The sequence below is a fragment of the Brachionichthys hirsutus genome, chromosome 10, assembly GCF_040956055.1.
Source record: "Brachionichthys hirsutus isolate HB-005 chromosome 10, CSIRO-AGI_Bhir_v1, whole genome shotgun sequence".
Lineage (NCBI taxonomy): Eukaryota > Metazoa > Chordata > Actinopteri > Lophiiformes > Brachionichthyidae > Brachionichthys > Brachionichthys hirsutus.
The window spans coordinates 2,718,125-2,779,072 of NC_090906.1; the positions used below are offsets into that span (position 1 = coordinate 2,718,125).

Genomic DNA, 60,948 nt, shown 5'->3' on the forward strand with positions numbered 1-60,948 from the left:
TTACTCTCATTAGTTACTACTGTCCATAGTTACATGAAGTCAGGCTCGCTCTAATAAGGGTTCTCACCTCTGGAGGAAAGTGTCTGAAAATAGAGGTTGTCTGAGTTTAACTCATTATAAATGTTTCTCTCTCCAGTCAACATCTGTCCAATGTTGAGACCAAAGTTTGAGGTCGACTAGAAAATGGATGGATGGAACAACCTGTCACCCTTTATACAAAGCTGACAGATGGAACCCAAAAGAACGACAGGAGAGTAGACTCTAAATCTGTATTTAATTCAAGAGCAGAATTCAAGCACCAGGCAATCAACCCAAACAGGCAAACAAATCCAACAAGCAGAGTCCCGGGATCAGAAAGAATCAGAAAGAATACTGGGTATTAAGGTAGGAAACAGGAATGGTGGACAGCAGGACAAACACTAACAATCAAGTAGGGAACTGAGGGATGATCAGCATACATACAGGGTGGAGACTGATTGGGAGATGGATAGCAGGTGACTGAGGAAGCGCAGGTAAAGGGGATAAACTTGATTGAGTGCAGGGAGGTGGAGAAGGCTCTGAAATGACAGGAAGCATTAATGCAGGAAAACACTAAGATTAAAAATAAACTAACGTGTTAGCAAGAGTCATGAGACTACCCAATAACACTTAGCCAACAACAACAACAGCCTAAAAACTATTTCCAAATAATTATCAACAATTTCCCAACAACAACAGATCAATCATTTCCCACCAGTTAACAAACTACTACCCAATGACTATCACCCAACAAATGCCCCAAAATTATATGACATATACCCAACAACAATTACTAAACAACTACCTAACAACAACTACTCAGCTACGAATACCCAACGACTAGCCGACAACAAATACCCAACAACTACTACTCAACAACTATTACCCAACATCCACTACCCAACATTATCTACCCAACAATTACCAACAACTATTATTCAACAACAGTCACCGACAGCTTTGACACCACAGCTATCCCAAAGCAACTACCCAATAACCATTACGTAACATCAACAAACGAGCAAATACTCAACTACACATACTCTAACCCTAACCCCTAGCCCTAACCCTAAGCTAATTTTACCAAACTGCTGACTTAATAAAAGACCGGGCCTAAAAGCCTCTAGAACCGCTCATGTGTGTGGACAAGTTATTCTAGAGCCAGGGGGCAGCTGCCCCAAAAGCTTAATTGCACATTTAAGTGTGAATCTTATCTGAAAATGCTACTCTACCTTATAAATGAGCAAAATGCAACTCCTCTGAAACAATGACATCACAGCCCAGCTTCATGCATTCCTACCAAAGACGGACAAATCAACAACAAGAGCAAAGTCCTACTATTCGGTATTGTTTGAACTGCACAATTGGTTGACTTTATTATGCACCCGCCAATGTGGATTGGCTGAATCCCTTCTGTGGTCTTCCTCTGTGGTTTTGAAAGGGTACACTCTGGTATGCATACCATAGCATTTCCAAAGGTTTTTGTGAATCCATGTTTACAGACATCCTTTAGAAATCAAGAGGTTTTTCTAATTACAGTGGAAAAACTCAGTTTATAGCAGAGACACTCTAAATTGGGCCTTATTACCACAATCCAGCAAATTCATTCTGTTTTCCCATTCCAGATACGACCGAGAGTGAGCACTGGTGTGTGTGGTTGGAGAATATCCAGTCCACATGGATTATGTTTTGAATGGGGTGAAGGGGTAAATTCAGATAATCTGGGAAAAAATGTAATGGCCGTGATCATGTGCAATTTGACTTCTTTTTGCAGTTTAAAATAGAAAAAAACATTTAATGCGTCTGTGCATGTTAAGAACAGAGACGTAGATTCAAAAGAAAAATGAAGCAGAATGTGAGAAACAAGAGTGAGAACGATGAAAGACAGAGACTGGAACAGAAAGGGAGAGAGGGTGAGACGGGAGAATGAAGAGATGGAGGTTGTAGGTCAAGAGGAGGGAGGAGAGGGTAGCAGTGATCCCAGTCTTTTGAAGTGTGTGTGTGTGTGTGTGTTATCCCCTGTGTACATGGTGTGTGGTCTGTTCAAGAATGCATGAGTTTTATCTGCCATGTACAATAAATCTTCATCTTTCTGATAAAAGTCTCAGAGTTGTGTGCGTGTGTGTGTGTGTGTGTGTGTGTGTATTACAAAATGTACACACCTACCCTTGAGGTCATGAATGTTTGACCTTATCTCTTAAAGGATATCTGCTGGCAGTTTTTTTTAAACTAAAAATGAAAGGTTCATGTTAAGTAGGGCTCCTTTGGACATTTTATTTGTGGTGTATGTTTTGCTTTTGTTCTTATTGTTGCTTCTTCATGCTTGAAAATTCTCACAAGTCCCTTCCTTTTGTGTTACGTAATGTCCATCGCTCTACACTCAACTCTTGGGCTGTCTTTAGTTATTCTATATAGCTAAGCTAGCTAGCATGCTGCTGACGACTCGCCATCCTGACCTGCAGCAACGGTCATGCTAAACTCTGCTTGTTTTTGTATTCGCAGTGACAAATTCTAGTCAGTTGTTGTAACTCTTTGAATGAGTTGTTAATTCTGAAAAAGTCTCATAAATTATTTTTGGAACGCTGTAGGTTACTGACATGCGATGTTTGCTTTGGCAGTGGATGTTCTTTTTACCGCTAGAGCTTTGTTGCTGTATTTATCTAGTACCTCCACCAAGGAGGTTGAGTGATTGGTTTGGTTTGATTGTGTGTTTTGCTCGTCTGAATATTTGCAGGATGTTGTAAAGCACCAGGATTGCAGGATTGGTAAACAATTCTGCATTAGATTCCATAAACATGGGCTTTGCAAATGTTTGCTGATGAAGAACATGAAAGCCGACGATGGTAACACTGAATATAAAGCTTTGTTTTCATCCCCATCTGAATCAGGGCTGAGGTTTCGGACAAAAGAGTCAAGGAATTATTGTCAACTACATTACATCACAGGTTTAGACTAACACACACACACACACACACACACACGTGCGTGCGGATGTTCATGTGTGATGTTTACATGGATAGTCGTCTTATCTCAGCACAGTGTGTTCGGTCTGCTGCGGTCACTTAGCTCCAGATATAAAGCGGACATCACGTTCATCCGTGTCTGTGCTGCACTGGTTCTATGACACATAACAAGCAGCTTGGCTGGAGGATCAGAGTGGGACGCTGCTGTTGTCGCTACTATCAAACTGACCAGTTCAAATCAACAGAATGATGTAAAACATGTATGCTGAACACATTTTGTTAGCTCAATGTGTATTTTTAACTGATTTTTGAATCCATAAATGGGTTTGCAATGTTAAAATGAGACATTTCTTCTGGATCTGATCCAGAAGACATTTTGCATGATAGTGCATATCAAATCCCCTTATGACTATGATTTTTGTAGAGTGAATTGAATATGCATTTCTTACAAGATGGAAAAGCCTCCATTATGAGTAAATGGGAAAATCCAGTTTTTTTTTTGTATCCAGTCAGGTATCTGGATCGCTCTCAAAAATTGATGGGATCTAAGTTCAGATTTTTTTTCATCAAGATCCATCTGGCAGTTTTTCCGTAATCCTACTAACAAACAAACAAAAACCAAACACCGTCAAAAACATAAGCTCCTCGGCGGCGGTAATAAAAAGACAGAAGCATCTAGAGCAGCGACCGCTTATCAGTGATTAAAGTTTAACTAGTTTGCAACGGCACCCTGAACCCTGGACCATAAGGACAACCTGTACACTGTGTGTGTGTGTGTGCGTGTGTGTGTGTGTCGGATGTTTGTTGCGCTACTCTACTTTATCTATTGACCTCCGGAAGTATTTGTGATTGGGCACTCACACACGGGGCGATAAGGCCAGGAAGAGAGTGTAGACACAGGATGTTGGGTTAACACCGGGACAACATGAGGGCAGCTTATCACAGAGGGCAGCCAAAACACAGCAACACCCGCCTGGACCCAGACCAGGACCTGCTGACACGGCAAACCGGCACTGAGCTGGACTGGACCGACACCAAGAGAGAGAGACAGCGAGATAGACAGACAGACGGAGGACTGTTGGAGGACGCGGTATCCTGAGCTCCTCAAGCAGACAGGAGGGGGCCCATAACTCCTGCTCCACCCCGCCGTCTGCTGCCGACTCGTTATTTATTGCTCTGTAATTTCTGCAGACTAATTGATTTGGCTCCGCTTTCAGGCTGCAGGGAGGAAGGAAGTCAGGCAACCAAGAGGTTAACAGTGTGTGTGTGTGTGTGTGTGTGTTATTATAGTCTTTATTTTCAGTTTGTGTGACAGTTGTACTGCACTGTGCGTGATGAACTTCTTCCTGTTATTACCTCCGCCAAGTAGATTATGTTCTTGACGGCTTTTGTCTGTTTGTTAGCAGGATTACGGAAAAACCACTGGATTGGATTGATGTTGATGAAATTATCTGAAGGTAACTTACATTTTAAGAGCAATCCGGATGCCTGTCTGGATACAAAAAAGTAACAAATATCCAGATTTTCCCATTTACTTATAATGGAGACTTTAGACATTGTTTGCGTGATCATTATCAGTCTAGGTCATCGGTATCAATACGTATCTGTTCTCGTCCCATGCATTTATTGAATGTTTTACCATTGCAACAGTTCCAACAGTTGTACCAGGGTGCTTTTTTTGGTCCGCAGTAACTGGGTAACTGAAACTCTTTCACTGAAGTTAATAGTAGTTGTGCTAATATTTTAATGGTTTTAATTTATCTTGCAAGTAACTCATTAAGAGAGAGCAAATTTGATCGGTAAACTTTGAGAAGACTGGTGCTACACGGCTAAGTCCTGCAAGGCAAAGGATGGGGGAAATGTTTGCTAATTTTTGGTAGCACTGTAAACTGTACTGCTGAAGGCCCATTACTGCTCCCTCGGGAGCCTTTCTGCTGGGTAGGTCTCTCTGATCCATTAAAGCCTAGATACCTCTCTACATCTTTTGTGTTGACATTGATCTGCATCAATTGCACTGTTTTGTCCCTCTTGTCTGAATTTAAAAACTCTCTATAATAGTGCCCAAACACACCTTAAATCAATTTAAAAGGCATAAGGAAGCTCCATCTGTATCCCCAAACCCATCTTTAAACTAAATCATAAATGTGCCTGCAACCTGCAGAAGACGAGAACTCAAAAGGGAATCTCTTGAATCTTGAATTATTAAAGTTTATATTGCATTGGTGTCAGAGGACTTGGTATCCTGAGCTCCTCAAGCAGACAGGAGGAGCCCCATAACTCCTGCTCCCGAAACACACTTCAAATATATGCATTTAGCAGTAAATGGGATTAAAAGACTTGATATTATAAATATATAATATTATTTTCATCTTCAGAACATACAAATGACCATTTGTGTGCCTTTAAGTCAGAGTAAGCAACACTTAGCTGTGGGTTTCAGTAAGTATTAGAGGTTTAACATTTATAGCTTCACACTAAGTGGTTTCAGGTCAGAAAATGAGTGTCCAATTAAATTACCCCCAGACATCGCTTAGTAAAAGTCAGCAGCAGCTGAGATCAACTTCATCAGTGTCCTGTGTCCAGCTGGGCCGAGGACGCTGAGCCCAGACTGTCCACTCAGGCATCACTTAATGAACAGCTATCTTTAGAGGACAGGAGATTACATTAAGACCCAATCCTAATCCTTTCCCCAGCAGTCCTTACACAGGGGGATGGAGGGGTGGCGGTCATCTCGTCCTCCTGATGACTCTCCAAAGTGATTTCAGATGCAAACTCGAAATGGATGGGGAGAAGGTGGGGGGTCGAAAATCCCAGAATGTGAACAAAGGCAGCGTAAATAAAAGGAGGCTTCTGCTCTGGACAAAGATCTGCAAAAATCAAATGAATAAAGAGCATTTTAGAAAACTAGTTCCCTTCATTAATCCGGCATGAGGAAACAAATGTTTTCATTGCAACTGTGACAGTGCATTGAGGACGTTCAATGAGATAAGCCGCTTAAGTCGGGCAGATCTTCTCTGGGTTCTCCAGCTTCTTACATCAGGAGGAGCAGCGTGCAGAACATTGGCCAGGATAAGAAGGAGGTTCAACATGGAAGAGGAAGGACAATGGGAAGCACATGTAGCTGAGTGTTCATGAAACAAAGTGTTAGATTTTGTAAAACATTCAATTATCATAACATGAACTACTTTCACAGGCTGGATTTGATAATGGCAGCGGCAGCAACAAGCTTGTAGAAAACCAAAATACATCCATGTTTTAAAGGAGCAAAGCGACCATCTGCTCTGATTTCCAGCAGGAAAGACATCCTCTGCCAACTGCTGCAGGAGTGAAAGACCTGAACAGGATGTAACTGATCTGCTGATCATGTGAGGAGTGGTGTCCCATTTCCTCGAGAAAGATTTCAGCCACTGACCCTCCTGATTCTGTTTGAAAGGATGAGTGAAAAAGAAAGGAAGGAACACTGGAGAACGAGGGGTGGGATTTGAGAGAAGAACTGGGATTCAGCCAAACTCCCTTCACCATCCACATTCTTCATTGTGTGGTATTCTATCTATCTATAGATATATACTTTCATTGTATTAAATAAATGTATTAATTATTTATTAAAACCAAAACAAGATACAAGGTTTCCATTGGCTAAACTGAGATAAACAACGACCAGCTCAATCTTCAGGTGGAAGGAACAAATAGAGAAACTAGTATCTACTCATCTTCGTGACCCAACAGATGACAGATGGCTGCCCACCATGAGCCTTAGGTTCTGTTCAAGGTTTCTGCCTGTTAAAGGGAAGTTTTTCCTTGCCTCCATCTCCAAAGTGCTCGCTCTTCTTGATCAAGTTGGGTTCTGTCTTTCCCTGCTAATCCTGTAAAGTGCCTTGAGATAACTTTCTGTTGTGATCTGGCGCTGTAGAAATAAAAAGAAATAGAATTCTTCTTCTTCCTCTTTCGGCTTGTCCCGTATATTCTCATCTATCGGTAAATCTCAATAATGAAAAGATGTTGAGCTGTTTCTTTAACTGTTCTGAGTTTCAGTTTTACACAGCAAATCACTCAATCAATGGTTTTTCACCCCATTATTTAAAAGTCAAACATCTGCCACTGGACCAAAATTTATTTTGAGCATAAATTGGAATTAACAAAAAGAGTAACAGCAGATGCAGAGATCAAGCGAGCATTTGTTAAACTATTGGATCCAACATCCGTTGCTTTATGTGTGTTGTGCTGTGATGACATGCATGAAGAGAAAGTGACAGCAAACCTCCCAAGTGGAGCAAGAAGTGATCTTCAGGGACTTAGAACAGGAGGAGAGAGGAAGACTCTCTGAGTCTGAGAGGCAGAAACATGTGTGAATAATCCAATCTCACCCAAACTGAGCCTTTTAAAACGCTCTGGATGTGAACCCAGACTTACTGATGTTTGGCTCGACGTTCCCAACAGTACAGCCAACACAAAAATAAAGGATTTAATAACATAAGTAGTGAGAATTTGACTAAATAGTTTATTGTGAAGGACTCTGCAGCTCTGAAATGACTGGAGGTATTCAATCCTGTTGCTGACATGAAAAGAGATGTGATGACTTTTCACATGGAACACAGAACCATACGGCTACCCCGCCATTAACACAGAGCCATTTTCCTATAGATGAGATGACCTCAATTGTCTTTTCTTGCTGGTGACTATCCCAGGAGAGAGACCGGGTACCCGATGGACGCCTCACCAGCTCACCACGGGGCTACACACTGACAACCACTCACGCACACACGCGCACCTATGAACAATTTGGAGTATTCATTCACCTAAATGGCATGTTTTTGAAGGCGAGAGGAAACCAGAGAGCCCCCGGAGAGAAACCACGCAGACACGGGGAGAACATATACAAACTCTGCACAAAAAGGAATCGAACCCAGAACCTTCTTGCTGTGAGGCAACAGCGCCACCTTCTTCGCCACCGCCACGCTATCAATCAGAACTGCTTCCTGACACAGTGTTCAAGAGACCCACAAAAATGAAACAAAATGCCTGCGTGGGGTTCTCTGAAAACAGGACCAGGGAATCCTAAACGTTGAATGTGTTGCCTTCACAGAGAAGCTTGTGAAATCCTTTTTTCGTCTGGCAGGGGAGACATGCCTGTGGCTCATCTCCATCATCTTCAGAAGACTGCTTCTTGGCTAAGTGTGAGCCCCCTGTGTTAATGGTTAAGCAATATATTTTCAGCTCGTATTATCAAGAGGCAGCGGCTTTAGATTAGCATGCCATGTGGCTAAGATAAATACTCCATAATCATGAAGTCCTCTGCTGAAGCCAAGCCAGCATCTTTTCACCCCCCCGTCTCTCTCTCTCCCCCTCCCTCCGTTTCCTGCCTGTATCTCCTCGGCCGTCATTAAATGAAGGCAAAACTCTTAAAATATAAATTATAATGTCATTTATTGTTATGCGAAAACCCTGTAACCCAGAGCTTGTGCGCCAACATAAACTCCGGGATCAGATCGTCTCCTGTGGTTTGACAAACGTCCACCTCCCCTGAGCTTGAGTAACTGGAGAAACAAAGTGGTGTTCAGGGCATTTCAAGCTATATCAGCACTGAAAACAAAGCCCTGATGGAGAAGACAGAGAAGGTGTGAAATAAAAGCAGACAGCAGACAGGCCGGGGGGGGGGGGGGGGGGGGGGGCTGTCTCATCCCCATCCAGATGACTTATTACGTCTGCCTGTGTCTTTGCTCTCGGACTAGCTGTGATTGCTAACGCTACTCATGATACCAAAGATGTCACTGATGCAGCCCGCAAGTTCCACATTATGGGTTGGGCACTCAGAGCAGCTCGGTTTGGATCAATAGATTAATACATCCAATTGGGGAACTATCCCTTCTGATCACACAATCATCATCATCACAGGAATGAGAGGTATTTCACTGTCCTCAGGTTTCCTGCACGTCCACAACGGTCCAGTTGCTAATGATGTTTTTATTCATTCATCTTCGTGAAGACGAGACGATCATAACGGTCTCGTCTTCAGCCACTTATTCAAAGTAGGGTTTGCGGGTCTGCTGGAACCTATCCCAGCTGACTACAGGTGAGGGGCGGGGGTTACACCCCGGATGAGACGCCAGCTCATCACGGGGCCACACAGAAGATGCCAAAATAGCATGTTTTTGGTCGTGGGAGGAAACGGGAGAACCCGGAGAGAACCCAGACATGGAATTTATATTTATTTGTTAATAGTTATCATAGCTGTTATTAAAAAAGATAGAATGAGGAAAGTTTAGATTGATTTACAATGAATCAAGGATTATAAAGATACGAAAGATAGTAACGATCTATTGACATGATGGAACATTTTCAGTCGTTTTCCTTCTTTGAATTAGCTGCTAGATCAATTCTGTTTTGTGGCGTCACAGCCCTGACCCCTCCTCATGCCGTGGTTCCTTCATGCAGACTGGTGAGGTGGGAAAATGGTTAGCATGTTAGTTCTGGATGAGGGTGACATTCCATCGCATAACAGGGGCTTCTTTCATTTCTATTCATTCTATTTATGGAACCAACCGCTAGCATGTAGCCCGGTCGTTAACCTGAACTTAGACTGAACAGTGCTGTGTTCTGATTGGCTGACTCAGTGAGGATTGAAGAAGACTATACAGAAACTTCTTCAGACCCTGGACAGAATCCAGCTGATCAGATCAAAACTGCAGGACCACCAATGAACTGCATGTGTGTGTGTATGTGTGTGTGTGTGTGTGTGTGTGTCCAGGCTGCTGACAGTTCCACATTAAACACTTCATTAACGTCAGAGCAGCAGAAACAAACCATCCAGTATTTGCCTCTCTCCCCCCTCCCCCCATAGGTGGACATCAGAGCGGGTGAGGACTGAGCGTGTTTGTAAGATTCCCTTCAGCAAGGGGTGAGGGTGACTCAGTGCTGTTATTTTTGTAGCCTTAATTTGTCTTTAACACTTTTTCACCTCTTCTCTCACCTAGAACATGACAGACAGCTTTATATATTTATAGAACCTAACTTCAGGTTCTATATTTTTACAAACAGTACAACTTTCTATTCAGGTTCTTCATGTTTAAAACACTTTTTATTAGTAAAAAAAAAACACTCAATATACGACACAACTACAGGCCAGAGCAGAATCGCACACAAAAGGCCCTGTATACATGCAAATAATGGAGAGATGGTGGAGCAGCCACATGGCGGCACCCTAGAAGAAGTTCTGAGGTTTGGTACCTTGCTCAAGGGCACCTCGGCAGTGCATACCTCTCCAGCTACCACTTCACACTCCAGATTTAGGCTGGACTTCAACCAGTCACCTCTGGTCCCCAAGCCAAGGTGGCCATGTGGACAGACCTACTGCCACCCCATTGTCAGTCGTTTTCAATAGAACTTTTGGGTTCTTTATCTAAACTCAGGCATAGTACCAATCATAAAGCAACAGCCCGTAACAGAAATGGCAGTGGTCAGTTAATCGATAAACCAGTTGTGACACACTACGGCGCTGACTGGCGCATTAAACATCCTCTAAATCAGCGGTCCCCAACCACCGGTCTGCGGCCCGGTACCGGTCCGTGAGGCGTTTGTTACCGGGCCGCACAGAAAGAATAACTAATGTATACAATTTCCGTTGTATCGATTATTAGCGTCTAAAAGGGTTTTTTATTTTGAAAAACGACCTGATTTTTCGCCAACGTAACATTCGCCTGTGAATTTTCATGCTTTACGTGATACGTTACTAAAAACAGCCGTAAACTAGTGAAAATAAAATTAATAAACAAACGTCTTCGGAGAGTTTCTTTGCTATTGGGAAAGTCCAACTGAGGAGGAAGGAGAGGCGCCGACGACCTCCAAGAAAATAAAACTTATTTTAACAGACTTAAAACACGGTTTATCTACAGCTGCCTGGCTGGGGACCGCTGCTCTAAATGATCCAATGTGGAAGTAATTTCCAGTGATACCGCGAAATTGAAAGTGTTCCCACATCCAGAATCCGAGCAGCGTCTCCTCAGAAAATGAACAGCAATCTGAACTGATTTATAGAAAAGGAAATGGCCCGGCCTGAACTCTGCCCTTGGTGTTGTCTTCCAGGTAAACAGTGCAACTGTTATCAGGCTAATTATCAGATCCACAGTTCCTCTCCACCTCACTTCTCCTGCAGGAAAACAGGAAGGCAGGATTAGAGCGGAGCACTGCGCAAAGATCCGGAGAGGCCGGACGAGTCGCCGGGTGGAATGCACACACATGCACACCGCTCACACACACACACACACACACACACTCACACACACACTCACACAGCGAGAGAGAGTTTGAGTCACTGAATACACATTCCACGCACACTTTCTCTTATTCTGTCAATGTCTGCACCCTCTCTCTCTCTCTATTAAATCCATTAAGTGATCATGAGCAAACAAACAGCACAAACAGCAGTGAAAAGCGGTTGAATTGTAGCTCTTATTTAAAAAAAAAAAATCTCCCAGAGTGAGGATGAGGAGGAAAAAGCCAAGAAACAATGAGGGCCTCAGACTGCAGCCAAAAATGCCACAGTAACATTTACGACCTGCATTAGGGTTCATGCCCTCATTACGTGGAAGAGGTGCTTGTTATAATCTTTTATAGGAGGCAACAAATCGTCTCCTGTGACTTGCATTTGTGTTGAAATGCAAAACAACATGTGAAAAAAGAAAATGGCAGCAGCAGTTGGCTGAGAAAGCACGCAAAGTTATCTTGGACAGATATCTGTGACCTTGAGAGGCGGTAATTGAGCGGAAAGAGGATGTAAAACATCCGCTGGTGGGGTTTAGTGTAACTACACACACACACACACACACACACACACACAGTCCCAGGCTGGCCTCTCTCTGGCATTATCTCATAGCCTGAGCACTCCCGCCGCCTCAGAGGCCGGCCAGCTCTGCACACAGAAGCATCGCGTCCATCTGCCTCGCATTAATCGGCAAATTATAGGAAACCTACACGACTAAACGCATCACTTAAAGGGGACAGATTACGATTATCCCGTGTTTCTATGCTAATATTTTGTGGTTTCGGGTCATTAACAACCCAAACAGCTGCTAAATTAAAACATCCAGTCAATCCTGCGTAGTTTGCGTAGTTCTACAATCAAGTATTGAAACATGTCTGGCAGCACTCTCCCCTGTTGTGACATCACATCGGGGGACACGTGCACTCTCCCCGTGCCTGCGCTCTGCACGTCCACGCTCACCCCCAGTCTGTGTAAGGGTCTGCTGAGGTTCTATGTCTTTTCATTCAGGGTGTTCTATCTGATGCTGTTCTATTCACTACTGCGCTCTCAACAGGACAGACGTCCAGTGTCTCGTCTAACCGATGAATGTCCTCCGTGGTCAGACCCCCCAACCCCCCCCCCCCCCACACCTCCTCCCTCAGATATTTCTGTCATGAATAAACTTTCTGGCCCCTGACATTCAAAGACTCCGTTTGTCAGGACTCATGGTTTACCTGGCACACCCACCCCCTCTCATCATGATTCACTCTGAGTCTCTTTTCTCATTTGGGTTCGGAAATATTATTCCGTTGCGAAATGTTTCAGAGGACACCAACTGACCCTGGACCAGTCAGTGTGTTTGTTTCAAAACTCCAGGAAGTGACACGTTTCAGCCAAATGGGGAGGCTTCAAGCTAAAAAAAAAAAAAAAAAGGCATCACAATATTATGATCATTACCTGTAGGAGAGTCACCTGATTTAAATACTCCACCTTCATCAGCGTCTGAAGTGTGATTTCATTATTATTCTAAGAATCCTTGAAGACGCCGAAGTTGTGTTAACTCTTGTCTTTGGTCACCGTGGCAACAGTGGAACAAGCTGGAATAAATTGTAAATTGTGTTATAGATCATCTATAGATCATCTAATTCTGCTTGTTTGAAAGTCTTCATTTATTCATCTTCTTGAAGACGATCGTCTCGTCTTTATCCAAACGTATGAGGGCATGGGGGGCATCTGAGGAGGAGGGAATTAGTGGGCCTACGGGGGGCAGCAAGGGGGGGCAACAGATGGGCATTAGGGTGCATCAGTGAGCAGTATGGCGAGGCAAGGGGTCATCCAATAGGCATGGGGGAGCATCAGGGGGCAGCAGGGGGGCATCACAGTGCATGGGGGGGCAGCAGGGGGATATCAGGGTGCATCAGGGGGGCATCACAGTGCATGGGGGGGCAGCAGGGGGATATCAGGGTGCAGTATGGCAAGGCAAGGGGTCATCCAATAGGCATGGGGGAGCAGCAGGGGGCAGCAGGGGGGCATCACAGTGCATTTGGGGGGGGGGGGGCAGCAGGGGGATATCAGGGTGCATCAGGGGGGCATCGATGGGCAGCAAGGGGGCAACAGATGGACATCGGGTGCATCAGGGGGCAGCTGACCACCTATGAATTCATGACACTCCAGAAAACCATCTTACTCTCTAACGTTTTAAACGCTCCCCCCTCTTTCTGCCTCCTCAGACTATTGACGGGTATAAAGCCAAACTTTCTTGGCTTCTTCCCCCCACAATTTATTTTACTCCCCAACAACACAAGACTCATTTCCTGGAGAATCAAAAACAAGATTTATTGGCCCTGTTAAGCTGAAAGTGGAATGCGTGTAGTTTGTTTGTGTGTGTGGATGTTTTCATGCCATTGCAGAACCACAATGAAGACAAACAGCAAAATAAGAGGGAGAAAAACACAAGACAAAAGAAAATACAGATGTGTGGAGTGGCAGAGTGAGAGACAGATGTTGGAATGGTTTGATTACCAGTCTATTCCTAACCACAAATTTCCTATTTGGTTTTCTGCTGCAGAGAAATGGCTCTTTAGTCCTCTTGAATTACCATCAGGATCTTAACGAGTGAAGCTCGTACCAGAGGAAACCGTTTACTGTGTCATTGACAGGAAACAGATCCTATCAATCAAACGGGTTGATCGCATGAACACAGACAAACAGCGGTTGACGTATTAGTCAATACATTTGTCATGAAATATCTTCCAAATGATTTTCATGTGCTCTGCAGGCTTCCTTTCTCTTATTTCTGCATTGCAGAAATGTACACAAGCGTACCAGCACACAGTCTCAACACAAACAGAAGCGTGTTTCATCCATAGGTGGAAACTGACCCACAGTCAGCCTTTAGCCACACAGAAAGAATCTGACAGGAGAGCGAAAGCCGCTGTGTGGGTTTAACATCGGATGAAGGAGATCACTCAGTGGAATAAAATTAAATACGCACTGAAATACTTGATGTGTGAAAGTTTATCTCTCTCTCTCAGTGTGTGTGTGTGTGTGTGCTCTTGATTTGAAATAGAAACGAACTTCTTCCATCTTATTACTTCATGAGTAAACTAGACTGAACGTGTGTGAATCTGAATGAAATGACTCGGGTGTTTCTGGAGGTTGAAATGACTCTGGTGTTACTGGAGGTTGAAATGACTCTGCTGTTTCTGGAGGTTGAAATGACTCTGGTGTTTCTGGAGGTTGAAATGACTCGGCTGTTTCTGGAAGTTGAAATGACTCGGCTGTTTCTGGAAGTTGAAATGACTCCGGTGTTTCTGGAGGTTGAAATGACTCGGCTGTTTCTGGAAGGTTGAAATGACTCTGGTGTTTCTGGAGGTTGAAATGACTCGGCTGTTTCTGGAAGTTGAAATGACTGGTGTTTCTGGAGGTTTAATTGTGCTTTGACTTCTTTTTTTACTTCCTGTGCTGCCAGTACTTGGCTCGCTCCCCTTAATTCTCTCAAGTGGTGTGTTGACAGTGAAAACAAGCCGAGGAACAAAGGCCAGGAGGGATCCAGGGATCTGATTGCAGAGCCTCGAGCCCCCTCCATGGTTTAAGCTGCACCGGGGGCTTGGAGGGAAAGGTGGAGTCTGGCCAGTGCGTGAGTACCCCTGAGGTTCCTGTAGATATGTCTGGTGGAACGTTACCTCTGTGGAAGGGTCTTCATTTTTACAAGGACAAGTTGTTTTATTTAATTTAATACCTTTTTTACACAGCGATTGAGTCACAATGAAGAATGTCATTATAAATATATACAGATAGATAGATAGATAGATAACACTAATATATAAACACAGAAGCACACACACACACACAGACAGGCACACACACACAGAGAGAGAGTTTATCATCATCGTTTCAGCTGTTGCTGCTGGCTGAACAACTCATTCATTGTTCCCTAAGAGCATTTGGGCTTCTCCTACATCCCTTTTTCCTCTCCTCTATCACCACTCTATTGCCCCTGACACACACACACACACACCTCCATCCTCGAGACCTCATGATTGAGATCTACCTCACGCATTCCCTGCAGCCGAGCCTCACCTCTGGCTTCCCCTCTTTTTAAATAAAATGTCTTCACTAAGTGCTAATTGTGTTTCTGCAGGACTTGGCATCACCAGTGGCCCATCATGTCATGTTCTGTGGCGTGTTAAATTAAAACATGATGCAATGGGTAAAAATACTCTGTCAACCCTTCTGTTACACGATTGCACCGGGAAAAGTTCCTATAGTCTGTGAACCCTCATTGACAACTGATTGTGATTTTGATTCTGAAATCAGATCTTAGGTTGACCCGCACAATCTTACGTTTATTAGACTGATTCTGAAAAGTTTAATGATGCTTCACACTCTTTATCTCTCAAATAAACATTAGTTGGTAATGGATATTGCATTTAAGAAAAATTATCAAAACTGAGAAACTGATTTCATGTTGTGAATAAGAATATTTATCAACTACAAATCATCTCCAGAGTTGACTGGAAATTATTGTACGGAGCACAAATTCATATTAAATCTGTTGAATCACTATCAATTCTATTTCTCAAGACAGCTTTAGATTTTTAGACAAACAACCTATACTTTTACAGTTTTCATAGAATAAAGTGATTGTCTTTAAAATCAGTCAATGGCCTATCTATCTATCTATCTATCTATCTATCTGAGAACAGCTGACACCAAATGAATTGCCCAGACAACGGCAGCAGGAAATTCAGATAGATAGATAGATAGATAGATAGATAGATAGAGTGGTCTGAATGGCAGGAAGGAATGGTGAATTCACTCTGGCTATTTTACTCTTGGCCTGATGGGGTCCAAGTGGAATACAAATAAAGTGTTCATCAAGGTACATCCTCTCCGGAGCATGTTCATGTCAGGTAATCTGTTGATCCTGCCATTTGCTCAGGTAAAATATCAAATGTTGTGAGTTGTCTGCAGAATAAGAGCGAAAGAGCCTTGTTCATCTAAAATCTAAATCACAATATGGCAGCCAATAAAGAAACACTTGCGTGGACTAGCACTGAGAATTCATCTTTAATTCTCAATAATAGTGTTAACATGTCATAATCATGTAATAAATGTGTAACAAGTTTCTATAACAATTTCATTATCCACTTTGTGTCTTTTAGCTTTCCACACTCCTCCACTCCTATCTGCTTCCCTCCCTCCCTTCCTCTCCTCCTCTCACGCCCGATCTCGCCTCCAATCCTTCATTCGTGCCATCTGTTGTTTTGGAGGCAGTGAGCGAAGCCCTGCAGGTCAGGACCTCTGCAGTCTTCAGCTTGGATAAATGCAGCAGTTGTGAAAAGAGGAGAAAGTGCATGACTCATTTGGACATAGACCATGCGCTTATATACCAACTATTTCCACCTTGTTTCTGATTAATGAGAGTTTGGCGCAGTGAAAGAGAGGTGAGAAGGGCTGCACAACCAAAGGAGAAATATAGTCAGCCGGGAATTATACAAAACCTTTTAATTATTATTTTGACAGAATTTGTCTTTGTTTGCAGGATTACGGAAAAGTTGGATCTTGATGAAAATATATGTGACGATGGGTTTTGGTCGAACTTAGATCCCATTAAATTTTGAAAGCGATCCGGCTGCCCATCTGCAGACAAAAAAAATAACAAATATCTGGATTTTCCCATTTACTTATAATTGAGGCTTTAAATAAAATTATATCATTTTTATTTTATTTTAACATTGATAACTCCATTTATGGATTCAAAAATCAGTTTAAAATACACATAAACTCTGAGTCACTTTTACTTTTCGTGGTTGGTGTATAAAGATACCAAGAACAATTTAGAACCTTTTGATGATGATCCAGATCACCATGTGGACGGTGTAAATCTAATTACGAGGTAAATGGGCTGCTTGGTGGAGGTTTGCACCCTCATATAGCTTTTATAGTTTTAATAAATGTTTTTACATTTAATAATCAATTTATTTTTCCAAAAATGTCTTTAATTGTAAAAAAATAAATAAATATGTCTTACTGGGAAATCTAGAAGCCCTTTTTGGATTGACAGCAACCTAAATTATAGCGTTTTTAGAGACATTGCTTCTGGGTTTCCTTCACCCACTTGCAGATATAGCATTGAGACAGGGTGGCCATACAGACGTGGGTCTTACAAGAACAAGCGCAGACCTTGAGTTAACAGAAGCTCTCTGTTCTGTCACGAACATACAGCTGTTTTCTTAAGCCGAGGCGGAGCTGACAGAATATCTGTCAAGATAGAGCCCCACAGCTCCCAAGGCTTCTTCTCAATGCGAGCCTCTGTACGACAGAGGGGAAGGTGAGACTGGGCGCTATGGAACTTCACCTCCAATCTTAAAGGTCACATGTCCCTGGAAGGCATATTTGAGGCCCAATACTCCACAGGGCAGCTGGGAGGTCTTGAGCTGAAAGAGCAAGAGAACAGAAATGATAGGAAACTCTTCCTCAGAGGTCTGAGAAGCATAACGAGGTACTCTCAACATGTCAGTCTGACATGGTCCAACACTCCCGCCCATTCAGCTTCAAGATCTTTCCTTCTTCAAAAATCAGACTTTAATACTGCAATGGAACATCAAACCTAGTTGCTGAAATTAAACATATGTTCAACTGAAAAACTGTAATAATAATAATAACTGACGTTTCAGCTTCCACGTGGTTTACATTTGGGGCAGCACGGTGGCACAGTGGTTAGCACCGTTGCCTCACAGCAAGAAGGTCGCAGGCTCAAATCCAACTTGCGGCTTGTCTGTGAGGAGTTTGCGTGTTTGCGTGTTTGCGTGTTTGCGTGGGTTCTCTCCAGGTTCTCCGGCTTCCTCCCACCACCAAAAACATGCGGGTCTGAGTCGTTATTGAAAAAGAGAATAGATTTACCTGGTTAAATAAAAAAACATTTGCGGTATAAATCATATATATTTGCAACTGAATGAATCCCTTATTCTTTTTGGGATATTTTTTTAATAACTTTAGTGATGCCATCACCTGTATTGATTTTGTGTTTGATACCAGTTAGCACATTAGCAAACTAACGAGTCAAACTAAAGCTGGGCTCATCCTACAGGAGTTTTGCAATCATGCGCCACACAGATAAATAAAGTTTTCATGGAGGCAATCTGATCCTTCCCAACCGACTCCTTTCAAGACGAACAAGCAACAGCTGTACATTGCGATGCCTCCAAGCTCCTCCCCCTACCTCTCAAACTGAGCTCCTCCCTCTGCCTCTCAGATGGAGCTCCTCCCCCCTCTCTAAAATGCTGCGCTCCTCCCTCTGGTTTTTGTGAGTCCTCCTGAAACAATAACAACAAACAACTGGACAGGTGAAACCCGAGCCTCTTTGGTGGGGGCGTCTAGTTTACGTGACCCTCCGACAGACAACTGTTGTTCACTTCCCATTCCCGAAACACTGTTGTCATCAGTCACATCATTCTTGCTGCCTACCTTATCCAAACTCTGTTTAAGGTACTGCTAGTCGTGATAAATAACTTATTCCTATGAGCATTCATATTAAAGTTTTCATTTGCTCATGAACTCTGGGATCAGGAGCAACGAACTAATCTAATGTTTGGGTGGTCCAGAAATCCCTGCTACCAACTGGCCAGCTACCAACTGAAAGTCAGACACAAACCCAAGCCTTTAAGTCAAGGCACGGGGCTCTTAGGAACAATGAACAAAACCAAATCCCTCATAAAGCTTCGTAATGTTTCAATTCTGTGTTGAAACCTCTCTCCTCCGGTCCTACCAGAGAGGAAATGGTTAAGTCAAGCAGCAAAGACTCTCAACCCAACGATCCTGAAATGCTCTTACTTAACGTGTGTAAGTAGAGGGGTAACTATTTCAGATGGTAAAACACAGTGTCGCACTGCCCAAAATACTCAATCAGATAATCGATACCCTTTCAAAACGTATATAATTTGTATTATTTAAAGTCCTGAACAGAAGTTGAAATAAGAACAATTACGTAAACACTACAGTATCTAACCATTATCTCAGTGCACTGCGGATACTTTCAGCAGTTTTAAGTCTCTTCTAAAATCAGTATGTACTTTGTGTTTGAATATTTTCACAGTATATTAAGAGTAGCTAAAAAAGGTTTTTACACTTCCTTTGGGTAACACAGAAATATCTGCCTCTGTCCCACCAGATTACAGAGCAGCTTCCTTAACCTCATTTCAGCATTCCAACATCAAAATAATTACAACGTTTAGAATCTGGCCATATCTGGTTTCAGAGTCACTGTTTTCACGTCTGGGGTTGGACAAGGCAGTGGGAGAAACAGATTATGCAGAAAAACCACTTCCAGAGGAAGTTGGTTTTTAATGCTGACAGCTTTCCTGTGGAGGCTGTTATGCTAATCTGCACCGTCTCTCTGAACAGTGAAGAACATCCGTGCTGGGGGGGGGGAGAAAGTTCATCCTGAAAACCTATAGCTCCGGCCGCAGATATGGAGCAGAGGAAGCCCACAAGAGGCAAACACAACATGCTTTCATCTGTCCAATGGCAACACTGCTGCACTCTTACCTCACGCTGACCCATTTAAGAGGGGTGACATCTTGTTTTCAGAGGGGATACATCCACCCACTCAATCCCCACGCCGCCACACACACACACAGCAAAACACCAGATTTCACAGCTGGATGAAGCGCATCAATAGGAGCAGTGAGTGGTCAGACAATGGGCACAACGTCTAGGCTAGCAAGCCATCCCAGGATTTCCTGGCTTACGTTACAAAAAGTCGGACATTTCCGGCCACACAATACAGAATGAAAGTCTTCAGCGTACCAAAAAGAGCACGTTGGGTAATCCCACAATCAGACAGGTGGTCGCTCGCATCAGTTTATGGGCTGTGACGGGAAGATACCAGCTGGTTTGTTTTTCACTGTCGCCGTGAGTTACTGGGAAGGTTGAAACCCCAGCAGCTCGGAAAACTCTGATACAACAGGGCTTAAAAAAAAAAGAAAACACAGACTAACTGGGCATCGCCTTCAAACGCCAGCGCCACCCGGACATCAAACGGTCTCATTCTGACCCCATCCTCTCTTTGAGCCGGCATTGAAGTTGTCAGGCCTTGTTAACGGAGAGACGCCCATCGCCAGCCTGTCTGCCATCCCAGCCGTCTGACCCCCCCCCTCGACTGCCTGACTGTCGCTGGTCTGTCCAGCTTTCTGTCTGACATGCCAACCCCGTCTGAATCTCTGTCTGCTCTGCACACAGCCCGTCAGGAAAAACGCAGCAATAATTTGGAAAGTGAAAGTTGCAAAATGTGAAGGATGGGATGAAGAAGAATCGGTAACATGTCACATTTTAGAACAATCCATCCAATAGTTGTTAAGACTTTAAAACAAAACCACAAAGTGATGGTGAAGCTGGAGCAGAGATGGAATTTCATTTCAACATGGTTCAGACATACGACACAAACCGCCTCCCTCCCGTGACGGTCAGAGGTCCTCTCACGTTGAACTTCCTGTAGGCCCAGAGTCCTGTGATCTCCTGAGACGCGCAGCATCATCCTTAACTTCCTCCTCCTCTTTGCAGGGGGACGTAAGCCTCTTATCACCCGGCGCCGGCGAGCTGAGTGCCCCACAAACGGTTTAGAATGTATTGCTTTCACCCAGGTGGCCCTGAAGGAAGCCGCTTGAGATTTCATGTGATTTAAAAATACATTTAGAGTTGCTTTCTTCCATTTCTCAGAAATAGGTCAACTTCCCTTTACCACTACTGGTGGACGTCAGCCGGCTGGTTTTTGAGTTTCAGAGTAAGTCTGGCTTTTGCAGGTGGTTCAGCGCTGCCCCCCAGGGAGGTGGAAACGCTCCCTTGGAAGGTAACAGATGCACAGAGAAGCTGTTTGTGCTGGAGGGTAATGAGAGAAGCTGCGATTATCAGCACCAAAGGCAAAAGATCCCTCCATTCTCTAAACCCTTTGGCTCTGAAGCCTCACAAACCCTTCATCCCTCCTGATTAGAAGCACAAAGGCGCTTCATGACTGCCGCTCTGGCAGAGAGCTGGAGATGAAGAGGAACCTGTGGAAAAACCTTCATTTTGATTTTCTAATCAATTGCCCAGTAGCAGAAGCAGTTCCATTTATACGATTGCAGAGATAGAATAGAATACAGGATGTGCTGCTGTCCTGTGATCAGACAGGCCTCAAAGAAGAATTTAAAAGGCTGATAATTATGGAGAGTGTAGAGATAAACTGTCGCCATTTCTCCCAGGCTTAAAGCAGAAGCGCCTGACCTCTCTCCCCTCCACACAGCTAACTAATCACTGCAATGTAATGTGTGAAACTGAAAGAGGAGGCTTCCATCAACCTTCTCTAAATATGAAGACCGAAAGGGTTTGTTTCAACAGAACTCTCTACGCCGTCTACGTAGAGACCCGACTCGGTGCTGAAGCCTGATCCTCGCCAACCTGTTAGCTTTAACGGTTGACCTCCAACCTAGTCTTAACCCCTGACCCTCCATCCATCCTGGACAAGTCACCAGCATCACAGGGTAATATTAGAAAGCACACAAGCACACAGTCACGCTGTCTTTCACAGCTACAAAGGAGTTTCACCAGTTCACTTCTAATGCCAGTTTCTGGCGGCATGAACATGGAAAACCTGGAGAACCCGGAGCGGAGTCGGTTGACTGGCCCCGTCTGATGTTTATCGTGAGTGTGTTAACTGGCATCTCATGTTCATGCATATTTTAAATATCAATTGCAGTACCAGGAACACGTTTCCTGTTTTTGGTCCTTCCCCATCATGTATCCTTCATAAAGGCCTAAGGCCAAAAAATAGAATGAGAAAAAGTGAGGATGGTGTGAGGAAGAAGAGGAAACATGTATCTCTTACTAGTTTTGTCGTCATCAAAATGGATTTGGAACTATTTAAAGATCAAACACTTTACCATAAGCCTATGAAGAACCATGTAGTACATCAACCCACAAGAAAGCATGATCCCTAAAATCAGATTATATGTGTTTTTGAGCTTTGTATTGTGTTTTCTTAGCTCTTTACTGGCTTAAGTATTTATGGGAAGTTAATTACCAAAGGTATTTGTGTAATCCTGCTTCCTGGAACTGCTCTGCCACCAGGTGAGAGCAAGTCGCCCGACACAGCGAGGAGACATCAGCAGACCATCATTCTGAAACGGGAAGGTGGTGACCCATAGCTCCTTAAACAGCCAGAGGTCAGCCAAAAATAGATTCAGACAGGGCTTCGTTTCATGCGGCGCGTTCAGGGCTTCCTGCTGAAAGGAAGCCATTGTGCTGGAGGACTCCGGAAACCTTCCTTCCACAAACAGTTGTCACTTTCACTGGAAGGTGGGAGTCACAGACTGAACAAGGTCTGAGCCATCACAGAAAATAACTCACAATATAATAAACAGATTTGTGTATTCTTGAATGTGACTTCCTTTTAAAAGTTAAAAGTAAATATTATTTTTTTTTATTATTTAATTTGTCAAAGTTTTATCTGTTGCTTAGAGTCGCCGGGCAAATTGAGACTGAAGGGCATCTGTCCACAGCAACCGTGAAATTAAACCAAACGTGGAGTCCAGACACTGGTGGTGGTGGCGGCGGCGGCTGATGACTCTGCTGAGGCTGAGCAGGCTGATGATAGGGGCAGGTGGAGGGCACACGTAGCAGGAGAATGAACAAGTGATAGGTAACAAGAGAATCCCATTTAAAACTACAGCAGTGAGATGATTGGCTAACATTGAAGGCAGGTCCCTCAGATGTTATTCTACTCATTATTAGGTGCTATTTGATATCTGAATTGACAGCCTATTGCCAATAATAACTATATTATAAATGTAGAAATGAGATGGCCATGCAGAAATACTGTACTACATGTACCTCAAGCCTGCAGAGAATATAAAAACATTTAGTGGCTGAAGGTGGAGTCCAAGCTCCGCCCTCCAGACACACACACACACACGCACTCCCGTCTCTGCTGCTTCCTCTCGCCAGTCTATGAACACCCTCACCCAGCACAGTGAGGATCAAAGCCAGGGGAGGGGGGGGGGGGCTGTTAGGGAGTCCTCTCCCTGGGAAAGTGCAATAGGTTAGAATATCAATGGGACGTGCCTGGAAGCGTAACTGTTCACCTGTTGTCTGACTGCTTTTACAGAGTTTCTCCGGTCAGGAGGCCGACTCAGCGTCTTGAATCCTGGAGGCAGCCTGAAGCGCTGCTGAAAAGCTGAGTAGTTACAGAAGTTCATTCAGACCTATTCTGAAGGTCTGCAGACATGAAACAATCTGAAGGGTTCCCCTTACAGATTATAGCAGAAACTGTTAATCTGTTAATCCAACACGAATAATTACAGTCAAATTCACTGCCTGAAACACTTCATTCTATTTGTTTCAATAGCTATTACATTCAGAACTAGAAAAGCACTCGGAGAGCGCAGAACTCCGCCAAGCAGCTCATTCCCCTCCTAATTGGATTTACACCGTCCACATAGTGATCTGGATCATCATCCAAAAGGTTCTAAATTGTTCTTGGTATCTTTATACGCCAACCACGAAAAGTAAAAGTAATTGGCATGTTTTTATATTTATTTGGTTTTGTGGACCAAATAATTAAACCTGCAGCATTAAATCAGTGTCCCTGTTTTACAAGTAAGAGTAGACGAACACATTATATGTTTATGCAATCAATAATATATGCATTGTGTATTTTTCCTTTTTTTATTATCTTATTTTAGCATTCTTGCTTTATTTTGCTTGTAGTTTGCGTTAATTGGAGGACCTTGCAATGTTGTTACACTTGTAATGACAATAAAGACCTATTCTATTCTATGTGTTCTATTCTGTTCTATTTATGACACCTTAGATTCCAACAGACGGCTCACGATTAATCGCCTCTTCCTCCATTGTTTTATTATTAAAACAATCATTTTCACAAGCAATAATTATCCTAAACACTGTGTGTTTACCGCAACAACTACCTCGTTCAATGTATAAACTGTCACTACGCACAACAACTGCTTACACGAACCTCACACTGACTGTTATATTTCATTTTATTTTTATTTTGTATCCTTTTAATCCATACTTTTAATCCATACTTAATCTGTGTATTTTGCATTGTCTTGAACTTGATTTTTGCACCTTCACCTGATTTTTGCACTGTGCAGAGCTTGTTTAATTTCATTGCATCACCGTGTGTAATGACAATAAAGCGCTATTCTATGCTATTCTATTCTATTATTGATTATTTATCAATGAGTGTCGATCATCAACAATCCGGTTGTGTTGGTCACACGTTACATGTTTGTGAACAGACCCGACCAAACGGAAATATTCAGTTGATCCAGCTGTTTTCTCCCCCTCCGCCACTATTTTTTTCTGTATCACCCTTCTACACCCCCTGATGTCTGCGTTACTCCCACATACCAAGTGTGTGTGTGGTGTGGGGCTGGGGGGGGGGGGGCAAACAGGTGTCTGACTGCAGTAACCCATTGGTTGATCTGCAGGTTTTAACTCATGCTCCCAGCTGCTCACTCACGCACACACACACACACACACACAGGCATGCATGCACACACACACACCTCTGGCTGTATGACATCTGAAAATGCCGATGGATTACTTTCGTAAATCTTTAGACAGATGGGCAAATGCTGGTGGTGTGTGTGTGGGTGTGTGTATTTGTGTGTAGGTGTATGTGCGTGTGTATGTGCTTTCACTTGTAACTTGAGCACTCGGCCACCTGCAACAGACGCATGAGAAACACACACACACACACACACGCACACACACAAACACACACACCGGCATCAAGTGATAGCCACCCTCTCTGTCCTACTTTCCTCTGATTGGTTCTGAGCAGAGTAGGAATAGCAACGCTTTGCGCGGGTCTGCTGCTAGCAGCCTCCTGCTAACAACTTTTTTGAAGATGTGTTAAAAGACATTAATTGTTTTTATTTTTATTTGGACAAACCCACACAGATTCAACACTGCCAAAATGCTAGAAACTGGCTTTACGCAGCGATATAAACTAACCTATATTAGTGGTGCAGACGTGGTAGAGGCCGAGTCATCCAGTGACTGATCGGTCAGCGGTTCGAATCCCGGCTCTGACTGTCGACCTGTCAAGGTGAACTTCAAATTGCTCCCGGTGGGTTTGGTAGTGCTTTGCATGGCAGCAGTCGCCCACGGAAGTGTGAATGAGTGTGTGAATGGGTGAATGTGATGCCTATTGCCTAATGGAAAGCATTTTGGGCACCATGACGGTGTAAAAAGTGCAGTGCAGACAATTTACCACATTATGAGAAACAAAACAAAAAAATATATATATATATACTGAATTACTGGAAATATACAGAAAATATATTAAATTGACTTGGAACGTTTTAAACAAAATAATAATTATATTTTTTTTTAAATACCCACATTTCTTCTATTCTACAAATCCTACAATAATGAGGGGAAATAAACTGATGGACATGTTTAAAAACGTCAGGATCCCGGCTGGAGCTTCCAGCCCAGCCCCCCACCCTCCTGCTCAGGTCGCTCTGCTCACAAAACCAGGTCAAGCGTAATCAGTTCATCCCCGTTACCTGTGCTGCTGAGGACACCTGCTGCTCGTCTCCTCATCAGTCTCACACCACATGTACTCGGCTCAGCCCTCACACCAGTGCCAGATTGTTAGTGATGCTTCCTGCTCTCCAGCATTCCAGCTTGACCCCCTGTTTTCTGACCCTGCCTGCCGCTTATCGGCACTGTTGCTTGTTGGACTGATTACCTGGTTATTGAACTGCTGCATTGAATCAGGTACGATTCCCTGTTATAATAAAACATAATAATTCATTTTATTTATATAATTGTTTTTGGTCAAAACATACATAAATAATTGACTGCATTGTGAAACCATTGGATCATATCTGTAACAAATCTCTGATGACAGGAAAATTTCCCAACCAAATGAAAATAGGCAAGGTCATTCCTGTTATAAATCTGGTTATGAAAATGCCTTTTCTAATTGTATGCTTATTTCACATTTATCACAGTTCTGAAACATTTTCGAGGAAATTGTAGAATGTTGTAGAGCAGATAACACAAGCCACAGAGAAAAATTTATGTATTATAGGCATTTTTCTTGATTTACAAAAAGCATTTGACACAATTGACCACAATTGATTTGTTATCGTGCAAATTAAAGAGGTACGGGATCTCAAAAGTCTTCTAATGTGTCATGACTCCTGTCAAGACTTAAGTTTATTCTTTAATTCTATCCATTCCAGTGTTTTCCTCTATTCACATCTCCTGTCATTTCAGAGCCTTCCCCACCTCCTTGCACTCAATCAAGTTCATCCACTCCACCTGCGCTGCCTCTCCCACAAATACCATTTTCAATTCTGAAACTACTGCTTATCATCCGCTTTTTGATTTTGGGTTTTCTCTGTTAGCAAAAGTCTCATATAATGAGAACAAACGTTGAAGAAAAACAGAGATTGAAAATATTTTCAAAATACTGAGAAAAATCTTAATTAACTAGAAAAGCACTCGAAAGCGCAGAAAATCGAGTGAGTGCATTCGTATAAATACCTCGGGACTGTTACATATTTTGTGCCTGACGTGATTAAATGAATAAAGATTGATTACTTGAGAAGAGACAAGTGTAGCCTAGGAAAAGGAACAGACAGGATCAGATGTTTATGCTCATGCATATTATTCACAGGATTAGATGTTCATGTTTATGCATATTGCTCACCAGACCAAACCCTGCTTTTCCCAATCTCTGTCTCCAACGCGTTGCAAACTTCTTGTCAATGAAAAGTGCAGACGACTGCCAATTTGTTTCCTGGAACTTTCCTGGTCCTCGTCACGTAAAATAATTCAATTATTAAATTTGTTAGCATTTCCTTTTAGGGAAATGATTAAAGAGAAATTCAACTTTGAGGAAAACTGCAAATCTGTATGGAAAAAAAAAAAAAAAGGCTATCAGTGCCTCCATTGCCTCAGGAAGCTTGCTCATTTCCATGTTGACTGAGTCATCTAGAGCAGAGGGGCATGTCATGCTGCTGCCATAGTGGGACCACACTGGGTGGTTTGAATGTTGTAAATCGTGCTATCAAAAATCATGTTTCCCACTATCAAGGATGCTTCAAGCTGCAGGAGGCAAAACCCGACACCAGTGAACACAGGAAAACTCAGAGTTCGAGACAAACACAATCCTCAGCTCTTAACCACAGACACACACACACACACACACACACCTGCAAATACACACCACCTCTTTGGCAACACACCTCAGCCATCCGATAGCTCAGGAGGCAGATGTTTCCTCCCGGAGCACCTGTCAGTATCAAAGTGGCTTGCTAACAGATGGCCGATGGGAAACAGACCTGCTGCATGCTAGGGAATGATCTGATAACAACCTGATCTGCCCACCTGCTGCAGTTTGGTTTGGTCACTGCTGTGTTAAAGCCCAAAAGGAAAGTCCGTCCTGTGCTTAATATAATGTTGATTAGAAAACTCCTGTGGCCTGATTTATTGGGATGAAGGAGAACTCCCGCTGTGTTTTACGGCTGTAACCTCACCGACAGTCACTTTATCCGCTTTGCCGGTCACAGATCTACTGGAGCCTGTCCCAGCAGTCTACTGGCGAGAGGCGGGGTACACCCTGGACAAGCCCCCGCTTCAACACTTGGGCAGGTAATCATTCACACACCTACGGACAATTCGGCCAAGTCACCTGAGTTGCATGGTTTTTTTTTGTGGTGGAGGAAGCCAGAAACCCCACGCAGAAACGGGGGAGAACATGCAAACTACTCACTTGGGGGAGTTGGGACCTCACAGAAAATCCCCAAATTGGATTTGAACAGCGCTACCCACTGCGCCACCGTGCTGCTCCGACAGCCTCAGCATAAGGATCAATTCTTTCAGTCGACCGATGCAAAGGTGCCTCTGTCGTCCCATGTCTTCATGATGCTGATGTAGATGAGCTTTATTGGATGTGAGCATTTTCCAACCTGGAGATGCATTTGTTTTACTCTCATAATAAAATAAATGAGATGTTTATTACTAATAACAATATCAACAATAATACAATACAGCCTCATGGGTGGTGTGGTTAGCAGGAGCTAGCGTAGCATTGCCAGTGTCTCCCTTGAGCCGGTCCATGCAGAGATCAGATTTCATGACATTGTATTATGTGACAATAAATCTTCTTCTTCTATAATTATGTACTTCCACCGAGCAGGGGACCAACCAGAACTGTGATGCTCCTAGACAAGACAGTAAGACATTTGGAACCGTGACAGGGGGGGGGGGGGGGGGGGGTCGTGTCTCTCAAACACACTCTGGCAGCCAAAACCTTGTTTGGGGGAAGACTGTAAATTCATCTGACAATAGGAGACAATTTCTTGTGGTTTCATCTGTCAGAGGATTTGATATGGTGGTCCTGTGAAGGGGGGGGGGGGGGGACAAACTGAATGGAGATAAGGAAAACTTCTATAAACAAGTTGTCAATGCTTTTGTTCCGAAATAGCGGCGCATGAACTTCATTTCTAAGCAAAGGCAAGAACATAACAGGTTGTTTTTTTTCATTAAATTAGCTTTTTTGTGTGTTAGTTAGTATGTGTAAAAAATGCTGCCATGAGATTAACTGCGGCCGATCAAATGGTGAACAAGCTACTCTGTAGGGTTCATAAATGCTTAAATCTGGTTGTGATGAAGTCAGTGCCTCACCAGCCATGAACCAGTCACTGACCGGTACCGTACTTACACACCACCATTACTAAACCAGCTCGACTGATCCATGGAAAGAAGCCATCTTTGAACTGTGTTCAAAGATTTAATCTGAAATATTTAAGGTCATCATGGTTGAACAGCAGCCAAACCTCAGCCGGCGACTGAGCGACTGAGGATTAGATGGTCCTGAAGGGTTTAACCCTTGTGTTGCCCTTCAAATAAGTTCCATCCAATGACACTTCAAGTGGACAAAAATGTCCACCTGTCATTTAACCATTTGTAAATGCCGCTATTTTTTACTTATTATTCTTAAAATTCTTTTGATATGACTCATGAAGCTGCACTAAATGATTTTTGACATGGATTTCAGGATGTTTAACCCTTTCCAGGCCATTTTGAACACATCTGGGTGGGTCATGGATAAGATAGAAAATACATTACATGCAGGGTCAAATTATGGATTTTCATGAAAGTTGAGATTTTGAAATTTCACATAGAAATCAAAAAATCAACTCCTATGAGGGCGCTTTGAATTTCTGAAATGGACAAAAATGTCCGGGGGGGGTAACAAGGGTTAATGCCAGGGCTTTTGCACTGGCTCCAGATAAACACTCACATGCTGCTGACCATACTGCAGAGGTCCACTGAACCCTGATTAAAGGCCTTCATCTCCAAAGTGGACACATAAAACACGCCTTGCAGGTTTCTTCCTGGACCTCATAGTTTTTTTTCCTTTTTTTATCCCAAAGCTATCCACTGGATACACATACGTTCATTTGCCAAATAAAAAGCAGTTTGTCAATTTGTCTCCTGAAGAACATCGTTTGAGCCCCGAGTTCTGAATGAGCTGATCCTGCACCAACAAAGAGTGCGAGCGCCTCCATCTGGTCTGAATGACGCCAGCAGGCATAAATCAGTTCTCTCCTCTTAGCTGGGTAAATGCAGAATCCAAGACTTCTTTCCATCTTCATGAACAAAGATTTAAACACCTCATAACAACAAAAGCAGCCAATTCTAAAATGACTGATTGGACCTGTAGGTGGTCAATGGGCCCAGGTCAGAAACCTCCCCTAACCAATTACCTCGTTCATGGTTGTCATTTTTAAATCCAAGTCCGTTCGTTGGTTGGTTCGCTTGTTTGTCAGCAGAAAAAAAGATAAATATCCACAAAGATCCAGATGGAGCTATTCCAGGATTATCTTAATTTTCTTTATCGCTGTAATTTTTCAACCGGTTCTTTGATGTTTTCGCCAGGAACAAAGTACGGATCTGGAATTAAATCAGTCACATTTAGGAGCCTGATATCTCTGAGTGTCGGGAGCTCGGTGCACATCCATTCTGGAGCCACAAGATTTCTATGATTTCACAGCAGCTCATCTTCTGCCTGCTTCGGAACATAACAAATAGAAACTTGCAATGAGCATCAGTGTAGCAGAGACATGAAGGGTTCAGATTGGGGCTCGCCGGCTTGGACCCTGTCCACCCTACTGTTTGTTCCCATTTTGTATCACATCACCGGACCAGAGCAGTCCTGGTCCTGTTGAATGTTTTGGGGAAGGGCGCGCTCTGGTGGACAAATGGCTTGTCAACTTTCAAATATTTCTGAACTACTATAATCTGTTAGAATTTCTTTGAACCAGTTTCTCCGTGCTCTGTGATGAACTGGCATCTCATCCGGGTTGTGGCTCCGCGTCATTTATAAGATGTGTTCTGGTCATTGGGGGCAGCATGGTGGGTTCAAATCCTCCTATTCTGTGTGGAGATCGGGTTCTCCTCCCGTCTCCACGCAGATGCGCTCGATGTGAGCCGGTGGCTAAATTGTCCCTTGGCTTGAATGCAGGTGTGACTGGTTGTCAATCATTGCCCCATCAATCGACTGGAGATTTTAAATTGGTAATCCCTGGATTGGCTCCACCCCCCCGACTGACCATAAACAGGATAAATTGTACAGAAAATGAAGGAATAAATATTCTTGTCACTCATGAGGATGATCAAGAAGAGCTAGCAAGGAATTAAAAACATACTATTACAAAATAATGCGCTTTAAACACCTTGGATGCTTTTCATGAGACTTTATATCAAGGTCCAATACAAATCCTGTGTGTTAAAAACCAAAGACGCATTCTTTGGTTTTCCTCATTTAATACTCAAACATTTCCTCATTTAATACACAACTTTGCTGCATTGTTTTTTCCTATTATACACAACTTGTATTGAAAGCAACTCTTCATCACAAGCATCTAGAACACAAACAGTCCGTTTGTCTATTTCACACCAGGTATTACACGATATGGAGGAGCCCTCTGTGTATAAATTACACCCAAAGAAAACAAAATATCCTTAGTCATAAATATGAAGACATTCAATAATAAAATATTCAACCAATCGTTTCATTTGAGGACAAAGGGATTAAAAAAAATGTTTGTTTTTTAACAACATTGACATCACTTCCTAATTTGACATCACTTTTGTAATCTGTGTTGACATTATATTTTCTGCTATTGATAGTAAAAAGCACAGAGAGCATCAATCAGCCTCTTCTGGAGTCTTTAAATCCCCTCTGGGCGACTCCGAGGGGAAATGGTTCAGTTTTCAATAAAACAAGCATATAATTATCCAACCATACAAAACATTTGTACTTCAGTAAGCCACAGCTAAACTAAAGCCACTGCAATCATAACAGTATCTTCCACTAGAACCTCCTTTCCTCTCGTCGGGATAATTCCCAGATTCTTTTAGAAAATAACACCAATTTCTTCAAAATGCGACATAAACAGATTGCGATTGGACCAGAGAGCAGCTCTGAATCCCAATTGGCTGCAGCTGATGTTAGTACTGGTTCGGCGACGGCGGGGGGGTTGGCGACTATAACGTCACACCACATCCGACTGACAGGCTGCAGATTTAAAGAGGTTCTAAAACTACATGAAAAGAACCTGATGCAACAAATGAGACTAAAACATTGCATTCATGTATTTTTCCATTAAACGTGTCCTATGTTACACATTTGTGAGTGCTGTGGGGGCTTCCTTGCACAACCTGCCCGCTTCAGATCTTTCCACCACATTTCAATTGGATCAAGTTTAAAAAAAACAAATCTTCTTCCACCACTCTTTGATAGAACGACTTGTGTGTTCAATCGTTTAGCTGCATGGCTCACTTTCTCTTGAGGTTTAGACACCCGGACATTTTCTCGGAAATACTGAACACATCAGTACGAACGGATTTCGCCAGATACCCAGTTCTAGAGTACTCTGATGAGTTCCAGGAGAAGCCTTCCAGACCGTCTTCACAAAATAAGTGTTGTTTTATCATAGGAGACAAACACCCCCCCCCCCCCCCCCCAACCCCCCCCACACACACACACACACACAAAAAAAAAAAAAACATTCAACCTTTCAGCTTTTACACAAAATGATAAAGTACCATGTTGGTGTAAAGCAGGTCCAGACCTATGTTCAGGTTCAGGTGACTCACTTCCAGGTGGGGTCTACTGGGAGGAGACTCAGGCAGGAGCTAGAGATCCATGGAGGTTGAGGGGGGGGGGGGGGCTGGTTGTTGTTGTGTCCAGAACAAAACGACTAGCCTCAAGTAAACTGGTACTCCTCTGTGTACTGGCTGTCCTCAGGAGCGTACTGGTTATGGGCCACTGCATACTGCTCGTCTCCCAGGCCGTACTGCTCGATCAGCGGGGCGTAATTGAAGTTTTCCGTCGTGTACTGGTTGTCCCCCTCATACGATTGTTCTGCTGCGTCTTTGTGGTGAGCGTTTGCCGTATTTAGTCCTGATTTCTTCACTCTGAAATGAGAGTTTAATATCGTTGTTTGTTAGGGATGCGGGAGGGAAGGGCTTGTAAAATTAAATATGAGGGTGTGGTACGGTGCCTTTGGGAAAGCTAAGGTGAAAACAAAGCATTACGAGACATCTCTGGAAATTATTCCCAATTTAATTCTTGATCAATCGATCCTTCAATGGCTCCGATCTTACTTTCAACATCTTAAAACTGGGACAGCCCTGGGCTTTCTTCCAGTTTCTACCAAGGATGGAAGGTCAATATGGATGCAAGGATGCTGTTCTAAGTTTAAATGAAGTCTCACAGGAACGTGTAGAACCCGAACATGACGAACAACAGGACGCCACAGCTCTGAGAAACCTGAGGAGCCGGTCTGTGCTGGGACTTTTATCATTGTGTTAATACACGATACGGTTTTGTGTACACTCACTGGTTCTTGTGTTTGGCGCCACTGATATGAGACTGGTACTGCTCCACAGAGTTGAGTTCGATGCTGCAGACGGTGCATGGGTAGCCCTTGAGCGTGGAAGCTAAATGAGGAGAGAAGAATCCACAATTAATCTGATGGCACAGCGGCGTAGCTCCATGGCTGTGGCTGGGGGGGGGTCCCACCTGGTGCTGTTGCCGGGCCGTACGTCGCCATTAGTTTCTGCTTGGTCATCTGTTTTCGGTGCTTCTTGCCCACGTAGTGCTGCTGGGCCATGAGCGGGTTGTTAAAGGAGGCCTGGCAAATGGAGCAGAAACGGTTGGGGTTGTTTTTGTCGTCGCCTGTCGCGGGGTCGCTGCTCTTGTCGACTGCAAGTTTCTTCTTTGGAGGAGCGGTCGGAGGCGTTTGGGAGGCGACTGTTGATCGGGAGATGTCGTGTCAGGAATGATCAAAGCACACAAGGAAACACGGAAAATATTCAGTTTGACGGGGAAACAACGAAGGACGTGGAAAAAAGGTATCAGGCCAATAGAGGGGGGGTGTCTTTGGGGCTGTTACAGTGAAGGGGGTCTTTGGGGCCGTATCAGTAAAGGGGGTCTCGGTGGCCGTTACAATGAGGGGGGTCTTAGGGGCAGCCACTGCGGCTAGGTCATCAAAACCATTTTTTGAAATGGTTGTCAGAAATATTTAATTTCCAAATCTCAGCCTGCATTTATAGATGATTTAATTTGTGATGAAGGAATCCGACATGAACAAAACGGTTAAAGCGTTCTTCAAAGCGCTAACCTGTCGTCTGTGGACCAACATGTTTCAGTCGCAGTTTCTTGGAGTGGATTTTGCCCTGGTAGTGCGTCTCTGCCACCACGCTAGAGGTGAACGTCATCTTACACAGATTACACACCTTCGCCCAGTCTGGATCTCTGTTGTTACAGTCCGGCTATAAACAACAACAACAGGAACAGGAACAGGAACATAATGTTTAACATGTCATCAAGGTTAAGAAATGTTGCTCCATTTATGCTGCTTATTTGATGCCACATTTCAATCTGATTGGACGTCTGGGATCAGATCTGGAGCAGCCACACTGTTCTTAGAGTGGGATAAGCAGATTGTGTCTGAAATAATGACACACTGGTTTGAATTTCTGAAACCTAAAGCGTGTCTTGTTGGCAAAAGCGTCTGCAGGCTGATTAGTGGGAACCACATCCTTGCTGGATTCCAGTCACGGTTGTCAAATTCCTCTGGTGCCGCTCGGATTGAAGCTGCTTGGGCTTGGCTCACATCCAGAACCGAACACTTTACTCACACTGTCAGATGAGGACTTCAACTTTTTCACCACCGGCTCCTCATTTTGGATGGAAAAATGCCGGCGCACTCTGTTGGCATGTTTCTTGCTCTGAAAAGAGAAGCAGATGAAAAACATCAGCGCCTGAATTCAACCCATTAGCTCATTTAAGTAAGTGCAGGAGGGCGTTTTGTTCGACTGACTAGACCCACGGAAAGCAGCATTCTGACGGCTGACAACATGGGAAATGGCCGATGAATCGTTTCGTGGTAAAAACAGATTACCGGTTCAGTAGCACGCAACCAACTCGCCCGTACGTTTGTCATCAATCTGCTCCTACACGCGGGTCACAGACTACAAGTATGGTATAGCAGCACTCATGATTACCGGCTGCAGCTCAAACTCAGCAGGGAGCTACTTATAAGGCAGTTTATTGGAACAGATTAAGAGTTTAAATCTCATCTTGTTTATCCTCTTTTCAGTCAACAAAAATCTTAAAATGTTCATCACAGCCAAAATCTGCCCGACAGTCTCGGTTGCTCCAGTCGACCGTCTGGGTTTCCGGTGCAGTGGTGCCAGAAACATTGATATAACGACTGTATTCCAGACCCAGCAGGGACGACGGGATGCCATTATCCGAGAACACGGAACTAGAATTCCACCAGTGCCCCCCCCCCCCACACACACACACACACACACACACACAGTGAAACTTTGTCGTGATGGCCGGAGCTCCCAGGCGAGCCATTACTACCAGCTTCTAAGTACTACAAGGCTTCTAGTAGAACTAGAACAACAACGTATGGCTTGTTAGGATGGACCAATGGCCTCCTTCAGGAAAGCTTTTTAAAGTAAGCCATTTATTAGAGATATTGATCAGTGTCTGGCACTAACTACCAGGCAGCACTACCTACATACTACCTGGCATTTCAACCTCCGCTGTGTCCCTGTGAGATTTAATGCAGCCGGAAATCACGAGTATTTCTTCCATTATCAGGCTTTTTTTTTTGTCTATTTGGTTGGAGAACTGGAGGATTGCCCAGTGATCTGGTACTTCCTCGTGAATACTACCTTGAGTACTTAATGTGGAATTGCTCTTCTAATTATAACCCCATTAATGAAGTGCAAAACACATTCCAAATTGATACTTTCCAAATAATAACTAGAAAAGCACTCAGAGAGCGCAGACGTCCGCCGAGCAGCTCATTCCGCTCCTAATTGGATTTACACCATCCACATGGTGATCTGGATCATCACCAAAATGTTCTAAACAGTTCTTGGTATCTTTATACACCAACCATTAAAAGTAAAAGTGAATCGGAGTTGATGTGTATTTTTAATCTATCAATGGGATTTTCAAAGGATCTCTTCTCGATCATCACCAAAATGTAATCATCTGTTCCCGGTAACATTCCCAACATTTCCTGAAACTTACATCAGGATCCGTCCAGAAGCTTTTGAGTTATCTTGCTAACAGACGGACGGACAGACAAACGCCAGCGATTCCATAACCTCCTCGGAGGTAATCAAGCCGAGCATTGAGACATCAAAGCAAACTCCCCTGATGCTGAAACTACAGAAGACTGACACTGACCTGATAATGAGTTAACTTCTGAGACTCAGAAATGAGGACAGCATTGCAGATTTTACACTGGGAGTCAGAAAACAGGTCGCCGTGCTCCTTTATCATCTTATTTACTACAAAGAGGGAGGAAAAAAAACAGGAAAAACAAGGTTACATAACAATTGGACATTGTTATGTGTTATGTGGATATGTCCAAAACAATTGGACATATCCAATGTTGAGTTACGTGGTCAGGTTTGAATGTCAAATAAGAAATATACATTTGCTGTGTATTTTGTTGACTTTTATACTTATTATAGATGCCACCAACATTAAATCCCTGAAAAATAGACTATTTAATTAAGGCAACGGTGCTTTCCAGGGGGGTACACTCCTGAACTGGAAAAGGTTTGCATCATCAGGCGAGATGCATACACCTGTGGTCTTTACTTGTACATATTACGATCTACTTTAAATATGACAAATCAGTAGAGTATTTTGTAAATATACTGCATAAACAGTCTAATAAATAAAATAAAACTATTTTCCCTGTGGGTGCCTTCCCAAGGGATTAATAAAGTTCTCTAATATATGATGCAAGAAAATTACATTGACAAAATAATCCCATGGAACAAAGTTCAAACTTCACCGACCTTAAGATCTGACAAAAAAACAACACAATAAGTTATCCCTGAATTCAAAATAATCGTTTATCATATATCAAGCAGCCACAACCTCTGCACTGACCGGACACGCGGATAAAAACGTGTTTACACTTTACATTCAAACATACACCGGGATCGGCGCCACGTTAGCGTGCGTGGCGCACCCTAAAATGCGCATGTTGGATGACCACAGAGCCTCTCGTGTTCCGAATGGACGCAGCTCATCATCGCAGTGAGAGAACGTCTCATCCGTGCGTGCTCTCATCGACCTTGGAGCCCCGAACGTGTCCGGCTAGCCCGGCGTAGCGAGCACGCTCCTCTCGCCCTGCAGCGCTAATGCTAGTGCGCTACCAGGTGACAGCAACAGTCTTAAATTAATGTCAACCCAAACGTAAATGAGCCTCATTTAAAATGCGCGTAACATTAGAAACATATATTTAAAATAAAAAGGGGGGATTACTCTCCGCTGGTCCCGAGGGCAGGTAAGGAAAAGCATCCGTCTCCATCGCGACGGCCATTATTTGTATCACAATCAGAAGCGTCTGAGCGCGCATGTGCGAAGAAGAAGAAGAAGAGGAAGAGAAGAAGAAGACAAGAAGCTTTATAGACAGCATAACTTTACAAACATTATTGTGTATTTTAATTTAAATATCAGTTGTTTTCTATATGCTAAAGGTCAGGGCTCGATGTGGCAGGACAATATCCTCCATAAAAAGCATAGATGAAATCCTTTGATCTTTTGATCCTTTGGCCCCTGGCTGCACCGAGATCTTTTTTTCCCCCGACTATTTTTTTTTCTCAACATATTATATTTTATGCATTCATTGCATAGTTTTTGCGCTAACACAGGTATCTGCTAACTGGTTTATTTAAAATATTAATGTTGTTTGATCTTGTTCTCTAATGTTTTTTTGCAAATTGAAGTTTCTATTTTGGACATTGTTTTGCTGGAAATTGTTATACTAATAAAGTTTTCCTTCATCACACCGGAAGTCCGCCGGAAGTAGAAGAAGAACTCTGGAAACATCTAGAATTTCTTTCTACCTTCGTCGACGAAGCGCGGCGCGACGTGACGTGACGTACCAGTTCGGCTTCCACACGCACGCGGTATGGACGCAACGAACTAAGTCGGCAAAGCTTTCTAACGAAGTAATTACACGGTAAGCGGCTTCTCATTTGTGAACTAATTACGTATTCGGATAAATCGTCACCCAATGGCGATCCAGGCGCGCGCGTTACGGTGCGATTGTTTCGTCATTAAAATCGCCACGTAAAACAGAGAACTTCATCTTTTTTATCAAAATGCTACCGAAACGGAATAATTGTTTCCAGTAGTTGGACCAAAATTGGACTAAATTCGCACTCGATGTGAAATATTGGCAGGATGTTAACGATATCGCGAAGATAAGACAAAAGGCCACAATGCTAACACCAAAATAACACGAGAAGGGCGTTAGCTACATTGGCTCCTTCCAGATACACAGTCCGTCAAACACTTCGGGGCCTTTTTCCAGTGAAGTACCATGGCCATTTCAAATATTTGTATAAAACATAAACACACTACTATTAAAAAGGGATAAAGGACCACGCTTCCGACGTCACTCAGTCAGCACAGCGCCGGTGTAGTGCTCATCTTTAGTTACATCCTGCTTCTGATTGCTTTGGCATACACGGGCATTGTCCTGTAATGGTGGCTGGGGCAGCAGGCTGAACCTGCTTCTGGATTGTAACGTGGTAGACAAAGGCATGAGTGATGAGCATACCAGCTTTGCTGCTCGTTTGGTCATCTCAATGGTATGTTCCAGGTCACGGTGCCCGTTTCTGGCTGAAGTCCCTATTCTTGGTGCATTTTTGTTGATTTGGGTTATTTTAACAAGGTGATGTTTACATTTTTCTTCACACGTGAGGTCGAGCGTGCCCGGACCTTGGATATTGAGTAGGAGTTATTTCAAATTGAGCAGTGGTCCGTTTTTTAAATCCCCTGAGTGTCCGTGATTATTTAAGTTAAAACTGTGGCGTGTTTCTGATTTCATTGTTTCATCCTCTCCCGTCATCGTTGACTATTACAATTCGGTCGGTTAGTCACGTCGCCTTGTTTTCTCAAGTGAATTTGATTGAAATGTTTTTGCAGGGTTGGGCAACATGTCGGATACGGATCCTGCTTGCTGGGAGGACTTCAAAGCTGTGAGTTACTAACTAATCAGCAAAATGTTCACATTTGGTTCATTTTTCTTATGCCGTTAACGGGTTGCTGTTTTATCCTCAGAAATTCTGGACACATCCGGAAAAAAGGGAATATATTTTTTCAGGTGAGTGACATTTATGTCTTTGTTTCTCATTCTTGTCAAAATATAGGGCTGCGTTGTCTTCACGGTTTGTGTGCGAGGATACATTTCTGAAATCACACGCCGTACCTTCCAAGTGGGGGAAATATGACTGAATATCCAACGTTGTATCTTTGGAAGGAAATTCTGAATTTCAAAGGGAAGTACTGTCATCAGTTGAAAAATTACTTGAGCACGTTACACGCGTGTCGAAGCACACACGAGGAAAACGTGACATTTCTGCTCTTTAAAGATATGAAATGAATTCAAACTGCATCACAACTTTTCTAGATCCGGCTGATAATGCGGACGACGGGCAAGTGTAGAAAATTATCTGTATCTCGGGCAGAGATAAATAATCACATTTGCAAATATATTTCCCTGCACATTGACCTAAAAATCAAAGGAATCACAAAGTCATAATGTTTTTTGGCCGGTAACCTGACCAACTGAAACGACCTAGGATCAACCCCCCCCCCCCAAGCACAGCAGATACTACTCGTGGTGTCCGCCTCTCTTCTTACCCCGATGCCCCGTCAAATTCTGGCTGGAATTCCAGTTTTTATTTGTGTTTTTCAGAAACACTTGTCATTGCGCTGTGGTCCAGTCTTTTTTCTCCGTACAACCCGAAGCCTTTTCATTTGGATAAGGCTACTCATCTGTGTAGTCCCTTTCAGTTCGCTCTCTGTTGAAATGCTTTCACTTTCACTATCCACTATAGCCGTGAGTTCTCTTGAGTTTCTAATGTTTTGATCAAACATTCATGCAATGGAAGGCTGCAGTCTATTTTCTTAATTTAGAACGAGGTGGTGACTTCTTTTTGCCGCAGGTGGTGTATGTTATAAATCTGTAATGCTGCCCAGAGCTGGTTTGAAACAAAACCCTTTTGGCCTGTTTGATTTGTAGAAGAGACGTTGGATGAGTGGAGCCGTCTCTCTGTTGAGACCAAAACGGAGGCCGCGCAGCAGATGAAACTTTTCGTATTCTGGCTTCCCATTCTAATGAAGTGTGATGAGTCCAGCGATACTTCTTGGTGGGCTGTAAATGTTGGACTAATTGACTCAAAGTAAGTACGATTACAGTTGTTTTTATACTTTTGTTAGTCCCCCCCCCCCCCCCCCCCCTCCAAAAAATAAAATAACAATATTAAATGTTTGAACTGTGCCATAGTTTGTAATGTAATGGTCTCGCTCTCCTAACAGTGGTGATCAAAGTATGAAGAACATTCACAAGATAGAAACGGTGGAAGCAGTCCTCAGAGCCTTGGAAAAAGGAACTGTAAGTTGACCATGCAATCATTAGCTAAGGGCTCTTTTGATTAAACAAAACGTTAGTGTGACGATGAGATAAAGTTGTCTGCGGGGTGTTGAACTGGACCTAAGTCTACTTTCTGGTTTCCTTCCAATGTCAATTTGTTTCATAGCTTTGTCTGAAAGAGTTTAGTTCCTGAGGGAATTTCTTTTTGTGTAAACTCTCTAAAGCCTTAGCACAATGTGAGCGATTGCAGCGTGAGCTATCAGCGCTGCTGCGTCTCCATAATCTCTTCTGATAAACTGACACGGCGAGGAATGCTTATTAGAATACTTAATTAATCCCAGAGGGAAATGCCATATTCCATTCCAGGTATTATGTTCTATTTAGAACCCATGTGGGAATTCTCCATCAAGCTTCGAACAGCCTTCAAATACGAAGGTATAGAATATACCTTTGACTCTGTGTTGAATGGGCAACACGGAGTCAGTGGCTGGCTTCCACCGCATTGGGCAGTTTGAATCTGTTTTATTTTTCATAGATAACACGACACAGGCCACAAAGATTGTGTTGTTCACAAAAACCGAACGCCATGGGTCTTTTCTTCCTGTGTCAATTAAATTATACAATGCACCATTGTAACCTTCAACTGGTTTTTAAATATTTCTTAATATTACTGTTTGTTTTTCTTCTATTAATGCACTCTGTGCATGCTGTTAATTTATTTAGTAATTCTGACTTGCTGATTGAATTCCCCTCTGGGATTATTAAAGTATTCTGATTCCGACTTTGGTTTTACTACATTTTTGGAACGTCTGCTTAAAATGCCCATGTTGTCTCTGTTCCAGTTAAAAAGGAAACAAACAAAGCATGCCATCTGGATAAGCAAAATGCTTGACAAGGTCAGTGTGAGAGTCTATTAATGACGGCGAACATTGTCGGAGGCATCGCCGACTCGTTTAGATGTGATGGTGAACTTGATCCGAGCCTTTCACATAAAAAAGATGGTTCGGGCAGCAATGGAAGCTGTTACCAAAAGATAGATGGTTGAAAGTAGTAGTAGTACTACTGCAGTACCGCCGTAGTGCTGTTGCAGTACTAGCTAGATACTCAACTTGTTCAAAGTTCTCGGGTTGTTTTCTTGATGTTGCAAACGTGAAGCATCGGGAGCTTTTGTCTCTGGGGTGTTTTCTGAGTGTGCCTTTGTGTCAGCAGCGTTCCCCGGGGGCGTTGGAGGAAGCCCTCCAGTGGTTGGAGCAAGCGGGAGAGCCCTCTATTCGCCGTCGTGTCATGCAGCTCGGCTATACTCACACCTGCTTCATAGCGCTGCATTTTATCTTCGCCGAATGTGAGATGATTCACACTGCTCGGCTGCTGCACCGATATTTACACAAACTGCCCCCAACTTAGTCCCAAGCACATTCCTTTTAATCCATGTCTACAGGAAGCCTCCGCTGCCTGTGGCTCTTAGTCCATTTTTACCAAATGAAAACGTTTGCTGAACCTGCCGGATCACCAATGCTCCTTTCTTTATTTCAAACAGTTGCTAATTATGTTGAGGCAATGGGCACGGACGTGAAGAAGATGATGACTTTTCTGTCGGTTCCACCAACGCCCTTTCATATTGAAGTAAGACCACGGCAACACGATGTAAACACGCGTTGTAAACTTTCTCTGAGGCACAGGTGCTGCTGTGATTCTCAGAAGGGATCCAAGCCGCTTTAATGAAACGGCAACTGCTCGCAATTTGAGGGTTTTAAAATGAAAAAGGTCATCTAGAACCAGCGTTTGTGGTTGTGTTTAGCATACAGTATATATGTTAATTAACCGAGGGTCACTCGAGAAGCTCCCAGACAGTCTTTCCACGGCATCTTGCTGTATAATGCTAAAGGAAAAGCTCCGGGCCGTGCTTTCGCAGACGTATGCCACCTGTCTCTGGTCACATCCTGAAGTCTCAAATGCAAAATGTTTGCTCCTTTTTTTCCATCCAGAAAAGTGAAGAAATGAAGAAGAAAGGAAATGAAAACTTTCAAATTAAGCGGTATGACGTTGCTGTGCAGTTTTATTCCAAAGCCATCACTTTCTAGTAAGTAGTTATTTAATGGTATCTTTTCTGACGGGAAGAACATAAACAGTTTGGCGTTGTCTGATAGCGCCTTGTTATCAGTCGTCTTCGTGAAGCTGGGGTATTTCATGCCACCTTCTGCTTGATGTATTCTCCAATAATAGAAGCAATATGAGAAATGCCTCCTTGGCTCTGTCGACAGAAACGTGGGTTTCACATAAACCGGGTTCATTGTGGGGTTTTACATTGTCCCGGTATCACAGGCGCTTTGTTCAGTCCGGGTACTTTTGTAACGGAATCTCTTTTCCTCCACACAGCCCTGAAAATCACATCATTTATGGAAACAGGGCCCTGTGCTATATTCGATGTAATAAATATCTGTAAGTGCTGCCGCTCATCTCTACATAAAAGAAGTGTCTGGGATTTTTATTTATAAAGGATGTCATTTTAATATGTAGTATGTTTAAGAGAAACAGTTTGCATTGCTTCCACTCCTCTTTTCTTGACAGTTATCGTGTCTCGGATGATGAAATCATTCTTCTTCTTTAGTGCTGTAATCTAGCTAAGTTGTAGTTTCTAATTAGTAATGGCCATAAGAGGCTTTTTTGGGGGGGTCTGTTTATATTTCGAATGTGGTTTCTGGGATGGTACTGAGATGCTTTATAATTGCTGCCGTTAAATAAAAGTCATGCAAATCTTGATTTAACTCTTGGTATTTAGAGAAGAGCTGTTTAAACCAAATGTATGATTTATGTTACAGAAAGGCCGTCTATGATGGGAAGTGTGCGGTTCTGATTAAACCACATTGGGCGAAGGTATTTCTTTCTTAATTGTGTAGTTACAGTAAGGTGGAATGGAGGTGCAAGAGAATGATCTGACAGTTGGTGCAGGAAATGTTGCGATGTCCAGAGAATCAGCGGCATCGGTGTTGATGCCGTCTCCATGTCAGAGACGACGTACATTTAGAAACTTGCAGGACAGATTGAACACTGGCTTCTAAAACTGACAAATCCATGCTGCTTACTGTGAAATGAAAATGCTAATCACATTTTCCATGAGAAGCCTAAGTAATATTAATGTTTATTCATCTTATTGTGTTATTATGTAATATTACTCAATTATTAATGGCACCTGCAGACATATTCTAGCAGGATTGATTCTTTCTGAAACAGAGCATCTAAAAAACATATTAATTTGTCGTCTTTTATTCTTTAGTCCTAGTTTGCCACATTTTTTAGTGTAAAGAGAAGAGTTAAGAGTCAGAACTGAGGTTTGTTTTTTGCAGGGTCACTACCGCTACTGTGAGGCTTTGTTCTTCCTGGGAGAGGTCAAAATGGCTATCGAAGCCAACCATTCAGCCCGGCATATGTGTAAGAATGACCAAGAGGGGATCAAAGACCTGGAAGCGCAGCGCCAGAAGTTCCTCACTGAAGCACAGCAAACCAAAGGTATTGTCACCGCACCACCATAATTGCTTTATCTATGTCTGAAACGGCAATAGGGACAGAAACCTGAAGAGATTTACACTGGTTCCCATAAACAGCGTGTGTACCTCAGGAGGTCCATGAACAGCTATTTCTGGTGGATCTAAGTATGACTGAAAGATATCACTTGTTAAATGGTTTAAAATTGAGGAGTCTTTAAACTGCATTTTGTAATTACCGGTACTCGTGTTACTGTTGATGATCTGTGTTATGTCTTTCGTTCAAAGACATCCGTGAATTCATGTTTTGTATGTTCAAAAATATGGTTAAAGGTGTGAACAGGTTCGTGCTTCGTTGTATATACAGTAGTGTATTTAGATAGTGTTAAGAAAGCTATGTGTAAAAGATCCAGAGTGAGACATCATCTTAAATGGGGATCGTTGTTTTTGTTAGCAGAGTGAGTGCTCTTCCCTTACATAGATGATCTCTGCCGTTTTTCTGGTCGCTCAGAGACAAACAGCAGGGGAAACGACCGAACATCCGGCTGCATATTTTTCTTCTGTATAACGTTGAAACTTGGACAATGACCGTCTTTTTATCGCATGATACAAGAGCTTCATAAAGCAAGAAAAGAAAGCCTTGCGTACGGAGTCTTCTTGTGGGTTATCTGGCTGTCTAGCAACACACAAAGACGCGTGTTGTGAGGACAGCACAATCTGAAACATTTCAGTGAGACAAGCAAAAGAAGAAGTCCAAAAACATTTACAGCACTGTAATTTACACTTAACTGATTCTGTTTGTATGTTTTGTTTTCCAGTTGAACAACCCAAGAAGACTCACAGTAAAAGGTGTGTGTGTGTGTGTGTGTGAGAGAGATCAACTTATGTATGATTTCATGTTTTTCTCTGCTCTCCCACAGATCTGAAAGTTCTCTCAGGGCACAAGCCGCAGAGCCACGAGCAAAATCTGTAAGAGAAGAAAAAAATATTGCTCCAACAGTAAAACCGGCACCACAGAGTGAGGTTAGTATCAGTTTGTAGCAGGTTAGTATCAAGTCATGTGAGTTACATTTATTTATATTTATGTATATATCACTGAGGGAAGGGATTAGAGGTAGCAAAGAGTTAGAGTGCTTGGTGTCAACCTTCAAAAGCGGTGGAGGGTTTTAAGATGGGTGATGACACAGAGAAATGGCGGCCGATGATCTGCTGTGGCAGCCTGTAATGGAATAATGTCCCAGGAGGAAGAGCCTTAATGTGGATGTGAGCTAAACTGATGTGTGTCCACAGGTCTCACAGAATAAAATGGAGAAGAAGCCAGGTGAGTTTCATTTAACGCGCCCCACACTTCACCTGGAAATCATGAAGGGTGTTTTCTGACCTTTTATACCGCCGATAAATGAATCAAGAAAATAATCCGACTAATCCACGATATAACTGTAATTTAATAGACCTTGATTGACCCAGTCTTGTGGATCTGGTCTTATGAAGTTGTCTCTGTGGCTCAGGATGTCGCGCGGTTGGGGGTTTGACCCCCTGCTGTTTAGGTGTCGATACTGAACCCCAAATTTCCCACTCAGGCATTTCTTGCTCCTGCTCTCCTGAGATGGGCCTAATGCAGAAAACAAGTTTTACTGTATTGCGGAAGTATAATTGTACGCAACATCAAAACGTAGTATTTATTTTAACCAAGGAATATCTGATGTAAATGTTGATGGATTTGATATTCATGAATACTGATGGGCAGAGTTCAGATTGTTTAAACTTAACCCTAAACTCAACATTTACTCTCCAGGAAAACTGAGACATACTTCACAAGTACGCGGCAGTACTAAAGATTGCAAACCATCGACAAGGTTGGTGGAAATCTTGTATGAACCTTGTCTTGGCCACTTAGGGGCCCAAATTTCTGCCTGTGTAAAATTCATTTATACATTAATTTCTGCAAGTGTTGAGGAAATAAAAGCTGGACCCACTGCAGGTCTTGAATTTGGTGCTTTTGCGTTAATAGATAAACGCATGTACAAATAACATTAGCAGTTATCACATTTGACTGCAGTTACAGCCTAATAAATGTTGCTGCTTGTATTTATGTGGCCATATTTCTGACAAAGTATGGCTGCAGCTGGCAAAACGTGCACTAATATGACCCTGATGAGGATTATTTACATTACATTACGGTTACTCTGATTGAACCGTACAGTAAGAAACCGCGGCTAGCTAGCAGGTAATGGTTAGCGCAGTCCTAAATGCCAGCAACCATATGGTGTGGGAGTAAATTAAGTTGATGTGATGATCATGAATATATTTATTAGATAGAATGTTGGAGTACAAGTACAGTCAAACAGTAGCATGTATTACAGTACAAATACAGTAAAAACATCCTGTCTAAGAGGAGCATTTCAAAAAAGCCCTTGCGGTCTTGTTTCCGTTGAAAGTCCTTAGTACATAAATCATCGAGATTTAACAATACCAATAAAACCAGTATTAAATTACTCAATTGATGCAAAATAACAATAAATTAAAAATAAATTACACCACAGATGCAAAATAACAATAAATTACAAAGACACATATTATGTACAGCGTAGGTGGACAAAAAAGGGGGCTGGGGGGGGGATTGATCCGGAGAGAGTCGCGATGACTATCTCCGTTTCTGTATATCAAACGTGACATCTGATTTACACGTCTGTGATTTCAGGGATGTTTCTTCAAAGAATGAAAAAGGAGAAGAACCAAAGAAGAGACCAGAGAACAAAAGTAATTCAAGAGGTGAAGTCAAGCAGGTAGGTTGGCTCTAGTCCTTCATTAGCATGTGGGAGGTTTCCTGTGCAGGAGAACTCTTAGCATGTCTGTCAAAAGCGACCTCTGGACCGAGGTTGTTGTTCTTTTCATGCATCGCAGGAAGACCAGTTTCATTGTATCAGTGTTTTCATAATTTACTATCATCCTCTCGGCGTTGAAGATCATCATTGTCGTCATGTGAACTGTTTGACCGGCTCTGTTTTCTATTCAGAACCAGAAGGTGGACACTAGTAAAGCAGCGGCCTTAAGATCGATGGTGCAGGATGCCTACACCGCTCTGGTCGACCTCCGGAGCCGCAATGCTGAGCAGGCATTCAGTCAGGCGCTGGCCTTACTGGATACCAGCAGCCCCAAGGTAAAGCATACGAGCCTAGCCTCATATGCTAATGACACCAAAAGCTGTAGCGGTTGGCGAGGAGAGTTCACGTGTGTGTTTGTTGGGTTTTGCTCATGATATTCATGTTTGTTCAGTTTACACCAGATTTTAGGCTGTAGTGCAGCATGAATCTGCTTTTATTCGTGGTTTTGTAGCAGGGTGTATTCACTCTTGTCTGCACTACCTGTCTATTATTGATGGATTTGCCGATCATGACTGTACCACATGAATGAAAATGTTATTTTTCCGTGCTTGGGGTCCAGCATATCAGTCGTCTCTCGTACAGTGGCGATGGAGGTTCCTGTTCTCTTACACTTGTCACATGATCAGTGGCGGTTTAACTTTATCAAAGCTTAGTTTCTTATGTGATGCACTGCGATTTCTGAACGACTGTTTGATTGGGATTCTGATTGCCTTCTCAGGAACTTGGACTTTCCACGCTGGACGTGATGCTGTTACTGTATGGATGTGCATCTGCCCTGACAGACATTGGCCTGCCTGAGGTAACGATGCCTGGGAATTCAACCAGCAGTTGAAGCTGAGGGTTTTCCTGACCTCGGCCATTGATGGTCCAGATTGACAACAGGAATGCTTTGTTATCTTAAACCTCATACCATTGGGTTAACCGTGTGACCTGACTATTAGCTATCCACTCAAATTCTGCTCGACTGATTTGTTTTCTAGATGATGACTTAAACAATCCATCGATTCTCAGAGATTTAGCCTCGCAGCTGAGTAAAGGTGCAAATGTTTTAAAGTTTCTAACATAAAAAAAAAAATCAGCATTGGAGTCTGAAATAACAAACATATCTACTAAAAGTTAGATATGTTTATCTCCACCCAGCCTTGTAATAATTCTTTGTGCCACTAGAGGCTGTATAGAGACATTATGTTTTCGACTGGAGTTTCACAAGCTCTCCTTGCATTTCAAGGGAAGAGGGATTAAGAATATTCTTACACATATAGTCCTCACTAATCCAAAAGCACAAACAAACACGTTGTGAATTCAAATCTCACTCTTTTGTGGAATAACAAGAACTCAATTCCTTAATAACACAGGAACTTGGACTCGCACGAAGACACCTGGAGAAAATTCAAGCCTATGAGGAGCGGATGTTTGAGTGTCTGGTTTTCTATGCCCAAGGCAGGATTTATGTCAGAGAGAACAGGTAGGTCGTTTCTGGCCCTGCCGTTCCTCTTCTTCGGTTTTGTTTCAAACTGTGCAACATGCATGTTTCCCTCAAACAGGTTTGCAATAGCTCTGAAGCAATTTTCAGATTCGCTACAGATGGTCAAGCGTCAAATAATGCCGGGTAAACACGCCTGGCCTTTAACAAAAGAAGTTGTCAGAGAAACACAGCCTGAGTATTTCAAGGTATGTTGTCGTGATAGGTTTGTTGTTGTCTGTTTAAATGGAGGACCACATGCAGAGCCTTTTTAAAACTATCTTCACTAACGGAGCTGATTTGATTAATTGCACTGATTCATATATTATTTATGTAATTACATGTTTATTAAGCATGTTAATTAGGATAAAATGTCCCCTTTTTTAGGAACTCTTGGAAAGTGCTATTGAGTTGTGCAAATTTCCTCCGAGTCCTGACGCTCTTTGTCGATTGGATAAGTGTCATGGACATCTGAAAGCTGAAATCTACGTCACAGATCCAGATTTTAAGGTAAATGGCAGCTGTCAAATATAGAAGGCTGTTAATCAAAATGTTAAAAGCGGTGATGCATTTTAAATGTTTGCTCATCTTCCTGCAGGGTTTCATTCAGATATGCTGTTGTCAGAGCTGTGTTGTCGAGTACCATGCGGCGTGTTGGAAGACCCTCAAGGCTGCATCCCACTTTGAAAAAAATGAAAAAGTATTTTTTAGATTTTACTGCTGCGTTTCTCAAAGGCTACGCTCGCTTTTTCCTTCTCCTGAGGTCTTCATTGCGTTGCTTTTCTCATACAGGATTACCTGCAAGAGCCGTGTTTGACTCCAGACTGCGTTGGGAAAATCTGTAGTATCAAAATCTTTGGCCCCACAGGCCTGGTGAAATGCAAGGTAGGCAAGGTTTCTGCCCGTGAGTTTCTTGTGAACTCTTTGACCCGTGTTGACCTGGCGGCCTTTTCACTTTCAGTTTGAAGTGGCCATCCCTAAAGAACAGACTCCGAAGAAGCCAAAAGTCAAGCAGCAAAGCACAAGGTGAGCCTGTGGTCCAGTGTGAAGGATTTTACTGTTATTTGTGCCAGCCCGGAATCAGACAACACACAGTACACGTCAAAATATTATTGACCAGAACTTCTGGGTTGTTTTTTAGTCTAAAAAACTTGAAATCAAAAGAAGACCGGCTCAAAAAGAAGCAGAGGAAGCTGGAGTTTCAGGAATCACAGACACTCGATGAGGAGATTCTGCAGCAGGAAGAAGATTCTGTGGCCCAGATCCAACAGAGAGGTACCGGTCCTCACTTTGTCACACGTACATAGCACAACGTTTTCAGATTGCACTCGGATTGAAGATGAATTAGATTTCAGTCTGGAGAAGGTCGCTGTGAAATCCATGGATCCTTGCTTCTTTTCCAAAATATCTCTTAATGTGCTGCTTTTGTATCTGAAAACCTATTTTAGCCAATCAGGGCCTCATCGTTGTTATTAAAAACATTGTTCTTTCATTGTTTTCAGGCTGTAAATTGTTTGACTTTTGAGTGTTGATGAATGATGTTTCTGCTGCTCCAGCCTGGCTGCTGTACAAGGACAGGGTTCTTCTGCAGATAAGCCAGAACATGGTGCTGTTGAGAGAGGAGAAGAACCTCCTTGCTTCAGGTCTGACCAGCGCTCTGAAGCCCTGGCTGGAGCTGGACTCGCTGAAGGGGAACCAACTCGCCGTGATGATCCTGCACTGGGAGGAGCAGCAGCTGGGCAGTGTGGAGCAGGTTGTTGCGCTGCTTCTGGAGCGGAAGAACCGGGTTTGGGCTCGGGTCCTCGTCCAATTCCTCAGTAGCTGTCTGGATATAAATCCTAAACTCCACAAATGGGCTTGCCAGCTGAACAATGCAGGTCAGCATTTATGTGGAATAAAGTATCCTCTTAACTTCAGTGATAGTTTTGTTTACTGCTGTAAAAAAGAAATGTGTAAAACGGCTCATTATTACTGGGCCTGCAGAAAGGAGCTTCAGAGTTTAGTTGTGAAGTCCGTCTCATTGTTGTCGCCTTCAGTGATGACCTGCAGTAAAGGAACACGAACAGTAAAAGGTTAAGCCTGACTGTCTTCCTGCTTTCTTCAGGTCTGAATGCTGCTAAATGCTTTGTTGAGCAATACTCTGGACGTCTGGAGCAGCTGAACGTGTCCGTTTTACTGAACTTTAGGCCAGTGCAGGAAGCGTTTCTAGAAAAGCGCCGAACTGAGTCGGTGCTGTTTCAGAGCTTAGGCTTGACTTTGAGTGAATACCTGAAGCAGGCCACGCCACAGGAGATGAGACTTTTTATCTGGGCTCTGGATGAGCACAGAGATGACTACGAGTCCTATGTAGCTATCCTGGACGAATATTTTGATATATTGGGTACGTAGCATTACCAACATTTAATTTGAACACTTATTCGTTTTGTTCTGCTTTTTTTTTTGGGCACTTCTGTCACTAAAAATCCTTTTGCTTATTTTCCAGATGGATATTGTTCAGTTTTAAAAAAGTCTGATGAAACTCAAAATGTAAGTCTCTAGAAATGTAGGAGCATTGTTCGCTGAATTAAACCTGGCTGTCATATAAACTAATATATATTAGTTTATAATTCTTTGTTAATGATAATGATATTGTTATTTTTATCAGTTGAAAAAAAGTTATACCCTGCCTAATGCATGGAAATCTTTAATATCTTAAATTAAATGATCCTGTGGTCAAAGGTTGTCTTTTGATCTTGAAATGGGCAAAGATGAAATAATCCCGATAAACCCATTCATTTTAAGTTATTATGAACAGTTAGCAATATAAAATATGGACAATATACTTGAATTGCTGTGGAATTACTTTATAGTGTATTTTATAGTTTTGATAATTAAAGGCTCGGAATTTGTTGATTTTGGAATTTGCCGTTTTAGGATACTCGAAAGTGATATTTTGCACTCAAATGATTCATCCAACCCAACCCCCTTTCAGTAAATCTGCAAGTTGGATTTTTGTTAAGAATTATTGTCTGTGGAGATAGCAATGGGATATTTTATATTTAGTTTTTTATTGTACGCATAAGCACTTAAATCGTGCCATATGTCCCCAGCACTCTTCAAACCCAGATTAAACGTCACATTACTTTAGACAATGATGTGTTTCATTTGTCGTGACTTCATAAGTCCAGGGAGTGAAAGGGATGTCAGCGTTAGACTAAGCCTAGTAATCTCCAGGTTTTCTTTAACGCTGGCCGTAATATAGACAAACATTTATTTGTTCTTGTTTCAGAATTCTCCTATAAAGAGAGGCCGAAAAAAGAAACCGAAAAAGGTCAGTTACCGGTTTGACAATTGTTGCTTGTTAAAGGTTTAACATTTGTCTGGCGTCGCTCTGAAGTTCTCCCTTTCCTTCCACTCAGGTTGTTAATGCTTGTTCTGCTCCAAGAGATGAATGGGATCAAAACGATGACTCTTTGTAAGTTGCCTCATCACGGACACAGAGCTTTCCTCACTTCTACGAAGGAGAAACGCTATTCCTCCGCGTAGCGAGGCCCCGACGGCAGCTCTTTAGATCGCACATTGTTGTTTTGCTGTTTGGCTGTAAGTGGATTTATTTTCACAACGCCGGGCTTTCCTGTCTGCAGATCATTCCTTCACCCCGGTGATCCGTTCAGCATACCCATTCACCTTCAGGAGCAGGTGGCCCAATTTGAAGAGCAGTACAACTCCGGACGTGGTTGTCACCTTAAAATGTTTTTGGACAACAGTCCTGACCGAACAAAAGAAAGTTTGTATGAGTAAGTGTACCGTACTGTGTCCACCGGGGGCTCTAGCTCTGTTTATAATGTGTCAGAAGCAAAGAGCCACTTTTGGAGCAGCTCTACTTGATTATTACCGACCAGACAGAGATGAAGGAGCTTTTACGTTAGTCCTACGATGTGTCTGATTTCTGGGGGATTTGTGTCATTGGTCGATTTGTAGCTTAGGACGACAGCCCATTGGCGACTGAGAACGGCCAAGTTAGTGAAATGGGGCGTGCAAGGGGTAACTTCCTGCCTCTCGGCAGCCATGCAGCAGCAGAGGATGCTCTTGCTTCACTTGCGTGTGATCCGATTTGATGGCTCACCACGTTTAACACGCAGCGCATGTTTTATGATGCCAGCTTTTACAGCTGCCTCTTTATTCTTGGAGCACATCCTTCTGATTTGAATATCCGGATCTCTTTTCTTTTGCAGCTACTTTGCACAGATCTTGGATGAGCACGGTCCCTTGCATGCAGACGACCCCGTTCTGGTGGGAGAACTGACGTATTTTCCTCCCGAGGCCCAGCAGAAGATCACAGAAGCAGGCGGCTTCGAGCCCTTCCTGTTGGAGTCGCTCCGCTTCATAAAAATGGGGCGGTTTATCGGCCTGGCTAAGCGTGCGGTTTCTCTGCAGCAGGCGGGACATGGATCCAGCCCGAATCAAGTAGATGAACTGGACGTAATAGAGGATCCTAATGCCTACTCGGCAGTTCCCGTTCTTGATGCGCCGACCTTCAAAAGCAATCTTGATACTTATTCACCTGCAAAGGATGTCGGTCCATTCCTTCCAAGTGCTCCTGCATACGGCCCCCACCCTCCTCCTGCACCTGGCCAGCCAACAGCCAGCGTCGCATGGGATAATCCTTTCTCACATTTGGCCAGCGGCGACTATCTTCCAAAAGACACTGGATTTTTGTATAAGCGCAACAAGGAGCTGAAGCTCTGTTTCGGTGCTGCTGCTGACGTTTCAGGAAATGTTTCATCTCTTCGTGGCGTTGCCTCAGCGACGTCTAAGGACAACGGGCTGCAGAAACATGCAGCAGCACAGGTAAATCCAGCAGTTCTCCGTTGTGTCCATGAAACATGTTCATGTGTGTTGGCTTGAGCTCGCTTTGTGTCCTCTTAGACCTGTTGGGAGAACTTTAGCAGTGTCGCGGTGAATACTGAGACTCTTGAGCGCTTCGAGAGCTGCCTGGTAAGTTCCTTTATAGCTTTACGGCTGAGACTGGGGGGGTCTGCTGTGTATATTTTATGCTAACACTTATACACTCTTTATTATAATATACCGGTACACTTGATATGGAATATTCTGATTATTTTTCTTGTAACTGGAGTCTTGAAAATATTTTACACAGAAGTGACAATAAGTGCGTTTTATCCACCTTAAATCTCGTTTTTAGAATTGCATTTATTCCCAAGAACTGTAAGAATTGGGATACGTATAAAAATAAGAATTGCATGTAAGTCAGCTAATAATCATTTTCAACTCCTTTGGAAAGTCGGGTGATATTTCTGGGCTACTTTGACTTGAGATCTTCAGGATTTTAAATTCTGTGTCGTTGAAACCTGCTGACGGCCCCGGCTCATTCAGCACCGGGATTTAACCTTCGTGGCCTCGTTTACTTTTCCAGGGTGACATGAACAAAAAACAAAAGAGCTTCGAGAAGATGGAGAAACTGATCCAGAAAATGTCGAAAGACTGTGACAAAGTCAGCAGCAGGCAAAACGAAGAGCTCGCAGTCATGGAGGAAGCCGTTCAGAAGATAACTGCCAATATAAAAGTAGGCCCAGCCAGCTGTGGCTGGAATGTATTGATCAGTGATCAGCTTTGTAACTGAACTGCTAATGACTGATTTCTCTTGTCAAGGTTACCAGTAAGGAGCTGCTATTGTTGCAGCAGAAGCTGGAAGAGGAGGTGAAGAAGGACCAGAAGGAGAAGAAAGCCAACCAGGAATTACTGAAGTCCCTCAAGGTGCAGATGGAGGAGCTGTCCGAGGAGCTGGGGAGGTGAGACCGAGGCATCCTTGCATCCGATCATGGGTCAAATCGTCTGGAAGGCCGCGCTGCTGACGGCACAGTAATCAGAGCAGAGATTCTTCTTCAACAAAGACTCCGGGGAATGAGACCGAACGTTGTCTGACAAATTTAACAAGGGACAGCTTCAGTCTTCCTGCAGTTGAAAGCTAAATGAACGGCGAGCAAATAGTTTGCAGCACGCAACAGGCCCAGAATCCAGGCCCTGAATGTGGATGTGATCCACTGGCTGGGAATGTTCATGTAGCTCGGTGCTTTCATTTGATTACAGCCTCAGAAGCAACGATCTGTCCCTGATTATTGTCTTTATTTCCACGCAGACTTGCTCGAAGGGTCCGAGATAAGAAAGCCAGCTACGACGCAAAGCTGAACGACTTCCTCGAGTTGAGGTCAGTGCAGAGCGACGGGTGAAGGTGAGACACGAGCCTAAATAGTTCCCAGGCGTTTTCTTCACGTCTTTCTTCTTCTCGTTGATCAGCAATCAGTCAGCAGCTGAGAAAATGAGTCTGGAGGACGAGGTGAACCGCTGCGAAGCTTCGTTCTCCTCAGCCACCAGGAGATCTCACACCGCTCGGGTGAGTCCTCGACCTTTGACTGCTTGACTGTCCAATGCCACCGTGGAGCCGTCGGACACTTTCACCCATGAAGATTTACTCGTTTCCCAGCTGTGACTGCTCGTCAGGGTCAGTTTATGACTTGTCTTTCTCCTCCAGTTGTCAGTAGTGGAAAGTGGTCGGGATCAGGGTTTATACGGCCTCCACAGAGAGCTGGCCAAAAGAAAGGCTTTGCTGGCCAAGCTGGACGAGGTGGCGCACCGGTGAGACGAGGGCGATCCCCACTGGAATCAGAGAACAGTCCGTCGATTTGTGTCTGATACCTCTCCTCCTCTCCAGGTACCCACACCTAGACCTGGAAATATTCAGAAGCAATGTCCAAGAAGTGGAAAAGGAAATCTCTACTAATGAGGTATGTGAATAAATTAAACCCATGTCAAATGGCCATTAGTGTATTATGGGATGGTGGGAGCTGGGTTCGTGGTCTCGTCATGTGCGACGGTCCGGATGTTTAGTCAGACCCGTCTTCATGCTCTACAGACTCGGTACCAGGAGCAGATCGACCGAGTGAAGAACGGCGCCAGAATCGGTGCATTCGCTTCAGTCAACAACGCCGAGCAGCCTGGAGGAGCTGCAGCGGTAAGACGGGCGCCGTCGGCTTCATTACCGCCGCCAACCAAAGCAGCAACGTCACACACGGGGAACTGTAGCCGATATCTGCTGTCGACACGTCTCGTTAAAGGAGACGCATTATGAAAATGTTAAACAACAGCAGCAGCACCTGGCTCATTTATTGGATGATGTGCGCAACAGAACGTGGGAAAAGACAAAAACAAAGACTTTCGGAGAGACGAGTAAACAAGCTGGAGCAGCGCTCAAGAATAGACGTTATTGTGGGTGGATTTAACTCCAGGCGCCGAGGCGCGCAGGGCGACGCTGGAGAACAGGTCGTCCGAGCCTTCACTTCGAAAGACATTTGTGAAGTTGAATAAAGAAAGAGAGGCTTTGCTTTTAATTGACTTCAAGGAACACACTCAACTCTCTTCAGCAGATGTACATACAGATTGCATGTATGTACATGTGTACTATCTACATGCATAGCTGCACACAGTAACATAGATCCTTGCATCATAACATTGACAGGACTAAAATCTCAGTGTATTTTTCTAAAGATTTCAACTTGTTAGAAATTGTCTTCTCACATAGCCTTGAATTATTCTTAGAATCTTCGTACAATAAGGGTATGTTCTTATTTTGTTGAAACAATTTCAGTCATTCACATTCTTTCATTGTTTTTCCATTCACTCCTTTTGAGGCTTAATACGAAATATAAATGTTAAAATTCGAGATTTCCCCCAATCTGTAGAAGTACTCGATTAAAGGTAACGATGAATTAAACGCCTATTCTTATTCTTCTTATTCATGTTGCAGCTATTGGGGGCAGCCAGCGAGGCCGTTCCACCTCCTTCCCCCGTTCGGGCTCCGATGCTACGCAACACCTCAACCAGGACCCCGGAGACTCCACCCGGCGCCGTGTTAGACCAAGCCGTGGAGCACCTGACCGACTTGTTCCCAGTCTACACGAGGTGACACTGGACCCCCCCCCCCCCCCCCCACACACACACACAGTGGCGTTATGGTTCATTCATTTCTACAGCAGTACATTGAGCCAGTGTTAGAGCATTGAAGTGGCACACAGCCACTATGATGGCGAAGGTCCAGTACTTACTTGGACCCTCAGGAAACTGAAATGAATTTACTCTTTGTTCAGGTCAGAGCTGATGAGGTTCGTGCAGGAATTGCGTCCGTCTAGTGGTGGAAGCCTGCGCAGCATGACCTTTCTGGATTTTGTGAACAAAGCGACCCAGCTGATCCTGAGCCAACAGGTAGGGAACCGGATTTACCCGTTCAGGAGACTGGCACGGAGACCCCAAACCCACACAAACCCCTCATCAAACAGAATCAATTCTTTTAAGAGGTGTTTTTGATAAACGTTAGCGATCTAAAAAGCGATAATGAAACCTGTAAAAAAAAAAAAAACTACAGTTTAAATAAAAGACTGTTAAAGCAGGAAATAGTGAATAACAAAGTCAAAAATAAGCTTCAATGAGGGAAGACGGGTCTAGTATAGGAAGTCATTTTAGGGAAAGGATAAATATTCTGTAACGGACAGACGAGGAATGTTTTTGCTCCGTTCAGCGGACCAATGACTGCTTGATAGTTTGCCTCCCAGGAAAAGCTTGAATCGGTCAGATCAAATGGCGGGGGACGTGGGAGTTCATCTCAGCGTGACAGCTCCCCTCCAGTCGCCTCAGCCTGGCAGAACCCCGCGCCTCCGAAAGCCGCCCCATCAACCGCTGTAAGCCCCTCCACACACGAACGCTGAAATCAGCTTTACGGGGGGGGGGGGGGGGAGTTGTGGAAGCGTGTCGCCATTTGTGCTTCTTCTGCATGAATGTCAGCCGGTTGTGCGTCTCGCTCGATAGACGGAGCAGCACCGGTTTAGGTCATATGCAGTACGCGTGTAGTTCTGGGTGTGGGTTCCACTGCCCCGCTCACTCTTCCTCCTGATTGCAGCTGAACATGGAGGATCCTTGCGTCATCTGTCACGTCGACATGAGTCCAGATGACACCTGTGTGCTGAAGTGCCGACACAGCTTCCATAGAAAGGTGAGCAACATCACCGTGTTTGATGTTTGTCATTCAAACGGACGCTTATTGAAGTAACTAACGTTTGTTGCGTTTCAGTGCATTAACTTGTGGCTGGAGAAGAAGGCCACTTGCCCCATCTGCAGAGAAGACGCCCAGATGGATGACTTCCCTGCACTCGGGAGGAGACGCAAAGCCCTGTGAGGGCTCGGCTCCGCTCGCCCGCTTTCACGCTTGCTTTTAGCTTCTTTTAGCCATTATGTTCATTAAAACTGAGTAAAACGTTGAACTCTAGTTCACTAGTTTGGAAGTGACCACTGCTGTTTCAGTGCCTTTAAATATTGATCATTTCCTAATGCATGAATATCCTTCCGGCATCATCCTCCTGGAGTTTCCCTGGCAACAAAACATATTTTCTTTTTACTGGTTTTTGTATGGAATTTTTTTTTTTAAACTCTTTGATGCCTGGGAATTGATTTCTCTTGTAACTCATGCTAACAGGCTGCTGTTCGGAGCCGTACGTTATTTTTCTCATTCTCCGTAACAACTGAGCAAACAGCATTGATGACTGGTATCACTGTAGTGAGGTTGATGTGCTAGAATGATTAGCATTATTAAAATACAGTATCATGTATGTGTTTAGTTCTACTGGAGTGACGAAGCTTTAAATCAGATCGTCCACAGAAAGGTTGACTTAAAAATTGCGTTTATTAAACAGAAATATTGGATCACAAATAAACAATCATTTTGGCGAGATTCCGGGCCTCCGGCTTGTTTTCTGAGTCGCTGTGGGGTTATTTCTGGTAAGTTTCACCGGACGGAGATGAGATCTGACGTCTGACGAGGATCCGGCAGATTGAAAACCGCTACAGAAGCGTCCGATGCGACGTTCAGACTCTGCACAGCTTCAGCGGGAAGTTCTCTGTGATGAGATGGTCGTCTTGAAACACGACAACGATGTTGACCTCAAACTCTGTAAACGGGAACAACAGACGTCTGATCTTATTCGACTAATTTGTTAACCGTCCTCACTTTCTACCCGGCCGAACAAACGCTTGGATAGCCGGAGGGCGGTACTGACCCACTTTGAAGTTGGTGGTCTCCAGTGTGGGGCAGGTGAACAGCCTGGGGAACACCATGTAGATGGGGATGGGGAAGCTGTGGCAGACGTTGCCTTCGGCGATCTGGATGTTCTGGATCTCTGTGGCGTCTCTGGCGTAACCTTCAGCACAACCTGCGCGCCACACGGTCGTTCAGAAACCAGATCGGAAGCTCTTGGCGGTTCGGCCAATCAGCTGCGGCTCTACTCACCGCAGGTCTCCACTCGCACAAGTTGCAGCTCAACGCTCTTGACGGGAACTTCGGCGTTCTCTACCTCCAGCTCTCCGGTGAGCGGCTGGCTGATCAGACAGTTGGTGGCGTCTAAGTGGCCCCTGATCAGAAACTTTGGCAGAGCCTTCCTCTGTGGGCGCAGAACAAGCTCCTCCCGTCAGAGCGGCCTTCAGGAGAACAAACGTCGAAGGAGGCCAGCGTCTCACCTCGTGAACGTCCTGCAGGGTGTCTGGCGTGATGGTGAAGTTGACTGGAGTCGGGACAACTTTGGAGTTTTGTGGCTGCAAATTAAACAGAGTTTATGAACATCGCTGACGAAGAACCGTCCTGCTGCAGGATGCGAGAGGAAATGTGTTCGAGACTCACACGAGAGAATTTGACCCTGATTTAAGTAACTCTGGTTACTGGGGGGGGGGGCTAGAGCGACACAGTTAACCGACTCCGTTCGAGCTGATCACAGCCGTTTGGTCCGAAACAAAAACTGCAATAAGACCCGTGCACGCTCCTCTTCCTCACCTGGCAGTGAACGATGAACTCGCAGCTCCTGCTCAGGTCTTTGGCCAGCAGGGAGCGCTTCAGGTCGCAGCGGAGGGAGTACTGAGGAGGAGACGGGAGGAGACGGCCGTCAAGACGGCCGTCAAGACGGCCGTCAAGACGCACGTCTGAATGCTTCGGCGATCCGTGGCTCACCTGAATGTTGACGAACACTCCGTGGTAGGTCTCGTACAGAACCTTGTTGCCTTTGGCGTTCAGAGGGAATTCAAACGGGATCTCGGTCTTGCCTGCTGGGACTTTGCCGGCTTTGGCCACCTCGATGTTACTGCTGATGAGAGGGATGGGCTGCAGCAACAACAACAACAACAGGTGGGTTTAGTTCCAGCCCATTCACACTCCTCTCAAATATTCATCCTTCAGGCTGATTCATATTTATGTGGAGCTCGATTGAATCATTTTAATACAGAAAAGAAATCTGAAAGACAATTTAAAGAGCTCGTCTCCACCCGGGTCACGGGTCACAGGTCACCTTGACGGAGTTGTAGAACGCCTCGAAGACGCCGACGCTTTTGGAGCTCAGCTGCAGGTTGACCAGACCCTCCATGTTCAGGGAGATGCCGTGATGCTGCAGCGCCTCTTTGCACGCCAGCAGGACGACGCCGGCCACCGTTTCCTGCACGCAGACAGCAGCACAGGACGCGAGCCGCACTGAATGCTGGGACACCGGTGAGGACCCTCGGCTGCGTCTCCTTTAAAGGACGCCCGGGGGGGGGGGTTAAAAACGCGCCGCTGGGTTTACTCACAAGTAAGTTTATGTTCTATGAAAATAAAATAAAGCAACACGCAAACCGTTCGGTTCTGTAGATTATAGCTTTCGACAGGATCAGTGTGCGCCCGCCCCGTCACCGATTGCAGCAGTAATCCTGCTCCTGATGGACCGGTACAACCTCTCAATGATGCGACAGAGGCTGAAGATGTGAAGGCATGAACATGCATCACGGAGAGGCCCACAGTGGGAACACGATGGAGTGATGCAACACGCTCAGCCAAGGATCCTCTAGAACCGGGTCGTGAGTGTTAAATCTCATTGTGGCTCCACCGGAGAACCGGAGAACCGGAGAACCGGAGAACCCCGACTGGAGAGTCTGGGTGGTACGAGCTTTAGAGCAGCACCGTGTCCAGCCCGACATGTTCATGCATTTATTTTCCTGAGATTTGTTCTCACTCTTGTCTGGCAGGTTGTTTTGTTGTTGTTGTTGTTGTTGTTGTTATTCGGGGGGTTCTCCTTCGCCTCCATATTCCGGCAGCATTGACTTGCTCAGGGGGACGGATTTTGCCGTGACACCCCGTTCATCAGCTGCTGGTCACGTGCCGAGACGGAAACGCTTCTCTCAAACGTGTCATAAAAGACACTAGTTGTAGTAAAAAGCACAAATGACCGTGAGCTCGGCAGCGCATAGAGGCTAGCTAGCTCTAGCTAGCTCTAGCTAGCTCTAGCTATGCTAGCGTACTTACCCCTTCATGGTAAACTTTGTTCGCTCTTTTCAGTCTTATATCTAAAGTGACGCTCATTTCTGACCTTCGAGATTTAACGAACTAGTTAAAGACCGTTGTCACTAAAACAACTTTCTTTAAAAACTACGTGCCTTTCGTCTCCATCCGGCTGCCGTGGTCCAACTTCCGCACGATAGTGACGTCCGGTTTGGAATCCTTCAGAATAAAAGCATAATTTCGGCCTGCGTTCCACGAAAAGTCCTCCAGACTAAAATGTTACAAATTAATGAGTGTCCGGTATTTGGAAACTAGACTCTATATATATTTTTTTGCTCTACATCGTGCCATATAAGTAAATACCACCCACCTAATTATTTGTGATCATTGGTAATTATCAGCAAAATAAAGTATTATGCATCTGCATCGGTTTGTATTCTAAACTCAGCTTCAAACATACATCAAATCCACCTCAATGAATCGACTTGATGCGAGACTCGTGCTGCAATCCACCCAATCTGAATAATGAGCTGAT

At 43.8% G+C, this 60,948-nt stretch overlaps 3 protein-coding genes across 4 annotated transcripts; 1 reads left to right on the top strand and 2 right to left on the bottom strand.

Annotated features, from left to right (window-relative positions):
- Positions 1-32,519: 32,519 nt before the first annotated feature.
- znf346 (zinc finger protein 346) lies at positions 32,520-37,187 on the bottom strand. Its single transcript, XM_068744762.1, has 7 exons — positions 37,127-37,187; positions 36,032-36,135; positions 34,459-34,548; positions 33,939-34,089; positions 33,338-33,568; positions 33,156-33,255; positions 32,520-32,730 (listed from the first exon to the last, which is right to left on the bottom strand). The coding sequence occupies exons 1-7, from the start codon at positions 37,182-37,184 to the stop codon at positions 32,520-32,522; spliced, it is 945 nt and encodes a 314-aa protein (XP_068600863.1). The 5' UTR covers positions 37,185-37,187.
- A 1,621-nt stretch (positions 37,188-38,808) lies between these two features.
- ttc3 (tetratricopeptide repeat domain 3) lies at positions 38,809-57,648 on the top strand. Its single transcript, XM_068744302.1, has 45 exons — positions 38,809-38,850; positions 38,933-38,975; positions 39,897-40,056; positions 40,193-40,268; positions 41,090-41,143; positions 41,457-41,589; positions 41,785-41,870; positions 42,233-42,327; positions 42,624-42,686; positions 43,067-43,121; positions 43,592-43,754; positions 44,548-44,578; positions 44,650-44,752; positions 45,020-45,050; positions 45,525-45,585; positions 46,431-46,515; positions 46,746-46,889; positions 47,333-47,413; positions 47,970-48,079; positions 48,159-48,285; positions 48,464-48,586; positions 48,675-48,776; positions 48,869-48,961; positions 49,038-49,102; positions 49,218-49,351; positions 49,633-49,953; positions 50,181-50,456; positions 50,559-50,602; positions 51,345-51,386; positions 51,475-51,530; positions 51,697-51,852; positions 52,291-52,906; positions 52,985-53,053; positions 53,490-53,639; positions 53,726-53,865; positions 54,213-54,281; positions 54,371-54,467; positions 54,606-54,709; positions 54,786-54,858; positions 54,987-55,085; positions 55,878-56,032; positions 56,218-56,332; positions 56,680-56,805; positions 57,024-57,116; positions 57,195-57,648. Exons 1-45 carry the CDS (start codon positions 38,809-38,811, stop codon positions 57,297-57,299), a joined length of 5,166 nt encoding a protein of 1,721 aa, XP_068600403.1. The 3' UTR covers positions 57,300-57,648.
- Positions 57,649-57,784: 136 nt separating this feature from the next.
- Positions 57,785-60,599, bottom strand: vps26c (VPS26 endosomal protein sorting factor C). 2 transcript variants are annotated; one of them, XM_068744306.1, is made up of 8 exons: positions 60,438-60,599; positions 59,452-59,595; positions 59,118-59,267; positions 58,944-59,024; positions 58,634-58,708; positions 58,407-58,557; positions 58,177-58,329; positions 57,785-58,068 (listed from the first exon to the last, which is right to left on the bottom strand). In XM_068744306.1, exons 1-8 carry the CDS (start codon positions 60,492-60,494, stop codon positions 57,986-57,988), a joined length of 894 nt encoding a protein of 297 aa, XP_068600407.1. In that variant the 5' UTR covers positions 60,495-60,599; the 3' UTR covers positions 57,785-57,985. The 2 variants fall into 2 exon arrangements, with proteins under 2 accessions (XP_068600407.1, XP_068600406.1); XM_068744305.1 differs by having other exon boundaries at positions 59,452-59,671; positions 60,438-60,580.
- Between the last annotated feature and the right edge of the window lie 349 nt (positions 60,600-60,948).

What these genes read in the sequence shown, in the direction of transcription:
- ttc3 (XM_068744302.1), top strand. Translation starts at nt 38,809, where the DNA reads ATGTCGGATACGGATCCTGCTTGCTGGGAGGACTTCAAAGCT. An exon ending in TTAAACCACATTGGGCGAAG is followed by an intron (nt 43,122 to 43,591) that starts GTATTTCTTTCT and finishes TGTTTTTTGCAG; the next exon opens with GGTCACTACCGCTACTGTGA. An exon ending in AGATAACTGCCAATATAAAA is followed by an intron (nt 53,640 to 53,725) that starts GTAGGCCCAGCC and finishes TCTCTTGTCAAG; the next exon opens with GTTACCAGTAAGGAGCTGCT.
- vps26c (XM_068744305.1), bottom strand. An exon ending in GAGTGTTCGTCAACATTCAG is followed by an intron (nt 59,025 to 59,117) that starts GTGAGCCACGGA and finishes TCTCCTCCTCAG; the next exon opens with TACTCCCTCCGCTGCGACCT. An exon ending in AGTTCATCGTTCACTGCCAG is followed by an intron (nt 58,709 to 58,943) that starts GTGAGGAAGAGG and finishes TTTAATTTGCAG; the next exon opens with CCACAAAACTCCAAAGTTGT.
- znf346 (XM_068744762.1), bottom strand. Translation starts at nt 37,184, where the DNA reads ATGGCCGTCGCGATGGAGACGGATGCTTTTCCTTACCTGCCCTCGGGA. An exon ending in AGAAGTTAACTCATTATCAG is followed by an intron (nt 34,549 to 36,031) that starts GTCAGTGTCAGT and finishes TTCTCTTTTCAG; the next exon opens with AGCAAGAAACATGCCAACAG. An exon ending in GGCGCCAAACACAAGAACCA is followed by an intron (nt 32,731 to 33,155) that starts GTGAGTGTACAC and finishes CTCTCATTTCAG; the next exon opens with AGTGAAGAAATCAGGACTAA.